The sequence below is a fragment of the Lytechinus variegatus genome, chromosome 13 (genome assembly GCF_018143015.1).
Source record: "Lytechinus variegatus isolate NC3 chromosome 13, Lvar_3.0, whole genome shotgun sequence".
NCBI classification, from domain to species: domain Eukaryota; kingdom Metazoa; phylum Echinodermata; class Echinoidea; order Temnopleuroida; family Toxopneustidae; genus Lytechinus; species Lytechinus variegatus.
Window position 1 is genome coordinate 16,560,891 of NC_054752.1, and position 59,398 is coordinate 16,620,288.

Here is a 59,398-nt window from a genome sequence, read left to right on the forward strand (position 1 = left end):
ACGATAAACCCGGTTCTTGAAGAAGAGCAGTATCCTCTGCCAAGGATACAAGATATCTTTGCAAATCTGGCAGATGGACAAAAGTTCACCAAAATTGATCAGAAGCAGGTCTACCATCAAATGAAACTTGAAGCAAAATCGCGGAAATTACTAACTATCAATACACATATAAAAGGGGTTGTATGAACAGAATCGCCTAGTATTCGGAGTGTCGTCTGCCCAGGCCGTTCGGCAGAGAACTATGGAACAAATCCTACAGGGTTTACCTAATACCCAATGTACCGGTGTGCTCGATGTCAATGATATGATAATCACTGGTAAAACTGATCAGGAGTACTTAGAAAATCTTGCGCAAGTGCTGGAGAGAATCAATTAGTATGAACTTCAGACTAACTTGAAGAAATGCGAGTTCTTCAAGGATGAGATTGTCTTCTGTGGACACGAAATTGACAAATTTTGAGACCAAATTTGTGACGCCCCGGTACGCGGGTACGACATTATGCAACATTATGTAAGTGCATGTTATACCCAAACTTGCTCATAAACGTGATTTCATGTACAAATCAAATGCAAATTGTGTATTTAGCCAAAATTCATAAATGTATCATTATTTCTACTTTTACTGATTAAACTTAATTAATTTTGCCTTGTTTATGATCAAAATTAAGTCTGGAACGATTTATAAACAGTAAAAAAAACAAAGAAATACATAAGAAATTAAAAAAAACAATAAAATACATAGGAAATCAGTCTTTGTACCAGAATTTTTTTCATTCACAATTGTAAGGAATACTATAAAGAAAATTTTCACAAAAAAAAGCATTCTAGGAGCTTTATTTCGTGAATCAGAGCAAAAAGTATGATTTCATGAATACTTAGCATAATGCATATAAAATAAAAAAAATATATGAATTTAGTGAAATTTACCAATGCAACTGCGTAGATTACGTCATTCTCTACCATCATGCAAATTTTTGTTGTGATCGCACAATCCGCAGCTGAGATCTTAAGGGGGGCCATAATGGCCCTCCTTGGGAATGACAAGACTCAAAATACCCCGGGAGATTTAGGGTTAAGCGTGCTATATTCTAGTAGAATTTGTAGAAAAATCTCATATATACTAGGAACATAACAAGGTTGTCTTTCATACCCATGCAGTATAATTTCACAAAGATACACATGATCCGAATTACCGCCCTCTATATTTGGATTACCTTTTTTTTCTGAAACGCACTGTATATTAACTACGAAGTTCACTCTGGGGCAGATGTTTTAATCCTATGGTCCTTCGTTGAGACACGCTGACTGCCACAGTTGACTTCTATCGCTTGTCCATCATGAAGGAATGCATACTCCCACACATTACCTCTTGCTTTGATCTGGGAAGACTAGCATTGCATTGCTCATTAAATCACCTAAGACTGAGCTAATCAGTTTCACTTATTTGAGTTTGACACTGAGAACAGTTCTTGTGGAAGTGGGGTGCTCTTTTGTGTAAAGTGGGCCGGGATTGCTCCATTCTCGGCCATTGTAGATGAGGGTATGAAGAGCAGAGGGATGAAGGTCACCTTGCCACTGTGCCAGCACTGTGAGAAAAATAAATGAGGAAAGATTGTGAACGAGATGAAGAAACTACAGAAATCTACAGAAAAAGAAGCAAGTCTCTTATGATCCAGGAACTGAGTGATGAAATATTCCAGTAATTTTTTTTTTCAAAAACTACAGTGCCCCGTCTTACAGAGAGTTGTGACTGATCCGATCAATCACAACTATGGGCGGCCAACAACGTCGACATATATTGTGCATGTTTGTTCAAAATATTTTCCAACTATGATGTATATTCATGCATTCATTGTAGTCTTGAAAATTCACTGTACTTCTTTGTTTACATACAAAGGAAATTGTGCAAATTTCCTGTAAAAAAGTAATGACACCGATGGATTCTAAAGAGTTACGTTTGATTGGATCAATCGCGATTCTAAAGAGTTACGATTGATTGGATCAATCGTTACTCTTTGTAAGACAGGGCCCTGATGTGTCTTACTTTTGCCTTTTCTAAAGTTTGTGATTGCACTTTATTAGAATATCAGGAGAGGAATATCTGTCAGTTTTATGCACTGGGTCTGAAAACAGAGCCGTAAAAAGTTTAAAGCACCATATATGCTCTGTAACATAAAGCCTGGAATAGCCCTCATGCATAATATGATGTCATAATCTCATAGCGCCCTCCCTCAGAGGATATAGGAATATGCATAAACAGAGTTGTCACAGAGGCGCCAGCTGCAGATCGCCAACGCATGCAGAGCAAGGGCTTCAGCCTCTAAGATGGCGGCACGGATGACGTCAATGTATAAGGTCTATGGAAAGTTGTCAGGGCTTAAAATCTAGCAAAAGCCTGAAGACTGGTTTTCCTACATATACATAACATGTATCTCACCACTCAAAGTAATTATAGGAAAATGGAGAGACCTGTATAAAGCCATATACATAAAAAAAAGACAAAATGTATAAACTCCATACATATGCAATATCAAGACTGGAAACACATAGATAATAGAGCTGCCAACCTGAATAAGAACATTTCATCATTTTAAAAGCTGATAATCAGTATTTTGGTGAGGAAATCAGTATTTTTAAAGAAATACAATACAACACATAAGACTGAAAAATTTAGAAATTAGTATTTTGCATGAAACCACCAGTTTTTCTTCTCAATTATGAGTAATAAATACTCCAATTTTATAAAAGATGGCAATTCTGTGATAACTATCTACATTTACTTACAATTGTAAGAAGAGCACCACGGTTGAAGTTAGGCTTGAACGAGATCAGCTCTGGAACCTCCCCTGGCTCACCTCGTACAAAGCCACTGAAAAAAAGAAAAAGAAAAACACAGGAAATTGAATTAAACAATAAAATACATAACAATGATTTTAAAAGCATTTTTTTTAGTTAGGAATGAATAAGAAATTAACATTTCTTTGAGTTTTAATCAGTGAATCAAAGCAATTTTGCATAAATAAACATAATTAATCAATATAATATAAATTCATATTATTTTGAAAGTATTACCGATACAGTCTTGTATATTACATTCCATTAATTTTCACAGCATTCCAGTGATTGGGGTCAAAGATCTTTCCCCCCCCCCATCGGCTGAAAAACAGCCCAAAAGCCCTACCTGGTTTGTCATATTATGTAGTTGAAACAGATAACTATATCTTTTCTAGGTATGTGAACAGACACAAAAGAAAATCTGAAATGTATGGAGTCTACATAAGATATACATGCATCTAGGTACCGGTAATTGAATTGAATTCTTGTACATACTCAGTTCCAAAGATGATTTGAATTAAAGATCACAAATTTAAACTCCTACAACATGACTCTACTTTAAATATATTTCTTCAGTCGTATCTAAATGAATGAATCACATTTCATAACTTATCATTTCTTGGTATATGAACAGACACAAAGAGAGAATGTAAAATGTACAGTCTACATTAAATACATGATACATCTAGGAAATTAAATTGCACTGTTTTACATACTCATCTCCTAAAGATGACTTAAATCAAAGATAAAAATTTTGAACTCCTGCAACATAAATTTTACTTAAAACTGTCATTTAACTTAATTGAAAGAACAAAATTTAACAATTACCTGGGAATGAGTTGCAGCGTAGGTGTTAGCCTGGTGTTGAAGAGGGCAATGAGATCACCAGCATTTCCCGTTTCTGGGTTGCCTTTGAAGAGGACAGCCAATCTCTCTCCCGAGTTATCCCATACCATGTCCTGGATCAAACCACCAACCCTAAGATAACGAGAGAGAAAAGATTCATAGTTCCAACTGTCGCAAATAACTATAGGTCATCAATAAAAATGATCAACTTTGAACAAATGATCACAGTCTGAAAGACGGACAGTCAACCTGCCCAGAATGTCAAGCCTACTCTCCTCCTCTACAACTCCACTCGTTGTCTCATCTCTCAAACTCGTGCCAGCCTTATACCAACCACTCAAGCCTCGCATCTCTTCATCTACTCAAGCTTCATAACTCTTTCTGCTTTTAAGCACAAAACTTGATTTTTAAAAATACTCTACTTTCTAACCTCCACTTTCTCCCCTATCCACTTCGCCTCTATAGTACCCACTTTTCTTAGTCCTTTTCAAGGCTTTTCACATACCGTAAATCACTTCCTTGATTGTCCATACTACCATACATACCTTCAAACATCATATGATCAAATTTTTCAAACTAGTTCTTATTCACTAGATTATATAGAGATGTTGTGAAAAAATTTCCATCATTAACTGATCGTCACATTAAAATTCATCAATAATGTTGTCATGTTGAAAATGAACATGACCTTCTAAATTTGTGACTTTGCATTTAATAAATTGAATGCTGGCTAAAGAGAATTTCATATAGCGCTGGAAAATATTGTTAATAAAAAAACAAAATAGCAAATTTCAGAAATACAATATTATATTAAAATATGAACTTTTACAAATATTTCTTCATACCTCTGCTACAACAAATAACATAATAAAATTTCCCTTCTTTCACAATCACAAAATTTTCCTTTTTATGGTATTAAGGCGTTCGCTCTCAATGTGCAAGCATCACAATCATAAGACCTTTGTTATAATTTTTTTTCATTCCATTTCCCAAATCAAATGAACCTTTTCAATAATTTGAACAGAAAACAATTTAGCATTGCACTCTCTTTTTGATAATTGACACTTCCTATCTAATCTTTAACAATCTTTTGAACCCCCCCTCAAAATGTCTCACCTTGTCTCCTGCCCATCACAATCAATGGCAAGCTCTGAGACGTCGGCACACTTGATGGCAGACTCGGCCCCGCCCGTTTTACTTCCACTGTGAATGAAGTTCAGGGCAAAGATGGCTGGCTCGTTCTCTGTACAGAAGAGAAGGAACCGACCGTCAGGACTCCAGCAGGCGCTCTGACATCGACCCGACAACTGTGTCCACTTCTCGCACGTCCATGTTCTGGTTTCCCAAACTCTACAGGGAGGAGGTTTATTAAAAGAAAAGTGCATAAGTGCTTTATAAAGAAACTAAGTTTATACAATATTCTTGGGCAGGTCAACCAGTCTAGCACTTAAAATTGACAAAAGTTCAGTGAATCACTGCAGAGTTGCAAATTCCATCAACTCACAAGTGGAATTTTACAGTTTAACATATCTAATTTGTTTTGACTACAATAAGATTCTTATCTTGATCTCCCAAATTCCATCACTTGATTCATAGAAACCTAAATTTGTTCCTCTTTGTGGCAACAAAGTTAAAAATATCCTTACTTAGTAAATTTTGAAACAAAACATTTTAATCTTCATATAATAATAATCTGGACCCCGGAACACAAAGCATAGTGTTAGATTGTAGGGTTGATATTTATGCTTGATCATAATGATCATTATGTGAAATCAAGAGTACAAATCAACTGTGAGATCAATCACTAAGCTTTGTGCTACTGCCCCTCATTATGGGCCCTATTTCATATGAAAAATTTGAAAAGTTCTCAACCAATAGAATTGCAGTATATTAGTAGCTTATAACAAAGATTATGGCAAATTTTATGTTTTATGAAACAAGGGTTCTCCTACCTGAATACTTGAGATGGAGAGGAAGCAAAGAGCTTGGAGCTGTCTGGAGAGTACCTCAAGAGGGCGACACCACCTCCACCTGCCCGCCTTAAAGGCACACAGGCCTCTCTTGGGACATCCCAAACCTGGAAGGGGGGAATAAAGTAGGTTGAAAGTGTGGTTTTGTGTATCCTTGAATAAAAGTACTTTCTTCAGGTAAATAATGTATATTGCTTATCTAGCATGAGGACTACTTGTAGGCCAGTTTCACAACATAGTATAGTATACAAATATACCAGGCTTTGAGTAAGTATAGCAGGAATTATTCAACTGAGGTTGGACTGGCATTACTATTTTTCCCAAGGGGCAAAGCCCCGAGGAAAACAGTATTTCTGCCAGTACAACCGAGGATGCATGATTCCATCTATAGTTTCGAAATAAATGCCTGGCATATTTGTTTTATATCCTACTTTAATAAGTTAGGGCAATAGATCTTGATAATCTAGTTATTGTACTCTTTTTAAAAATCAGAACCAAATATAGATAACCCGCTAAGCTGAGTAACCTACTTTTCCTGAAGCCATGTGCTCAGCGTGTGCGCGGAACGCGTATTAGTCCCTGCACCGTCATCATAATCTGTGACATCAATGATGGAATAGTGCACTATTCCATCGTTCCGCAAAATAGTGAGAATATATTTTGTCACATGATGCTATTCAAACCAATCAGCACACAAGATTTAATTTATGTAGGACATAAATACATATATTTACATGCATTGCAGTGCAAAAATAGTGACAAAGATAAAATCACAGGCTTATACATTTGAAATGAATACACTTGAAGTGGAGGGATGGCGTGTGTAATGGAGATCCCCCTTTATTTGATCTAAATCATTGCACTGGGTAATTAAATATTTAGATACAAAATAAATTTGTCCTTGACAATTCAAGGATATGAGAAGGGATGAAAGAAAAATAGAAATGGAAAAATAATAAGGTCACTCTGCTCAATAAAAACTGGAGAATTGTGCAGTAGTACACCGTCCTCATCAGAAGCAGGGAGATTCATATATGACTGAACCTAAATTAGCTTATGCATGTGAAGAATAAAAAAAAAAAAACACAGACCAACCCAATTTTTCTCCCCGTTTTAAAGACAAACACACATTTTTGGGAGTCTTACCAGTATGGCAGTATCACTTGGAGATGATGAAACCAAAAGTCGCCCTCTAGGGTCCCAACTCAGACAGGTTATTGGTGCATGACCATTGTGGGATAGAACCTGGGCTGCACTGGCTGTTGGCCTGAAAGACAACGCACAACAAAATCACATTGCTATGGAACAGGTTTCATTTCTTGTGACAATGTGAAATGGAATAGGTTTCTATTACTGCTTTTGTATTCCACAATTTTCACTGAATTGTTTGCCATTCAATTTTTTGGCCCGAAAAGTTGTGTGTTTAGTCAAATCCCGCAAAATTCTGTGACACTTTTCTATTTTCTCTATCTCAGAAAACTAGGCTCTTTTACATGTTACATGTATACTGATTGAACCCTATTCAAACTGGGACATCTAAAATTCACAGCGTAATCATTAACCCACTGGAGGCTAAGCCTGCATATATACATGTACATGCTGGAGTCTTCGGAATACATGTTGAAATCAATCAGTCTACAATGGGTTAATATTTGATCTTTGAAGGTTTCCATGGTGGAGAGAATATTGAAAGGTTTTACGGTAAACACCGTGTATGTGGTTAATATTTTAATTCACTTGGGTCCTTAGCATGGCTGTAATTGAGAGCATTACAAAGTGACATTTCTATAAATTCTTTTCATATCTTACCTGGTAGATTGTGAATTGGGATCTATATGCCAAATTAGGATGCAACCGTGGCAACCGACGGCCAATACCGTGGCGGACAAGGGTTTCCATGCAAGGCAAGACACGCCCCTCTGGTGACGGTGCTTCAGTGTTGGGACTACATCACTGGTGAGAAGAGAGGAAACAGAAAACGTTAGCAACAGACAAAGTAGGAAATCTTAGAAACAATTTATAGATCATTGAGTCATTCTGGAGTTAATGCCTTTAACGGACACTGACGGTAATGAAGTAAAGCCAAAAGAAAGGAAAGAAATTACAGTTGCTGGATAGGATTGGAACCATGATTGATAAAGATAGTCCATTGAGTTGAAAGGAAATTCCTGTGAGACTATTTATATCTTGTCTGGGATGGTATTTATGGAAAAGAAATTCACTGGAAAGGACTGCACTTCGGGTACCCTTACAATAAAACTATGACAAATGACAGCTGAAATAATCAAGCAGAGTATTTCTTTGTAATCCCATGTATGTCTTTTGGTGTGCAGTGCTAGCGCCTCCAAGGAAAGTAGAGTTAATTCATGAAATAATTGGTGTACCACAATTCAAAGCATACACTAAGTCTTTGGTATATCATGTCTTACGATATATTTGTAATTGCCCTGAGATACATGTAGTTTCCATAGCAATTTGGTCACATGACAAGGGCCCTGTTTCATAAAGAGTTACAACTGTTGTAACTTTACCATTATAGCAACTACCATGGCAACAGTGCTCAGCAGCCCATCACAATCAAGGTTATTATATGGTAGTTGCCATAATGACAAAGTTACAACAGTTGTAAAGCTTTACTTAGAATTAAATTAAATTCAATTCAATTCTGTTTTTATTGTGAAAATGGAACATGACAAAAGAACCATTTGGCTTCTCATTACTTTAGCACAGAGTCAGACTGTGGTCTAAGTTCAACCTGACTTTAGAAGGTTTTACCAGCCCATCTTTGATATACCACATACCTCCCTGATATGAATATCTTAACAGTATTATCCTTCCAAGCTACAGCACATTTGTTGGTGTGTTGGTGCCATGCAAAGGCTCTGATCTCACTCTCCTCCCAGTCCTTGGCTGCACTGAACTCATTGATCATCTCATCAGGAGAGAGCTAAGGAAAGATAGAAATAATAATAATAGATGGATTTATAAGGGCTTTTTGCCTGAGGATACAAAGCACTGCTATCATTACCCGGCTTTAGCTCGAGCTACCATCACCGGTGCTCAGTGCATTCAAGGAAATAATCCTACCAGGTACCCAGGAGTCCAGCACAGTGTGGATAAATCTCTTGCCGAAGGAAAATACGCCATGGCTAGGATTCGAACCCACGACCCTCTGTTTGAAAGGCGAGAGTCACAACCCTAGACCACGATGCACCCACATAGAGAAAGAGAAGATAGAGAAAGAGGGAGAGAAAGATGGATGGAGAGAAAGAGAGTTATAATGGATAGGAGAAGATGAAAAGCCAGAGGGAGGGATGACCAAGAGAGATGACAGAGGAAGAGAGAAGAAAAAAAAAGAAAGATTAGAGGAGAGAAAGAGAGAGTAAAAAGAAGAAAAGGACAGAGTGAGAACACAAGCAAACCTAGTTACCAATAATGCATATAGCATTTCCATTTATTTGAAAGCAGGATAAAAGAGCATTGTGTATTAAATGCCTTGCTCACAGGCATAGGTGCCGCGGCCAGGGATCGAACCCCAGACTTTCCATGTGTAGCCAGGCGCCTTAGACTACTCGGCCACTGCACTTCCACACACACACAAACACACACCGATAAATTCACTAGTTGTCTCTATACCTCATCAGTAATGTTAGATAATATTTGAATCAAATTTTGTCTTGTGAAAATACATGAAAAACATAAAATAAATAATCTTACAAATAGTGTTCTCATAAAAGAAGGCCTTTCCATTTTCTATTACTTGACAGAACTTTAACTTTTGACGATCATGTGCATTCTATCAGGGCAAAATAATTCACTTGGACAATGTTGAGAATAAAGATAAACTATTCAACTTGCCAGTTTGAAATATGAAATGGCTGATGAGTTTCAATAAAAGAAAATGTATTCCAAGCAATTCAAACAAATTTATATCCACATGATCTACAGACAGATGGTCTAATTCTAGATCGTCTAACATCTCATGACTAAACCCAGTTGGTCCACTATCAATTTGGTCTGTTAAGTCCAACCATCATTTGGTCTAAAACTCACTAGATCTGTCATTTAGTTCCAATGCCCAGATGGTCTAACTTCCCACTCGTCCTACCTTTCTGCATGTTACCAAATGGTAAATTTGCATCATAATCAATTCATCTATCCCTAAAAGTGGTGTAAGAGCAAGTGGGTATTTATAGAAAGGTATAGCCTATATGGGAATAAGACAAAGTGGTAAATGGACTGAATGGCTATTAGACCAAATGGTTAGTAAAATGGCTGGAAACAAATTAGGAGTAGACCATTTGGGATAAGGCCAATGGAAAGTAGACAAAGTGGTTGTAGATCAATGGGGCATTGCAAGAAACTTGCCATCAATTGCAAGTCTATTTTCAGTCCCTAAATCAATCATACGTCTCGCAATTGATCAAAAAATTGCATTTGATTGCTACTCTGTTTCTTGAAACAAGGAGTGTAATCTGACTTGCTACAGCTAACATTGATTCCAACTGAATATTTGCAATTGATTGCAAATATTTTCTTTCAACACCCCTCAAGTGAAAATTTACCATTCAGACAACCTTACCATCAAATGAGGATAAAGGGAGCCTCTGAAAGAATTGGCCCAGGTTACTGTATTACGACATCCACAGGCAAGCATGGTGATAGGCCAAGGAGCTGGTGAAGGAACAATTGGAACAAAAACTCTGTTAAATGATTAATGGAAGCTTGGACCATGTCTTTAATGAAAATACATAGTTTCTGTACCCAAATATATGATTTGCCAATCAATTTTGCTGACTAGGCCTGAAAAGAAGCCAGGATAGCATTTCTTCAACATTTCTCATCCGACAAGATGCTAGATCCAACAAATTCTTTGATTTTGATTGGCTAAGAACACAGTTATTACAGCAATCGTCAAATAAAACGTCCCACAACATGTTTTCCTAACATGGAAAATTGTCAGGGCCTGAAATAGGGCAACACCCTGCGGACTGGTATCTCTGTGTAGATACAACCAAACCATTGGAAAAGGAATACTTTGCATCGAAATTGGAAGGCCGATCTAATTCAAAGCGAAAATTATTCAGCACATTACCATTAAACAAAAAAAATAAGTATCTGGGGTGGTATTCTGAGGTCATTTTATCTTTAAAATATTTTATTTTATCTCTTAAAATGAAATTGGTATTCGGAGATGACATTTTATCCTTCAGATAAAATCAATAATGTTATCTTGCACATAAATTTTATCCTGCGTATCTATGATGATACGCAACAGAGCAGAGGCTGTGTAGACATACCCATCACGTATCTTGCCATTGCAACGCGGTTGATATGCTTGCGACCAAGATACTTTGAAGAAAAAATAAAATAAACTTAAAAGAGGGTAGGGGCTATTTTATCTACGCGACATTAATTTCGTCAATATTTCAAGGTGAATAAGCTCCAAATGTTGACAGGAAAATGAAGAAAAATTATACAGTGCGTATCAAAAAAAATTTTACACTTTGAAAAAGCCCTGACAATTAAAAAACATACAACATGTGGGTAATTTTCTCACATACATTCTTGGGTTTGGGTCTCATCTATCCAATGAATGTAAAAGTTTTGACAGAATGTTACACTTGAGTGAGCATTGTCTATTTTCTTGAAGCTCGCAGAAATCTGTTTGCGCAGAAATGCTCGTTTTCATGCTGTGTCAAGGGGGATGGGCGAATCAAACTTACCCTGCTAAACATTTCTCATCCGTTTCCCTTGTACTTTTTGTCAGTTTAAATAAAACGACAAAACTGAATCTGAACAAAAGTCACATCTCCAGCATTTTTTCACTAAGTTTGCATAATTTAAAGTGGGTTTTCATTTCGTTTTTCATTTAATACTTATTTCTCCACACCTTTCCCAAGCTTGACAATGATTAACAAAATAAAAACCAAGCCTAAGCCATTTCATGTAAATCACAGCTCAGTTTAAAGCAAATATTGTCACCTTGGCCTCGGTGTGTGGGGGAGTGGAGTGGGGCGCAATGCACTCTTCGAAGTGTTTTGGACAAGGAAACAAGTTTGAAAAGGTGAAAGATATCTTCAAATCATTTTTACTAGCTAAATTCCACGTATTGTTCATGATTAAGGTCTACTTTTATTCGCATAACTATTTCAAAGTTCTGCGCAAATCATTTTTCACTAACTTTTCAAAAGTGGGTGGTGCTCACTCAAGCGGAAATATTTTCGACAATTATATCGTCATTTGCTTAAATGGATCTGTACCAGTGTTAAAATGTGGAAAAATCTTCAGGATATTACAAATGTATGATTTTACAGGATTTTTTCTAAGTGTAAACTTTTTTTTGATACGCACTGTATATTCATTGAGAAAAACATCTTAAAGTTATACTTGTACAATCAGGAATCAGGAATCAGGAAGCATTTCATAAGACTTTTCTTGACTAATATTGTCTTTGAAATGATGCTTGAAATGATGCTTGAAAAGATGCGATATAGACTTAAAATTTTTTTTTAGAGTATTGCCATTTTTGTTAAAAAGAAATCTCTGTAAAGACGCGCAAGTGTATTGAAGTCAATACATTGACGCAATCTCACTCCTTCGCCACACCTCCTAGCGGTATGGATTTCCATTGGTTGAGTGATATGAGAGAGCTACATGTATAAAAGCATGTTTCTAATTGGATATTGATTGAAAGATAGGCGTGTCTTACAGAGATAAAATGAAGATAAAATTGTTCTCAGAATACCAATTCAGAGAGATTTTAAGGGTATTTTATCTCACTAATTTTAACGGAGATAAAATATTTGATTTTATCTGAGATAAAATGGAGCTCAGAATACAACCCCTGATATACATCTTATAATGATGACAACCACACACATGATCCCCAACTCATAACTTTAATAATTGCAGGGAACTCTGTCCCTGGGAGAAATCTTCCCTTGAGAATATATCTCCCCAAAGCACAGGTTCCAGAGGAGACAACTCCTCAAAGAGGACAACTCCCTAGTGTGCCCTTAGAAGTTGATGAGATTCATGTAAGAAATGATAAGCTCCCATTTAGAACAACTCTCCCTTGAGTATGGATTCCCCAGAGGAAATCTTCCCAGAGGACTACTTCCCCTCCAGGCCATTTGGAGGATGTTCTTCAAAGGGAATGTGATATAAATGATTTAATTTAAAAGAAACATTTTTCAAAACACATCGATACCTGAGTCATTTTTAGAGAGTTCGTCCAGCATCTCTGTCACACCATGAACACGGCAAGTGTACCAAGCTTGTTTCCATAGCGACACTTCATCAACATGAGGTTGAAAGGCAGACTGGGCTGCCTCATCTGTCGCCAGGGAGCAGAGGGTCTCGGTTGAGGTGCTGATGCTAGGGTACTCAAAACCCTAGGGGAAAATAATAAAATATGTTAAAAAAATACATTTTTTAAAAACAAAATATTGATGGCACCTTGTAAATGCTCATGAAATCATTCATTAACAATGATTTTTTTCTCTTTTTCAACTGATTAATTCTGAATATTTCTTTGAATACCTGGAAACCATTTTCCTGGGACCAATACAAAAACTTATGATTGATCCAATCAATCGTAACTCTATGGAAATCAATCAAAGTCATAATTTTTTTTACAGGAAATTCGCACAATGTCGTTTGTAAACAAAGAGAAGCACCGTGAATCTTTAAGAAAACAATGAATGCCTGAATATACATGTACATCAAAGCTGGAAAATATTTTGAACAAACATGAATAAAGCCTTTTGACGTTGCTGGCCGTCCATAGTTGCGTTAAATCGGATCAATCGCATCACTTTGTAAGACGGGGCCCTGGTATCGCCAAGCAATGTGATGTATCGTTTAGATGACTGATTAGTCAAAATGTTTGCTTTTACATTAGAATTTACAGAAACTGATTACAATCATTCCCAAACAACCAACAGCAACTAATAGAATTTGAAAATCAAAATCATTCCTTGTAAAAAATATGAGAAATAAAATGGGCAACTGAAAACATCTATATGCAGATAACAAACAGGTAGGTCAATGTCCAACTTTCCTGAATAATTGCATAGTATTCTAACTTACAGCAATCCGTGGTGTATAATTGACAGGGGCATTGCTGGCATGAATGGTGACCAAATCTCCGTTCTCTTCACAGACAGTGATACATCCGTCTGCAGGAGGGGGGGCGGTCCTTCAGCAAGGGAGCACATGCTTTGTGAAGAATTGAAAGAATAAAACGAAAGAGAGTGAGATTTTTTTTAAATTTCTAGCATCAAGACAATTGAAACCATGCAGAGCAATCGGCCCATCGATTGTGCAACTACTTTCCATAGCAATTGTAAAGCTGACGTTGTATTTCAGCAAAAAAAAACCCCAGCATGAAAAGCAATCATTCATATAATTAGAGCATGATTCAGCTTTTAATTTGCTGGAAGTGATCATGCTGCAATGCTAAATGTGTCTGATATTTGGAAAGTACATGTGTAGATCTATGTCCCATATTGGTATTATTTTTTAGTACAGTCAAATTTCTACTATTACTTAATTAATCCATCCATCCATCCATTCATTTGTTTATTAATTAATTTATTTATTCATTATCAATAATTTCTGTCAAAAGCAAATACAATTAAACAAGGCATTTAAAGCGATTTTGTGTCTCGCCCATCTATGAAAATAACCAGAAATATTGTGATTTGCGAGGGCACGCAACAGAATTGTTTCGAAACTTCATTGTGAAATGACTGGGATGGAATAGCACTTGTCATAAGAGTCTTAAATGTAAAATCTAATGTTGACCTCAAAATAAACTTTGACCAAACCATGTGACCTCCGAACACAATAACATGCAGGTCTCCTTAAGTACACCTACACCCCAAGTTTGGTATAAAAGTGACTTGCGGTTGCAGGGTTATGTGTCATATCATTGAGCTCAAAATAACCTTTGACCTTACCATGTGACCTCTGATTGCGCCATGTGCAGGTCTCCTCAGTACATCTACCAACGTTTGGTTGTATTCCACGAATCAGTGGAATATTTTCCCAAACTCTTAGAATATTTCTGGTATTTTCTGAGCCATCCAATATAATATAAATATTTATGCTGTTTGACCTGCGACCGATCGCATGCGATGTTTTGAAATCGGCCGTGAATAATATGTGTGAGGAATTAGATACTGGCCCAAAATCACCAATTTTGAGGATAACCGGAGGATGGACACGGATTGAAATACGGGTGAAGAGTCACTCATTCAATGAACAAGGTTATCATATAAAAATATATACAAAAAAATATGCCCAAATTTCAATTTTTTGAGCGCTCTGGTTAATACAAAAATTATTCTAAGTTACATGTACCTGTACTAATGAATATTGAATTGCAACTGTATAGAAATTAATGATTTTGGCCACAAAAATGATATTTTAATGATTTTTTAAAGTGTGTGCTCTGTACAGCATTGGCATACCATATAGTGACCTACCTGTAGATTTTTCACAGGCAGGATGGTAGCAGTGAAACAGTGTGAAGAGTATTAAGAAATTAAGCTATTTCTTTCTTGTTATTTTTTTTCTATAATTTCTACAATATTTTAAAAAAGTTCTTTTTTATCCCACCTTTGCCTCTAGGAGTATCCGAACGAGTTCACAATTCTGAAGTTCGGGTAGGTGGAGTGTAGTGTAGCGGTAGTGAAGTGGAATGGAGCCTGCACAAACTTCGCACGAGGTAACGTCATCCAAGATGGCAACTTAAGTTATGTTGACCAACAAAAGGATTGAAAATGACTATGTTTTGATCATCATTTGAAAGGAATTAGCGGTAACTGTGGTCTGAGGTACAATATTTCTTAATTTTATATAGGCCCCCCTATTTTCTTCGTATGGTTCGGGTTTGGATGTAATTTCTTTTCATAATGTGACATTTTATGTACAAACTACAAAAAAAAAAAAAAACAATCTGAAAATCAAGTTTCCGCCGAATGTAGATCTAATGTTACAGTGCTAATACAATACTAGGGTGTCTGGAGAATTTTTTTTCTCATTTCAAGGAAATATCACATTTTCTTTGTGATTTTGAAGAGAAAAAACATTCAGACTGACAGAAATGTAATATTTTTTGAAAAAAATCCAATATTGGCTGCAAAAATGAAAAAAAGAATTAAATTAGATCGATTTTCAGCATTTCCCTGCCATAGACTTTGTAGTTAAGAAATGGACACACACAAATCCTAATTTTTAGCTTCCGAGAGCTGTTATAAATTTATTATCAATGCCAAAAACTTGTCAATAAAGTGTCTAATAGGAATCTTTTTGCTCTTTCCAATGGTATGATTTTTATAAAGATTTGGAAACCAGATAACGATGAAAAATTATGACAAAGTGAAAAAAATTGTGCAATGCAAAACAGAAATTTCATTTTCCCATAGAAAACACTTGGGGAAATAACAATCTCAACACACACACAAAAATTAAGAGTTTGCAACTTTAATATCTCTAAATCCTTATTTCAAATAGGGCCTAATCCTATTCAACTATTGTCCTTACTGTGAAAAGAAGCCGCTGAATTTCTCTTTCCATACATGCCAAACAAATGTTAATAATCAATTCAGATCACATTTTTTCAGCAGCCTGAATTCCCCGAAAAAATGTGCCATATTTCCCCCTAAATAAATCAGCCTGTTTATGCTGACGAGCACTCATTCAATGAACAAGGTTATAATATAACCTTGTTCTCAGTTATATCTCCATGTGTGACAAAATAAGGGTGGCAATGTTTGGCTTATTTTCTCTTTTTCTTTGGGGCAAATGCTTATTTTTTTTACACTGACAGTTTCCATTAGACCTGTTAATACATACTGCTTGGCTCTTATTTAAATTTGATTCAATATATCATTTTTTCTTAATTAAAAATAGAGATCAAAAAATGAAAATTTTCTTGCCATATTACTTTCCACCAATAGAGGGCGTACACAAAAATATGCCCAAAACTCAAGTTTTTGAGCGCTCTGGTTAATACAAAAATTATTCCCACATTGCTAATGATAAATAAATTAAAACTGTATGAAAATTAGTAATTTTGGTCACAAAAGTGATATTTTAATGATTTTTTAGAGTGTGTGCTCTGTACCGCATTGGCATACCATAGTCCTACCTGTAGATTCTCCACAGGCAGATGGTAGCATTGAACAAGTGCTGACGAGTGACGTTCACTTTTCAGTGTGGCTTCAGTCGTTCAGACACCTTAATAGATCTAGGCCTATACGTTGTCTGTACGCACGTATGGGCCTCCAAGCTCTTCATTTTATGTATTGGTGAGTGGAGCCTACACAGTTCAGTGGAACAACCAAAATAACAGAGACTGAAGCTTTTTAGTTTTGGTCAAAACGCCCCAGGCTACTACCGACTAGATAGCACATACCAAAATAATCGACGCCAAAACAGACGAATGGGACTGAGCCAAGCATAATTTGGCAAATGACTGAATTCTCGAACTCATTATTCCAAAGATGAAGTCGACCCCAACTGCCTAATTTTCTATTGGATGTCTATATTATGTGATTGAGGCATGCAGTGATTGATAATATGAACTTAAATCCATGGAAGTGTGTAAACATATCAAGAATTACCTGTTTTTTTTCGAAAAAGAAGAGCATTCAACTTGACCGCCGACAAATGAAATTTAGGGTTGATAAATATCCTGCCAGCTTTATAAGTGCCAATTTGATTCCATATGTTTCTTTATTTTATAATTCTATTTAAAATTGCAAGTATTTTTTCCTAAATATAAAAGAATAAATAAATTAATTTATAAAAATACTAAAAATATTCATGAAATATTCAAGGATTATATTTATTTGGAATTTTAACAAGAATGTACGGATCGAATACTAAGTTGTATACAGATCCTTGCTCAGAAAGTAAACTAAAATCAATCTAAAACTTCAAATAATTCACCTCGTTCATTTTAGTTATTTGTAATCACTTTATTAATATGTTTTGTTTCAAAATGGGCAAAAAAATCATTTAAATATATTTTGAAACTAAATACTTCTATTTTAAATTTTTATGTATGAATAAATTTTATAAATCATTTAATATTACATAATTTAATATTATTTTACAGATTGAGCAAGAATTCTATTCTCGATTGAAGACCAAAACAAAAACATCGACCGTCGATCGGGGAAGTTTATCGCCCTATCTGAATGACAGTGCATTAAACAGACTGGATTTTCTGTTGTAAATTTCGTTAAATACACAGGCAAGTAGATCTAGATCTATACGGTATATCCCTGTAGTACTTGTACTCGAACTCATAACATTGACAACTGATTCTTGAGCATGTTGAGTTGAATCGTTTGTCGAACTGAACTTGAACTTGTGTAGACGTCGATCTACTGACTGTTGTTGTCATGTCTGTAAATCTGTTGACTAGGCCTAAAAGTAAAAGTAATTACTAGTCTAATGACTGCTTTCTTGATCTTGACTTATTAATAGAGTAGGCCTAGGCTAGGCCCTAGATCTAGGCATAATCTGTAATCAAGTATCACTGAACATCCCCTGTGACTGAGTTTCAGGTCACAAAACCAAGCCTCCAAGGTCAAAGGTCAGTTACGGTCAATAATTATTAGGCCTAACCGTATCAGACATGTGAGCAGGGCAACTTTGAAATATGTTGCCTGGGATCAAATGACCGGTCAATAAAATTCCAATTTTTTATCCACGACCACGGGTAGCCAGGAGGCTTCTAGAGCTAGTAAAAATCATTTACTAACGAGTAACGTAGACAGCTGGCGCTGGCACTTGGCAGCCGTCTGTTTCTAGGAGTTTTTTAACATTTTATTTTTTTATTTCTCCTCGTACAACTACAAAGACGGCTCGCTATCGTGCAGCCACCATTAAGGGACTTGCAATGCAAAATCCCCCCGTCGGGGCTCTTCCAATTTTTTTCTTTAATGAATAAAAATGTTGAAAATTAAGGCGACCGAAATGCAAATAAATATTAGGCCTACCTCTGGGATTAATTGCTAAAAAACAGGGAAAAAGCAAGTTAAATGGAACAAAAACAGTGACTTACCTCGGCTGTCGCGCAAATTCACTTCCCTGTTTTATCCGATGTTAATACATAAACATATGGCCATTGAGTCCCCTGTATGGTCGGGGGTCCTAAGCTAAAGCTATGCACCACTCATCGCGCATGCAGTTTTTAATGGCAAATGCGCACTCTGTCTGTGTGTGGAACTGTGACTGCAGCATGACGAACGATCCTCTTCAATTTTTTCTACATGGGCTGCAGTAAATCTCTAAATGCAGAGAAAACCCACAATTGTGGGTTAGAATTTTTGAGTTACATTCGATTTAATTTCATATTATCCTATCATAATTTGAGCAAATTTAAAAAATTGAGGCACAGGAAATATTATTTTTTGGCATGATAAATCGAGTGCGTAGCCAATATGGGAGACTATCTCCCAAGAGAGAGATTATCTCCAATATCAGAGACTTTTGTAAATAATTTGGGTATCCAATTTCTGAGACAGTCTCCAGTTTTGGAAACCAGTACATTCTTTGTTTACATTTGCTGCATTTACCTTGGCGGAAAATAAAAATGTGATATAGGCAGATTCCTCATGTAAAATTACCCCTTTTCACCGTCTACTTTTGTTTTGATAAGGATTTTGTTGTCAACCACACACAAAACAAATGGGCTTCTGACCTCAGTGAGACAAAATTTTAGGTGGAAAAAATTACACTTTTGTTGGTGTTGTTTCTTTTGTTCTTTTGCAAAGCAAGTCTCCAATATGGGAGATTGTCTCCCCTATTGGAGAGAGTCTCCCATATTGGCCATGCGCCTCTACTGCTAGGCCAGGAACGCATCATTTCAATTACGTCACAATGGTAAACTTCAGAGGCCCAGTCTGCTCAACATGATAAACTAGATTCTCATTCTAAAAATGTAAAATATCTAAATTGTAACGATTTTTGCTCTTGATGTCTGATTTGGTTAATAATAGCAATATTGACTGGGCTGGGGGCGAAAGGACATATATCGTCCTCACTAAATTGATAATACCCTCGTCTACGACTCGGGCGATATAAATCTAGTTTTGGCGATATATGTCGTATCGCCCTGAGGCCAGTCAATATTGCTTTAATAGGCCATGTTGGGGTAATTGTTGAATTGCCATCATAACTTTGACAGTTTATGGATAGAGTGAATGAAATGTGGACATGGGTGTAGTTGACAAGTTTAAGTCACCGTTCAAATTTCATTTATGGTCAATGAACGTGGTATTATGTGATTATATGAATGATTATTTTATAGTAGTTTTCAAAGTTAGTACTGCTGCTATATTAAATCACTAATGCAGGCAAGACTGCTAGAGGCATTCCAGTTTTTTTATATTTTTTTTAATACTTTTGTGCAGACCTGTACATGCAAGGCTGAGGTTTTGAGGAGCAAGTCCAGACGACAGCATAGAGCCTACACTACAGGATGATTCTAAGCTAAACCTTCAAGCATTCATCAACATCAACATAATAAATTGAATCCTGTGAAATTGAATTGTGAAAGAAACACAGAGAGACTTGAATCTTGCGCGGAAGGAGAGAACCATAGAGGGAGCCTTCCAAGATGGCTGCCCTTCAAACAGAGTATAGACGGTTGGAGACTGTCGAGGACGACGCACAGGAGGATAGGGACGTCATGCTCCACGTTGTGCATGACTCTGGAAGAGGTACAGTACCAGGGGCCTTTAACACATAACTTTAGCAGTTGATCTTACAATTGATTTTTTGTTTGATTGCACATGATGGACAATGTAATCAAGTATAATAAACAGCCCTATGATCGATCGCTATACTTTGTGTCACCGGGCCCAGATAATACATTTTTTCTTCAAATTTCCATGTGATTTCTAGTCAAAGTTTTCAGCTTTGCTCGCATTAGTGAAAAAAAAAGAAAAACAGATGAAATACTGTACAGGGATTATGAGAGATGTCGCCTTTTCAGATAAAAATAGCCATTTTTATGCATTGAAGGATGAGTTTGGCCATAGAAAACACATTTTCTGTGTACAAAAGAACCCATTGTAGATGATTTCCTTCTTTGCAAGTAACTTTTAAAGTTGCATCCTTGCTGTTTTGAAATTAAAGATAAGTAAACAGTAACCTTTGTTTTACTTGAAGCTGTTTTGAATAAAAAAAAAGGATTTAGTAGAGCAGTTCATTAATTTGAAATGTAATGATCCCATTTTGTATTCATGTCACATATTCCTATTCATATAAGTATCAGTGAATATTTTGTAGTGTGTAGAGTATGTAACCCTTGTTTGAGTCTGTCACTCTCATTCCCTCTTTCTCTCTCTTTCTTCATTATAGCACGCTGGAATCACATCGAGAATCTAGATGAATTCTTCACAAGAATATCCTTTGCGAGAATTTTTCTCATTTTCTTTATTAAGCAGATGTGCTGATTACACTCGTGATAAATGGAGTATGATAAAGATCTTGTTGTTAAAGGGGGATCCAACCTCGGTAATTTAGAACGATGTGTGTGAAAGGAGAAAATGATAATAGACAGGTGAAGGTTCGAAAGAAATCAATGTCAGGGATGAAAGTTAATGGCAAATCATTGTTGTTTGAAAGGGATCACTACCAAAGACTATGTAAATCTCAAATTAACAAGTTAGCTTATAGGCCTGTATTCTGAAGTCGGGTTCAACTTAAACTCAGGTTTAAAGTTGTTGTTTAAGTATGGATAGCCAATTGTTACATAAATCACCAATGGTAGAGATATCATATTTTAGCTCATTTGGCTCTCAAAATTGTCATAATAGTCTAGGAAGTATAAGTAGATGATTGTCTTCACCATTGATGAATCAGGAATGAGCACAGTAAACATACAATTTAATAAACAATTTAATACTTTTGGCTTCCCATAATTTAGCAGAGAAAACCTGACTTCAGAATATGGTCCATATTGTGTACATGTACATGTATCATTTCTTAGTTTACCGGTATGTTTTGAGAATGAATTTCATTGATGAAATTCCTCCTTGACCACATTATGCACGTCTACCATTATCATCAGAGGAATGGATACCTGTGTATGATGCTTGCCCAACTCCTGGAACTAGTGTAAGTACGATTCAGTTTGCAATATCTCCCAGGATCTTCTACATCAGCGCTTCTCAACCTTTTTTTTACCCGAGGACCATACCACTTTGACTCTCAAATTTTTTTCGAGGCCCACCTAACAAAATTTTCAGAAAATGATATGACTTGTTCGACTCAAAGATAGACAATGATTATAATAATGAGCATATTAGTGCATGTAACTTTCAGTAGCCTGGCCTTTGAGCCCCTCCCCCAAACATTATACAACCATGACAACATACCAACTTAATAACAAGAATGCTGAATACCTTCATTATATTTGACACACATTGCTTATATTATGGTTTTGCATCACTGCCAGTCATGATGAATCCTCGCCCTTTTTAAATCGCTTTAAAAAAGGTCCATTTTGATGAAAGTATGTTTTCGTGAAATTTGAACACAAAGCACAAGAGCGAATGTCGTGCCACTTAATATATTTCTGTCGTTCAATATAGAGAGTCAACTTTATGTTTGGCAAGTTACCAGTTCATAAACTTTCAAACTCACAGGTTACTGTTGATAACAAATAGCAATGTTTGAACTCAAATGAAATTATGTGGAACAAATATGTGATATTATGTTTCTTTTTCATTTTGCAGGCAATTCCTGTTCATCATCTTTTTCTCCCTCTTCTTGCTACAATGTGTCGACTACTCTGTACTTTTTCAAGATGACAAAATCTCAGGGGCAAAGGTCACCATTCCAGATGCTATCATACCACTAGAACAGTGTGCCAAGAAGTAAGTTTTACCTTGCTTGTATTGATAAGGAGCTTTCATTTTGGACGACAGATGCATTAGTGGCTACTAGTCGACAACAATAGTATATCTTTACTGTTAGGTGCAACAGTGTTTGCATCCTCAAATGAATTGTTACGATTTTCAGGACATATTGAAAAATCATTGATTGATGAAAATTCAGCGCCATATTATATTCTCAACGCAATGCTGATTCATCCCCAGTCGTAAGAACTGGATGATCATGATGCCTTGGAGTTCATGCATCATCAGAGAGGCATCTGTCTTCAAAAGTGATGGCTCCCTATAAACTATCCCAGACCCAGTAGACTAATCAATACATTTTTTGTCGTAAAGTTTGATGAGTACATGTACATGTATAGAAATATCAAGACTCAGATTTGGATGTTTTTATTTGCTCTTGCTATTTGATACAATATCTTACAATCACATTCACTACAACCATGAATTTTAGCAATGAAATGATTTGACTTATATTATTGAATAAGAATAAGTTAATAATTCGTACAAGGATATTAATAGGAAATATGTCAGGAGGAGGATCAATTGGAGGCAAAGCTTGTATAAAGACTAGTACCTCAGCAAAAGGAAGAGTCCTTCGTGCAAAAGTACAAGGAAAGTGCAGTGAAAAAAAAAATGTTTACAAATAATTAAAAGCAATTCTTCTCATTATTATAATTTTTTAAAGGGCAAGTCTACCCCAACAAAAAGTTGATTTGAATAAAAAGAGAAAAATCCAACAAGCATAACACTGAGAATTTTATCAAAATCGGATGTAAAATAAGAAAGTTATGACATTTTAAACTTTTGGTTTATTTCACAAAACAGTCATTTGCACATCCTGGCTGGTATGATAATAGGGAGACTATGATGTCATCCACTCACTATTTTGTATTTTATTTTAGTATATGGAATATGAAATATTCTAATTTTCAAGTGATACAACGATTAATTCCTCCCTGAACATGTAGAATTAACATTGTTTAATACTATATGTTTCAGTCAAGTTGGTCCTTATTGTCAAATCTATAAAAATGAAATAATGTATAATTCAAACAATAAAAAACAAAAGAAATAGCGAGTGATGGACAGCATCAACTGAGTCACCTAGTTCTGCATATAACTGTTTTGTGAGAAATAAGCAAAACTTGTCATAACTTTCATATTTTACATCCGATTTAAATGAAAATTTCAGCACTATGCTAGTTTTATTTTTCGTTATTTATAAATTCAAGTCAGCATTTACCTGGGGTGGACTTGACATTTATTATTAAAACTAAAGTATATGTACATATAGGTGCATGATGTTGCAAAATTCACTGATATAATGGTAAAAATGTAAGATTGTAAAGCTGTCCTCCATGTATATAGGCCTGATTTCAATTGGACCATTACTTTTTTACAATGATTAAGTCTTTTGTTTGCCTTTGTACAATGTGTTCCAGATGTCTGGTTGTCTGGTCTGTACTGGCCAGTGGTGTATGTATTAAAAACCTGAAACAATGAAGATAAAGAGGAAATGCAATATTTTGTTAACCTCATGAAATTTACCTTGGATAGTTGCCATATTTGCTTTATTCTGTAAAAATTGAGAAAAAAATGAAATAAAAAGGAGAGTGAGAAAGTTAAAACAGGTTTGAAGATCACATTCTACAAGCCAGTCATTCCTGTGCTAACTGAATTCTAAAACACAGGAAATAAATGTATTGTTCATTTGTATGTACATTGTAAATCCATGGCACAGTGCATTTCTGTTTATCTTCCAACATGATTTTGAATTGATCAGTTTTTACAAACATTGAATATTGGATTCAATGAACTAAACACAATTTACTTGGGTGTGTAAGTCTCCTTTATTTGAACAAAGATTATCATTTTTTCTCTTTGTACACTGTATACATATCAATGTAAGAAAACAGTAGTAATTATACCATGGTCACATTTGCTCTACGGCGGCCGTACGGCGAGTCGAAAACAGCCGTTTCAACACTTTTAGTACCAACCAAATTTTGGTTTGAATTGAAATTATATAATAAAACGGCTGTTGTCGACTCGCCGTACGGCCACCGTAGATCAAATGTGACCAATGTATAAGTTAAAGTGATTGGTTAACATTGGTTTGACTTTTAAAAAATCTGAGCTAGAAGGTCACACTTGTCACCTGTGTCTGTGATATGTTACAAAAATGAAGCCCAGAAAAAATTGTGTTCGAAAATAATTATTTAGTGCTTCAAAATAAGGTGACCGGAAACACCATCTTAATTTCATCCCATACACTTATGTGTGCTATTTAGGCGTCTATGAGACGCCCATTTACAAAATCGGGGTTTGCCTTGTAGTTTTAGCTTTTCATTCTCAATAATGGTTGTTTTCAGGTTTCATTAGTTCTAATACATGCACTTGTACACATGTTTCATCTTGTTTTGAGAATTTTTTAAATCGGCTGCTCACAAAGTAAAACAATACCTTTAAGAATGCAGACACCCAGTCAGTGATGTACATGTACGGGTCAGTCAATTGATATCAATTAAACTTTTGATCTAGTTGTGATTGTGAAATTGTACATGTATGTCATTAGGGTTTCACTGGTAGACAATCTAGAATGGTGTTTATTTTCTGGTTTATCTGGTTTACAAACCTTAAATGAGAGTTTCTACCAGCCATGGTTAATGGTCATACAAGTCGCAAATGATTTTGCTTTGCATTTAATAGATCCATAGTAGGATACATAAACCTACATGTGTGTAGTATACCTAGCATGGGTATCGGCGCAGATGATTGTCCTTTGTTGGGGGCATCTATTGTTGCATCCCCCCCACACAAAAGGTAATCCTCAGCTCTGACGCCCTTGATGCCTAGCCATTGAGTTTGCACTCGAACGCCATGGGGAGTGGAGAAAGTGCATGAATTGCATGTGTGATATGTGCAGAATATGATGACTGGAGTATTACATCTGTAAAGCACTGTAGATGTTGCTCCAATGTTTTACATGTAAGTGGAACTTCTGGGACAAATCAAATTTCAAAATTCTGGGGTTTCTTTCAGGTCTTACCAGCCCAAAACTTCTGTATTGTATTACAGTTTACATTGGACCCTAAAGGGAATTCTAGGGGCTCTGTTTTATTTTTTCAAGGCTCTTGATGCTTGGATGCTTTTTGAGGGCAACTTTGACCTGAGCCCCTTCATATTTCTTTTTTTCCCCCTGAGTGCTATTTGATTTAAGCAAATATTATTATTGTTAGAAGTCAAGAGGTCATATTAAACATGTTAGTTACTTTTTTTCTTACAATGTCTTTACAATATGTTCTTAAATCTTTACAATTGATTTATTTCAGTCCTTCTAGCGTGATTGTGATCTGTCTGATCATCGCCGGCATCTTTTGGCTTCATCGTCTTCTGAGGGTACTCTATAACGCATTCCACTTCTGGGAGATCAGATCATTCTATACAAAAGCACTCAAAATCTCATCGGTGAGTATGGCATGTTCTAACCGATGGTCCGGGTTGGTTCGAGGATGGAAAACGCACTGAATCGTGCAAAGTGAAAGGAGGGGTTAAGGGTGATTGTCACGAGTGTGAGGTGAATTGGTCATTCCTGTTCAATTCGGTAGGCACTTTGTGGTCTAGTGGTTCTGACTCTCACCTTTCAAACAGAGGGTCGTGGGTTCAAGTCCTAGCATGACTGCCAAGGAAAATGTTCCATGCTGTTGCCTCTGATAGACACACACATTTTTTATACCTTCATTGTAGCATTAGTATTTTTATAAAGATGAGATTAATTTTCCTCTCCATTTACAATATTCCATCCATTAATTGCAGAGATTTTTTGTTATCCCCCCCTCCAACTTTTAGAAAGACCTTGTGAATCTGACATGGCATGATGTCCTCAAGAGAGTTCAGCAGGTCCAAAGGGAACAGAGGATGTGTATACACAAGGCAGAGCTGACAGAGTTGGGTAAGTATGGTCTGGTCCCTTGAACCTTGAAGAAATGATAATCCTATTTGCAGCTCATACTGGAAGCTTAACTGGTATGGGTGCATGTACAGTCAATGGTCGACAGTGACGTTGGGGGTTATTTACAGTAAAAAGTGGAGGGTGCAAGTAAAAACATGGTCATTCAGTTGACAATAACCGAAGACTAGCAGGTGGCTGCAAACTTCTGATAACTGGGAAGGCAGCCGCGTGGAAGGTAGTGAGGGAAGGTGCGTTGATAGCTGCATAGGGAAGTCTTCCAGATTCTCACAGTACGAGGATAGAAGGAGTGTCTGAAAGCATCTACGGAAGCCCAGTCTGTATGGTGACCCTATTGAATTGAATTGAATTTATTCAAACCAGTCAAAAACATACAAAGTACAAATAAGTACAAAAGTACAAACAAAAATCTGCATGATTCTAATTAAAGCAAAAATATGTTTATTCACTAAAAACGACAGAGTCTAATGGTAAAGTATGATTCCTTTCGGGCATTTCATGCAAAGTTCTCAAAATAAGATAATCCAGTGTAATTTAATAGAAATGTCCAGTACCATTAATGTTACACCTCCAGATGTTGGTTTCTCATTACTGTTCACATGCCAAGTTCATTCTGAAGATATACTTGCAATGTACATATGGCTTTGTGAATAGCAGCGTTGGGCTCAATTGCATTCTTCAATTACAATTACAATTACATAATTGAAGAAATGTTAAATTACAATTACTTTTCAATAGAATTACATTTTTTTCAATTACAATTACCAATTACTTTTGTAAATTACAATTATAATTTCAATTACTTTCTATAAAAGTCATAAATGAAATCAATTTGTACTCTGTATGCACTAGCAACACCTTTTTCAACATAACTCTTAGTTACAGAGAAACTGACAAGTTGAAGGTTTACAGTCATGTAATTATGTTAAAGAACATGGATTCTGCCTATTCCACTCCTTGATGTTAAAGCAGTTGACAGGAAAAACACATGAAATTAAATCCTAAATTAAGTAAGTTTATTGTTAATAATTGACTGTAATTGACAGTAATTGAAGTCAGTTGCATTTTTTCAATTACAAAAATTTTACAATAATTTTTCCTTTCAAAATTTCAATCATAATTACTAAAAAATGTAACTAATTACGTAATTGATCAGTTACCTTGTAATTGAGCCCAACCCTAATAAATATTTTTGTGAAAGCAAACCTCTCCCCTTGCTCAGAGGGGCAAGTCATTTTCAATGCATAATGGCTTGTCCTTCACTTTTTTGTTTACCCCTTTTACAGCTAATATCCGTATCTTGTCTCTAATCACATTTTGATGTGCATATGGACCCCTCTCAACCTGATTGTATTGTCTTATGAACTATGCAGATATATATCACAGGATATTGCGGTTTAAGAATTACATGGTTGCCATGGTGAATAAGTCTTTACTGCCCTTACATCATCATCCGCCTTTCTTAGGAGATGTGTAAGTATCACCCGGGGTCCTGTTTCATAGTTATTTTTATCAATAAGATATTTAAGTTATCAATAACATATGTAAGTTGTTATCAATACCAATAATATATGTGACTTTGCAGCTCAGATTAATACGTCAGGGTAGGGTCTCTGTTATATGGCGTGATAGCTGTTTGAGATTCTTTTTTTTTTTAATGAGTAACTCAGTCTCCAAACCATCTAGAAATATGAAGTCTATCATTCATCCAAAGTCAAGATGCAGCAACCTTGCATTTTAATTTTTTAGGGCAAGGACACTTTCCTCTCTAGCATTTTTATATATTATGGAAATTACCACCACAAATATTTTTTTCACAACTTTTTTTATTTGATGATTGTATAATTCAGATTCTTTAGTACTTGTATGGTACTGATTTTTATTTGGTATTACTTTTCATTCTTGCAGAGTTTTTCTCACCAATGGATTGAAGTACAACTTAGAGATGATCCTATTTTGTAAGTGGATTTGATGTTGATAAGTCTAGTCATTCATTCACTTTGTCTCCCCATCTCTCTCCCTTCCCTTCCCTTCCCACTTCTTCCTATCTACCATTCATCCCTCTTCTTCCCTTGTCCTTTCCCCCTCTCCCTTCCCCTTCCTCCCTCTCTTTCCTCCTCTCTTCCTCCCTCCACTCCCTGTCTCCTTCCCCTTCCACTCGTTTCCCCCTTCACCCCCATCCCAATCCTCCTTTCCTCTTCCACCCATTCCTGCCCTCCTCTCCCATTTCCTCCCCTTCTTTTTCTCATTCCCTCTCTCCCCTTCTATCTTTCCTTTTGTCCCTCCCCTCCCCCCTTCCTCCTACCCCTGACACAGAGCTACAAAGTAGTGCTGATTTTCAGTATTTAGTACTGAAAAGTGAGAAGAATACTGGTAGTTTCATGTAAAATACTGATTTCTAAAGTTTCAGTTGCATGTGTGGTCCTGTGGTATTTTTTAAAAATACTTATTTCCTCACCGAAATACTGATTTTCAGCTTAAAAAATACTGAAATGTTCCTTTTCAGGTTGGCAGATCTGCAGACGTGCCAACCTTTCCCTTTTTAGAGTATTTATTCCTCTTCTTTGCCATGAATACACCAATACTTTTTTGTATGATTTATTACTTTAAAAAAAAGATCTGATCATGGAGAATGTATTATGCACAGCCCGTGACACTAGCGCCGGTCCGACACTCCTAGACCAGTAAAAGTCACTGTCGGGCCTGAGTAAGTAAGTAAATTCTTGCCTAAGAGCACATGTTTAAAGGCGGTGAATCATCAAGATTTCAAGTAGACTCATTCCACATGGTTTTTTCACCGATCTCACTGCAACAGGCTGGCGATTGTTATGTTGAGCCAAATTTTAGAAATCACTTTTTTCCTTCTAAGAATACTTTTTTGGGGGTTTTAGAATTTGGCAGGTCTGTGCTACCCCTTTCTCCCCTTCCTCCACCTCCCCTTCTACCCTCTCCTCCATCCCCATCCTCCCTCTCTTCTTTCCTCCCACATTCCAATCCCTCCATTATTTCCACGACGATCCCCATATCTCTACAGTCATTTAAGATATGAAATTTGCAAATCAATATGTTGACCTACTACTTAAGAGTGATTCCTATGTATTTGTATTAGATTTTTCCAATCCACGGTTCTTGAAAAACGAATTTTTATTTAAATTTCCTCTTTTTTAGATGTGAAAAGGATAATTTAACTGCATCTGTTTGAGAACTACATGTATGTAATTGAAGTATTTTCTTTTAATTGTTGTTGAGGGGGATTGGGCATTAAGTGAATATAAATGGGCCTAAAGTGGTTATTATTAAGTGGCCACCAAGTGTATATGACTATTAGTACATTCTTCTAAAATATGCTTTATACAAATAGTGATATGTACATGCAGTAGCGGACCGTGACCCGGAGGAGACAAAGCATTGGGGGGGCACTGCATTGTTGGTGAACAATGCCGTGCCCCCCCAATGCTTTGTCTCCTCGGGGTCACGGTCCACCACTGTGTACATGTCTACATTTTTAGCCTTCTATTCCTTGTAAATAATGAACATTTCTCTATCTTTCTTGAATTTGAATCAGGGGGTCCGTGGGCCCCGTTTAGAAACTATTGGCACTTGAAAGACGAATACAAACGATCATCCAAGAGAGAGGAACTAGCAAGACAGTAAGTATGAACTCACCTCATTGGTACTGTTTCAGAAAGGAAGCAGTCAAACACAACTCTTAAAATCAAACGCTAGTTGATTTTAAACCAATCAGAAGCGAGCATTTATGATTTTTTTGTGTGGTTTCCTGAGTTGTTAAAGCAACACTGTGTGCACGGTCCACAATGTGAAAAACCATAACCATTAAACAATATATCATACTCCCCCCCAAATTATATGTCTGGAGAATTTTCAGAGGGTTTTTCAAAGACCAATAATAAATAGGCTACGTATGCATACGCTCTCCTGTTTGATATATCATTTGGTGATCTGCTTTATTGACCAATGAGCTCCCCAGCAAATGCAATAAGTTGCAGCAATAATTATCTAATGCACTAAATCAGTTGTCACTCTAATTTTTCTAGTACTTGGAGGAAAAAAATTGGATAAACCAAAATAAAATTTCATCTAATAAAATACAAAAGAACAAGTGGGGATGTGACATCACCAGCCCCACCTAATGAATATTCATGACGACTGAATACAGTTTTTCATTCTCAGAGGTTGGCAAGTCTGGGTTTAACCCTAAATAGACTGGGCTATTTCGATGCCTAAGAAGACTTGGGGAGGGGGGGGCTGATTTAGCCCCCCCCTTATGATCTCTGCCGTCGATCGCGCGATCGCGACGAAAATTGGCATGCGTGTTACCCATGGCATTATCTACAAAATTATATCATCAACTTCTGCGAAAAATCTCATTGTTCATTAATTATGCTAATTTATGCATAAAATCATAAGTTTGCTCTAATTGATAAAATAATACCCCTACAATGCTAATTTTTGTTTCACATACTCTTGATAGGCATCTGATCAAATTTATTTGAAAAAAATTTCAACATCACATTTTCTTATGTATTCTATTGTTTTCTAAATTTCTTATGTATTTCTCTGTTTTTCGACTTTTTGTTTTTTATTGTGTTTTCAATGGAAATTGTCGGGAACTTTATTTTGACCATAACAGAGATAAAATTAATTGATTTTAAGCAGTAAAAAGAAAAATAATGATACATTTATGAATTTTGGCTAAAAAAACTATTTGCATCAGAATTGTACACAGATTCACATTTTTGAGTAATTTTGGGTCTGCATGCACTTACAAAATGTTGCATAATTTCGGAACTGCGTGCCTGGGGGTCACAATCTTGGTCTCAAAAGTTGCACGAGACTTGAAAGTAAAAAGTCAGTGAGCGACGCTGTCAAAAAATTTCAAGCGGCGGATTTATCGCGAAAAATGTAGAGGGGGCCCAGTCTTTTTAGGGTTAAAAGGTCTTGTTGAGAAATTTCTTCTTTTTTGTTGTTGGAATGCTCTTTTTGCAATTGGAATTTTGTGGGTTGCACAATGTTGGCATGATGCATGCTCTTTGATATATTTCAAGACTAATTTTCACAAAATTGTGCAATGTGCTAATATTTGAAATTCTAGGTGTAGTTCCCAATTAAACCTTTGTCTTGTTTATAATCTTTACAGGTTATCAAAGCATATCTTGTGGATAGGTCTGGCAAACCTCGTCCTGAGTCCATTCATCTTCTTATGGCAGATCCTCTACTCATTCTTCAGCTATGCAGAACTCATCAAGAGAGATCCTTCAACTCTAGGAGCCAGGAAATGGTAAAAAACATAAATAATGAATATATATATATATCTTAAAGTTTCACGTATTGGCTTCTCTAATAGTAACAAAATATGCTGAAGATAAATGGTAATGCTTTCAATGCCAATATAGTTTTTATTTACTCGAATTTTCGACGGACCTCCGTCTTCTTCAGGAGTATATACAATGTGTGGTATCAATCAGAGAGCGCATCCTCAGACAGATGTTGTTATGATGACTGGCTGAGGATGCGCGCCCTTCACAGAAACATACATAGTAACGCTTGTTTGTAATTATCTAATTGTTACGTAACAATTAATATTGCGCAATAACATTTCTTGTTACGCAACAATAAGAAATTTAAGAGATGAGATGATAGAACGAAGATCAAATTGGTTAAGAGAAAATGGTTCTCTCGAAAGTATTAAGTACGGATAGGTATTATTGAGCAATAAGAGAAATTCCTGTGTGATATGATACCAAACATCGTGGCGCTTGTCAAAGTATTTTTTTCTTTTTAAGAACTAACGAAACTACCGAAAGAATGAATGAAGGAATCCCAGATCTCGGTTCATACCATCACCCTCAAAGCTCCTACATTTAACAATTATTCAGCGGTTCGTCTCTCGTCCGCTGATTTGTATCCTCCCCCAAATATGCACACTTTCACATCCGCTAAAGAATGTCCAGGAAGGCAGAAATGTCTGGCAACAGGAAGGTCGGTACGTTTCTTCTGAATAGATGATTTGTGGTTATTGAAGCGCATTCGGAATTTCGTGCTGGTTTCACCAATATAGATTGCTTGGGGGCAGCGTGCGCAGAGTAAACAGTAAAGCACGTTACTGGCATCGCAGTCATGTCTCTGCGGATGCAGAGTAACGTTCTTAGCAATTCTAATTGTGGTGTCAGTAACGATATGTTTACAGATTTGACATCTGGGTTTGTCACAAGGTATGTTACCTCTTGGATGCTCAGGTGTCGGGAGTCTGGTGCTCACAAGCAATTTCCTCAGATTGGGAGGTTGACGTTGAGCATGAAACGTTAGTTTCGTTAGTTCCTAAAGAGAAAAAAATACTTTGACAAGCGCCACGATGTTTGGTATCGTATCACACAGGAATTTCTCTTATTGCTCAATAATACCTATCCGTACTTAATACTTTCGAGAGAACCATTTTCTCTTCACCAATTTGATCTTCGTTCTATCATCTCATCTCTTGAATTTCTTATTGTTGCGTAACAAGAAATGTTATTGCGCAATATTAATTGTTACGTAACAATTAGATAATTACAAACAAGCGTTACTATGTATGTTTCTGTGAAAGGCGCGCATCCTCAGCCAGTCATCATAACAACATCTGTCTGAGGATGCGCTCTCTGATTGATACCACACATTGTATATACTCCTGAAGAAGACGGAGGTCCGTAGAAAATTCGAGTAAATAAAAACTATATTGGCATTGAAAGCATTACCTTTTATCTTCAGCATATTTTGTTATATATATATATATATATATATATATAAAATGTACTTTCCATCTTAATCAGATGTTCAAGCCATTTCAGAGCAAATTACAGAAAGACTGAAAAAAAGAAGAACATTGCAAGTTTAAACTATTCAAGCATAGCTTTCAATACCAAGGTGGTTGTCTGTCCATACGCACAATTGTACAGTTATGTCTTCAGGTTTTACTTTTGTTCAGTAGTTTAAAGTGACGCATCTTCTGGTTCATATTCTGATTCCTATTCATGGACAATTCTGAAAACAATTTATACATGTATGTTGATAGTTATTTATTTAAATGTGTTTTGGTATTTTTTAGTAGGTAGAATATTTTTTTTCAGCTTGTTAAGCCTGCCCTGAAAGGAGTCTCGGGGCTTTTTTGAAGGAAGAAATTATTAAGCCGTTTCCAACTTAAAAATCTTAATTACCTTTCAAATGATTTATATTGATGTAGTGTATTCACATACACTTCCATTAAGAATGGTAAAATATTGCAACTATTTAAAAAACTTTCTCTCTCCTTTAGGTCGCAGTATGGACGGCTGTACCTACGGCACTTCAACGAACTAGATCATGAATTCCAAGCGAGGTAAAGAAAAATCAAATAGATCAAGTAGTCATCAAGCAAATCTATAGACCTTGGCTGATTCCTAGATACTTAAGAAATTCTTTCAAGGGCCTAGTCTATTCTTGCTCTATGACCTTTTCTGATTATGCATAAGCAGCAGTGTTGTAGTCAAGGCTCAAACCTCCAAGGCCAAGGCTAAGGCCAAGGCTTTAATACCCAAGGCCAAGGCTTCAATACCCAAGGCTGAGGCCAAGGCATGGAAACTCAAGGCCAAGGCCAAGGCCTGAAAACCTCAAGGCCAAGGCCAAGGCATTTCAAACTTACGATATACAGAACAATGAGCTAACAATGCTTATAGGCCGCTAGACATCACACATGGCAAAAATGTTTGTGAGCGAGCGGACTGAGCGAATAAAGAATTTCACCCTTGTACATTTAAAACAAAAATAATTTCATGATAAATTTAGTCATAATATATTATATATAATATTTTTGGGGGTGGTTCAGAGCCAAAAAGGCACTTATATACCAAAATGGGAATTTTTGGTGCTAACAGATACATGTATTTTCAAAATGAGATTATCAACTGCGTGAAGTAGTTGTTTGTTTTGTAGAAATTAAGTTGAGCAAAGCCTTTTTAAATTATTTCTTATTGATAAGATAGATATTTTGATTTAGGTTTTACTTCTCAGCGAGAAAGTGTAGCGAGCAAGCAGTTTTGCATGAAAAGAAAATCAATTCTGAAGTTGTAAAACTTGATTTTCGGTCAATTATGGGGTTAATGACTGTTAAAGCACTAAATCACTGTTGCGTGATGTTGCCGGTACGAACCACGATCTCAATCTTCTGGACATAAGTAATAAGACATGAAAATTAAATATTCTGAGCTGTTTTTGTAATCATGAAAAAGATGTGTACATCTAGTTAAAGAAATAATGCTAGATAATGTACAGATCAGAAAAGGAAGCATTTAAGGACTGCATTTTTGATAGGATACATAACTCACCAATCAAAGTAATGCGAGCGCAAAGTGCGAGCTAAAAAACATTGTGATATTCCAACCTGAAAACTGGACATTCTAAGCATTTTTTGTGTGTAAACAGGAATAGAATGAGTACAATAATTGATTCGAGTGCAGAAAGCGAGCCAAAAATTTGTGATATTCCAACCAGAAAACACCATTCTACATTTTTGTAACTATGAACAGGATTACATGTAGTACTGTACTAAACAATAACTGATGTAAGCATGATTCAAAATTTGTGATTTTCAAACCTAAAATGTATCATTTTTACTATTAAAGAAGGTATTTCTTTTGAAAAAGGGAAAAATCATTCTGAAAAAAGAAGGCATTTTTTTACTTTGGAAAAAGAGGCATTTTTTCCTACAGGATTTTTTTTTGTGGGGGGGGGGGGGGGACAAGAGAGCACAGAGCACAAGCTGAAATTTTCAAATGCTGACTTGAAAATGTGTCATTTTTAGGATTCTTGCCAGTTTTCATGTTTTTTTCTGCTTACAACCACTTTCAAATTTCAATTCTCATTTCTTGTATCTTCTACACCTATTTTACCTAAAAAACCAGAATAAAGAATACTTACAAAATAAAGTTTTATTCAAAAGGATACAAAATAAATGGGGCGCACCCCATACCCTTAGTTGGGGGGGGTAAATCTTGATTATATCCTGAAACATTTAATTATTAATAATATTAATAATTATTATATATCATTATATTAATTAATCATTATTTCTTGAACCCATATTGACACAAACACAAATACGTTATTTCATTGATTTTTTCCCTTTGTTTTGTCAATCTGAGACACTAGACCCAAAACAAAATGTATACAATTTAGAAAAGATGTACTGCCTATCATTATTAACTAATTCTGCAGTATGATCTGCCTAACCAGCCACCCCCATCTTTCTTGCGCCCTTATATGTTTCTCCTTACAATTTAGAAAATATATACTGCCTATCATTAACTAATTTTGCAGTATTTTCTGCCAAACCAGCCATGCCCATCTTTCTTACGCCCTTAAATATTTCTCTCATCCTCTCTCTCTCTTCCCATTCCTCTTTCTCGTCTGTTTAAAAATATATCAGACCCCCCCAAAAAAAAATGAGAGAGAGAGAGAGAGGAAGAAGTTCCACCACCAAGAATAAACTTAAAATAGGGGGATAAAGGAAAGGAAAATGTGGAGTAAATTTGATATTATTTTCTAAACATACTGTCACAGTCTTTCAAAAAAAAAGCTTTTCTTATAGCAAAAGGGTGACAATTTTTTTTCGCTCGCTCGCTTCAATCGCTTTCAAATTTTTTGGCTGAAATCTTGTTCTATATGCCATGCTTGGCCCCTCTAAATTTTTGGCTCATCATGCCATTGACATAGCCAATTTGGATATTACAAAATTAAAGTCTGTGTACAAGTTTTCCAAATCTTTTCAGAATATAATTAAGACTTAAATCATTCTTGTTGGCTAAAGAAAATAATACAAGGAAAATCCTAATGGAATAGAAATCAACCTTGTTATAAATCATTCCTTAGAGTTAGCTATGTTTAAAGTATGAAAGTTGTTGTCAAAATTGCAGTCAGATCTGTCAGAATTATTCCTTTCATCAAAGCACTATAATCTTGATCATAATCATTATTACTGTCATTATTATCATTATTAATATTGTCATTATCATCATTAGTCATGATTACAACACATTACCAATTAATAGTTATTTTTCATTACTGCTGTTTTCTTTGTTACAATGTGATGATAATTCTTAATAATGATGATTTAACAATTACAATCAATGACAGCTATTACACTTACTGCTGTTGCTACTGTTACTGGTGACTGGTAGTTTTGACCATTAGTGTCATTACAGAACAATTGAAACATTTATAATTACTTATATAAAACTGAAAGTACAAAATACAAAATGCCTTGAAAAAGCCTTGAAAATGCCTTGAAAATGCCTTGAAATTTCAAGGCTCAAATCCTCAAGGCCAAGGCCAAGGCCCTCTCAAGGCCAAGGCTTGAATGTTCAAGGCCAAGGCTTTGAAAAAATAGGCCTTAAGGCGCCTTAAGGCCAAGGCCGAGCATCAAGGCACTACAACACTGATAAGCAGTTGATTGTTTAGTGCATACATGTATCATCATTGCTCTGTCAAGGATGCATATATCTCAATTTCAATGAAAATTTCTGTTTTTGTATGAACGAGTAGATAATTTTATTGTTTGTATTTGTTATATGTATGTATTTGTTACTTGTATGCAGGGTCCTTAAGAAAAACAGTGCTTAGTTCACTGATGTGGTTACCCTGGGTAAACAAAATGAAATGAATAAATGATTTAAAAAAAAATCATGAAAAGATCTCTCCCAAATCGTATTCTCAATCTCCAATATGATTTTGGAAACACATAGAAGGGGAAAAAACATTCAAATAGTCCCATTCATTACAGTTTCTATGGTTACCATTTTTCCCCTCTAGTCAGCAGCAAGTGATAAAACTTGTATGTTTAGACATAAACTAAATCTTGTATTGGAAGACATTCACATGACGTTTATTGCGAATATTTTGATCAGTTTGAACCACAATATGAATACTTCTCTCACAGAGATCAAGGGTCTTATTTGATAAAGATTGTCTTCAGAAACAAATTTGGTTTTCTCTTGATGAAAATGCTGTTAGCCAATCATATGCTACACTTTCAGTAGCTTTTAACAGTTCTCATTTTCCTGAGGTTTTATGGAATTGGATCCAGAACAATCATGCTCCCATTAAAGAAGGCTTAAAAACCAGGACACTTGACCTAAGAAAACCCCTAGTTTTATTCACTTGATACAAAGGTATTAATCTGAAAAAATATTCAGAATCATTGACTTTGTTTGTAGTCATATCCTGATTTTGTTCAATTGCAGCAAAACTTTGATACTTGAAATTGTTTCATCAATGCAGCTTGATTAATTGCCACTAATTTTTTTTTCTAAAATGATTATTCCTTCAGACTGAACCGAGGCTACAAACCAGCTAAGAAGTACCTGGATGCATTCACATCCAATGTGCTTGCTATCATCTGCCAGTGAGTCATTTCATTGTTTTACGTTGATTTCTTGAAATGAATGAATTGCTTCACAGCTTGCAGCGGTGAGCTGTCTTCAAAGAGCTGAATGTGATTCTGATTTTTGAGCTTTATTTCATGGATTTTAGAAGCAAATGCATTGACAAGACACAGGAATAATGTTGAAATACATGTATAGTGACTTTTACATTTTTAACATCAGCATGATAAATTTTCAGATCTGGGGCCTGTTCGATAGTCCTATCCGTTTTGTCTAATATGTGAACCAAAATTTCATTTGACAAAGTGCAAAATAATAAGTAGAAGAAGTAGAATTTATACTTTCTGTGCATTAGACTAATTGACAGTTAGATGAAGTGGTAGTTGGACCAAATGGTAATTAGACCTTATAATAATGATATTGGTATATTTACCCAGGGTAGCCACTTCAGTTTCGAAAACTGTTCTACCAGCGGGCCCTGCTATTATTACCCCGGCTTTAGCTGAGCTGCCTAGGTGCTCAAGCCTTCTGCTAGTAGACCAAGTTGATGAAAACTGGGATGGTTTACAAGCCCCTAGCCGGGGCCCCTAGCCGGGGGGTTCAGGGATTTGAACCCCCTAAGAATTTCTAACGCATGAACTTTACCCACATTGTGCTGCACTAAACCCCTAAATGGTTACTGGCAGGAAGCAATTCCTCAAAAAGCTGTGCGCACTGGAATAGGTAGACTAGCTTAGCCGGGATAGTATAAGAGCGCCTTGAGCACCTAGCAAGGTGGATATGTGCGCTATACAAATTCTATATTATTAGAGGGGAAGAGAAGAGATTGAACCTAGTAGAAAACCTTGGCTATGGGGATGGTTGATTTATTCCATATTTCTTTATCCTACAGGAACATAGCCTTCTTTGCTGGATCTATCTTAGCAGTCCTCATCATCCTCACCGTCATCGACGAGGACGTCTTGACAGTAGAACATGTACTCACTACTGTCACATTACTAGGTAAAAACAGTACTCATGCATATTCCCTTCCATATGTCTGAAAGAATGTGTTTGTATAAACAACTTTAAATCAAAGCTCAAAACACATCATTTTAATCTAAAACAAGCAATTTAGGGGTCCCATAAAGCGCAGTAGAATATATACTTTATGGATTAGTTTCTGCACTCTATAAATTTATGTATTATTATAGTGGTATTTCACATGGAGGAGACGTGAGTAGAGGTCTCAAAATATAGTTACCCAAGTTTGATTTCCACTCAGTTTGCTATTGCCCCTTTATAAGGCATCCATCATCATTACCAGGTCCCTCTTAGAGGAACATTAGCCCAGGGTACTCTGGTTGCTTACTTTACAATCATTCAACCCTGTTAGCAGTTTGGTACAAAGCCACCACATCTACAACACCATTTCCAGTTGTATTAAGGCCATCGCACACCTTACGATCCGACTGGTCGGCGACTGGCTTGTGACTGAGTGAGGGGAGATGAATCGCAAGGTAGTCATAAGCCTCGACACCTCGCTTTTTGGCATAGCAACTGAGAAAGTGCGCTTACTACTGCGAAGGCGCGTTATTTATCATACACGCATCGTGCAACTCTACTGTCTGATTGGCTGGAAGTTGGATTGAGCTTGTGATCCAGTCATAAGGATTCGACATGTCAAATCCTTCCGATTTTCCTTGCGACTTGTCTCTGACCGTTCTGCGACTCTCAAGCTGACAAGAGCTGTGACGTCACATCTCCTCTCACTCAGTCGCAAGCCAGTCGGGTCGTAAGGTGTGCGGTGGCCTTTACATGCTCGTTTATGAGTGCACACCGAGCTTGACTTGCTTTAATCCACATGGGACCTTGCATAAACCATGCTTTTGAAAGAAATTCTTCTTATACCAAACACAAGTATCGCATGAACCATACTGGCTAGCTGAAAAATAATTGCACGATAAATGCAATAGGGCCAATGATTTTTTTATTAATAGCTCTATCCAATTTTTCAGTCAGAGGTTTTTTTAAGCTAAAGTCACTATAATGAATAAAAAGAATAATAATATGGAGCTTTTATATAGCGCTTAATACAATACAGTTTCTAAGCGCTTTACAATTTAAACATAACATAAATAAAACGAGTACAACATAATAAATTAAAATAAAAACAACGTATGAATATAAGTGTACAACTTTAAGAGGTAAATAATGTCAATCATATAAACAACAAATCAATAAATGAAATAGCAAGAAAATAACAGATAACTGGTAATTATTAGTGTGAAACATAAAGAGGTATTTTGCAATATCAATCATATAACAAATCAATAGAAAGATAACAGATTACTGGTCATTGCAACAGCTTGTTTTGTTTATTAAAAAGATGGGTTTTGAATCGAATTCGAAATAATACATGTTTTTTATCATCCTAAATAATTTGTTTTAATCCCTTTCTTTGTTCACTATAGGAGTTGCTGTTACAATATGCAGAACGTTTATACCAGATGAGGTCAGTATATTTTGTTGTTGATTGGCATTGATTTCCAACTAACACAACACTATTCATTATCCTGCAAATATTTGAAGTGGAACAAGGCACAATTTTTAGAAATCTTATAACGACAGTGGCCTATTAAGAACATTGTAGCATGTGTCTTTTGTGCATTATACTCAGTATCAAACAATTATAATCAACTTGTAATTGATCATACATCTTTGTATCATGGGAGCTCTGGGCTCCTTTACACAAATATATGCAATCGATCGCTAAATAACCAATCAAGATCATTGAGCAGGAACCAAGCAGAATGGTTCTGTCATTTCCAATCCACTGCAATACTCGGTGAAATAATCCTGATTCAGAATTGACTTGTCAATAATTCTTTCACATTTCATGCTTCTTACCAATGCCTTTTCAACATCTTTGTCGACCCAGAACCTGATCTGGTGCCCGGAGACATTGATCCAGAGTATACTAGCCCAGATCCACTACATCCCTGACTCGTGGAAAGGCCAGGCCCACACTTACAAGGTCCGGGACGAGTTCTCCCAGCTCTTCCAGTACAAAGCGGTAAGTTGAAGAGATCAGTCTGTATGTATGAAGTTGGTTTAGTCTTAATACTTCTTGGAGAAGCAGTAAAATGATGTGCTCTTGATCAATGGTGGCTGATGATGGAGATCTTAACAGGTGGTTGCAGTGGTGACAGTGGCTATTATTTATGATTTTGATGGTGGTGATGAGGATAAAGGGTGATTTTGTTGGGGATAGAAGAGGATAAGGAGGAGGAGTAGGCAGAGGAGGAGGAGATATTAATAAGGTGATGATGATTTAGTGCGTCTGTAGAGGTGTTTTAAATGACGTTCTCGGTCCACTGTTACACATGAACCCATTGGAAGCTGAGCTAACTTACAGTTACAGACAGGCTTGGGTTTATGGAAAATCAAGGAAATGGAGATGCCATTTTTTTGGTCCCAATATATGGGGCGGCATTGTCACACTTGTAAGTAAATTGATTCTTGGTGTTCCTTTTATCAGTATTATATTTTTTTCTTATTGTCTTAGGTCTACTTCCTTGAGGAGCTCCTGAGTCCTATCGTCACTCCTTACGTTCTCATCTTCAAGCTCCGATCGCGAGCTGTGGACATCGTTGACTTCTATCGCAACTTCACCGTGGATGTCATCGGTGTGGGGGATGTCTGCTCCTTCGCTCAGATGGACATCAGGACCCATGGAAACCCCAAGGTCAGACAAAGCTTCTAATATTTGATATTTTTTTTGAGAGAAAAGGCCCCATTGAGTCAACCCTATGAAATAAGTTTAAATTGATATAATAGAAATAGCAATGACTTTAATAATGATGATAATAATGATAAAAGCTGGATTTACTAAGTGCTTTTTGTCTGAGGATACAAAGCGCTGCTATCATTATTACCCCAGCTTTAGCTGTGCTGCTATCTGAAGCATTCAAGGAATTCTTTCTTACCGGATCCTCATATACCTCACCTGGGTTAAGTGTAATTAAGAGGGTAATTTCTTTTTGCGGAAGAAAAACATGCCATGGCTGGGAATCAAACTCACGTCCCTCAGATTGAGTAACGAGAGTCATAACCACTAGACCATGGTGCCGCTAAATAATAATAATATTGCTAAACATCGTGATAATAAAACAATAATTTTGATAATAATGTCATTGTCATCATAATTATGATCTTCATAATCTTAATCACAATGATTATAATAATGACAAAGATAAAAAAAATATTATGAGTATAATAAGAATAATGATAACAATAAGGATATTAAAGATAATGTTAAAACAAAGATGATGATAGTGTATATATGTATCATATTATGCCTATCACTTTATCCAAGGCTCTGAAGTGCTCTACAATAATGCAGCATATACCATAGTTGCCAGATTAGCTGCTCTTAAACTGAGTTTAGCTTTCATGATTGTCTTTTTTTTATTCAGTGGATGACTGGTGGGAACACCGATGCCAACCAATACAATCAAGCTGAAGATGGCAAAACAGAACTATCACTCATGCATTTCACTGTAAGTATACATCTCCTGGATGAAATTGGAAAATTGGGGATATTTATTTACCCCTTTCCAGTCGAGCAGTTCCATGAAATATGTACGTCCAACTCCTTATGTGCGGGATCTTCTGGAAATTATGTGTATGTGGTTTGTGCTTCATTCGAAAAAAAGTGTACCGGTAATATTGTCTAATTGTTGTTGCTTGATAGGTTAATGATGTGAGTTAAAGTTAGAGAAAAATGGGGCCTAGATGTACAAAAAATGGATTGTTTTATGGAATACCTAGTAATTTCCAGGTATTATACAAACCCTGCTTGGTTCTTAATAAAGCTGTTTGTAAGTTACACTTGACTCAACAAATGAGATACCCCATATTTGGTATATTTTAATTTGCTTTGAAATTCTCCTTTGCAACAAATAAAAAAAATGCAAAAATTATCTTCAAGATTAATATGTGAATCTGTATTGTAGTGAGAATCACTTTGATATTATATCACAATCTTTACAAAAGATATATAATATTTCTAGCCAATATGAAATTATGAAAATTCAGGAGGTGTTCCAAGGTCATCTTTCTTTGTTTGTCCCTGCAGGTAACCAACCCTAAATGGACGCCACCCCAGAGCAGCAAGTTCTTTATTAGTGCACTAAAGACACAAGGCAAGTATTACGTCAATTGATGAATAGGCCAAAATTTAAGACTAGCTTAATAAGGTGGATATGTGTGCATTCTAAACCCCTATATTATAATTATCATTAATTTCATTAAATAGATGATTTCAAGTTCGGTATTGACCTTTTGATGTTGTAGTGGTGTTGGGCTGATTTTACATCGGCCTAACACCTAATGAAATTAGATCAGTCTTACATGTAGGATGAGTATCACTTGATGATGAACTGTCAATGTTGTTATGTGGACCATTTTTGTAAACCCAGATGAGGTGTTAAAGGTCAAGTCCACCTCAGAAAAATGTTGATTTGAATCAATAGAGAAAAATCAGACAAGCACAATACTGAAAATTTCATCAAAATCGGATGTTAAATAAGAAAGATATGACATTTCAAAGTTCTGCTTATTTTTAAAAAAATAGTTATATGAACGAGCCAGTTACTTCCAGATGAGAGAGTCGATGATGTCACTCACTATTTGTTTTGTTTTTTATTGTGTGAATTTTACAATATTTCAATTTTTACGAATTTGATGATTAGGACCTCCTTGCCTGAAGCACAAAGTGTTAAAAAAATGGAATTCCACGTGTTCATGGAGGAATGAAACTTCATTTCACATGACAATGACGAGAAAATAAAAATATTTCAAATTTCATATAATAAAAAACAAAAGAAATAGTGAGTGAGTGATGTCATCAGTTCCTTATTTGCATACCGACCGAGATGTGCATATAACTGTTTTTTCAAATGAAGCGAAACTTTTAAATGCCATAACTTTCTTATTTTACATCCGATTTTGATGAAATTTTCAGCGTTATGCTTGTTGAAGTTTTCTCTTTTTATTCAAATCAAGTTTTTGTTGGGCTGGACTTGTCCTTTAAAGCTGAGAAAAGGAAGGCTCTCCTAACTGTGCTTCCAACACCAACACTTGCACATACATTGAACTTTTGAATCACCCAGTATAGATTAGTTAAATGATTGTAGTATTAAAGAGAAATGCCATTAGTTGCAGTAAACACTGATTTCATGAGAAAGTCTGTAAAACAAGGCTTAATTGTCAGCATATCATCGAGGATCTAAATCTGGTACAGTTACATAAACTGAACTTTGTAAAATGTTGAAATCTTCGGTGAAAAATATTCACACTGAAGTTCACCAACACATTAAGTGCATGTGGGACAGTGTATTATTATTGCATGGAATGTTGTGCCCGACGCTCGACCCGAATCCTGTGCTTATTTGCTAATTTCTCAGGAATTACACAATTTCTTCCAGAATTTTTGGCACATATTCTTCATATATGCAAACAGACACTTTGTGGTCATTTCATTGGATTCTGTACGAACTCATTTTGATATCATTACCAAAACTGGCATTTACCTTTAATGGAATATAAGGCTCGTATTATGAACTCCGGTTTAACCATGGTCTAAGTCTGGTCTAAAAATATGGAAAGTATGAGTGTAAAAAAACGTTTAAACTTTAATGCTTAATGTGTTAACAAGGACGCTTACCATGGTTCAAATGTGAAGAAGTGTATTGTTATCGTTTGAAGAATTTTTTTATGACTTGAATGCCAAATGTGATGATATATTGATCATTTAATTATAGAAATTAATGACATATTTAAACCACAGCTTAAGACTACAGTTTAAGTTAAACCAGAGTTAAGAATATGGGCCTAAGTGTTCAACTTGCTAGTGTATTGCCGTCTGAAAACACTCGAACACTGTTTTGGTGTGATTTTTAACTTGTTTTATTGAATTACAGCTCAGCGTGATATAAAAACATGTAACAGACTTGAGGCTGAAAACAATGCTCTGATGACATCAATGAGGTCTATTACGTCATTGGAAGGGGTATGTAAATCAATATATTCCTCTCTGAAGTCATTCAGTACTCCATAAAACTCTCCATATCAGTGCTGCATATTGTGAAAATAAAATGGATTATCTTGGAAATATGAGGTTATTACATATATGTGTGGAAAGTAGTATTTGTCTTTATTTGTATTAATTTGTAGCCAAACGTCGAACCACAACTCTTTCTCATTACCAAAAACATGAATAAAAAATTCAGCGAAATATCTAGTTGTAGTGAGATACGTCATCAAGTTTGCTACATTTACACAGGAAGTTAAGGTTGGAGTGTAAAAATAGTTAGACACATGGACAATTTATCAACTCAGCAGCAGAAACATTTTGGCCCGAATTCACAAAGGTGGTTTTGAAAACCTACGGTTTAGTCCATGGTTTATGCAGATTTCCTGTATAAATTACGCTTAATTTATCGCGTATCGGGCGCGTGCATAAAACATGTCCAATGCTTGCAGTGCGCCAAATTGACACCTGTTACCATGGTTAGATACGCTATTTTATTCATGAGTCCACTGTTTTTAGTCATGAGTCCACTCTTCAAACAGAGGACTCATGAATAGAATAGCATATCTAACCATGGTAACAGGCGTCAATTTGGCGCGCTGTGACAAATGCGTGCATCAGCATTGGACATGTTTTATACACGCGCCCGATACGCGCTAAATTAAGCGTAATTTACACAAGACATCTGCATAAACCATGGACTCAACCGTGGGTTTCAAAACCACCTTTGTGAATTCGGGCCTTTATGTTCCTATGTGATCACAGTATAGTATCTTCAAATAGTAACTTTTTTTCCATTCTAATGATCTCTTACAGCAAAACAGTATTCTAGGTAGTCTAGCTGTCCAGCACAGTAACCCGCCTTCCCTTGGTGCCATCCCCACCCCCCACTTCCAGCCCCCTGCCCCCCTCTCATCCCCTATCACATCCCCCATATCGGAGGGGGCAACAAGCCCCCGCCCCAGCCAGCTTGTGATGGGCGGGATCACCAGTTCGGAAGGCCCTCTGGATTCCGAGGGGTCGGGTCTTCTTACGAGGTGAGGTCTTATTTTCTACCATTGTTTTTACCAGCTTGTGGCTGCAATCGTTTAAATCTAATAAGGACTGCTTATTTTTCAAAAGTATTGAAGATGGGCAATGGGGGCATGACGCCCCTTTTTGAAGTCGGCTGCCGTAAATTTTTGTTATCTTTATCTTTTTAAGATTTTTTTGAAAACTATTTATTTATTTACATTATTATTATTATTATGATTATTATTGTTGTTATTTTTATTTAGTTTTATATATATATTTTTTTTTGGGGGGGGGGGCTTCGGGTCCCAGCCACCAGCAGTTCAATCCTGGTTTAAAAAATCGGTGCACAAATCACCCTTGATGTAATCTGCATGGTTGCTGAATTAAATGTCTCTAAATCTATTTTTTTTTAAACGTTATTTCATATACTGGGTAAATTTTGAATGGCCAAGCCCCTAGTTATCTTTCAGAATTGCTTTCCATGAAAATGCCATCAACCTCATACAACCTGCGAAGCGTGAAGGATAGATTCCTATTGGAAATACCCTACTCTAAAACCAAGGCTACTCTTGGAGACTGTGCATTTAGCTACGCAGCTCCCAAATTATGGAACCAACTTCCCCTTAGCTTTAGAATGACCCAGTCTGTTCCTTCTTTCAAAGCATTATTGAAGACGCATCTCTTTAAGGAAGCTTTTAAGTAATGCATAAGCAGTAGGAGTAACCAAAGCGCAGTAGAGTATATATATAGTGGCTGCACTATACAAATTTATCATTTATTATTATAATAAATTTGTTATGCTAATTAATGCATGGAATTAGGAATTTGGCTGTAAATTGAAAGCACCATGTGTTCAATTCAATTCAATTCAAATAAACATTTATTTTCCTCCATTTTACAAAGTTACATTCATTATTGTTCACAAGAATACACTTCAAATCAATTTCTATAAAGAATATAAATATAAACAACTTATGTGTAAAGAGGAAGGCGTATGACCCTAGAAGCATATGCTTGTGGCGGGATACGCCTGTGGACAAATATATACAATACACAAAATACAATACAAAGATATTGTTCTTCCTTCTCTATCCAGTTTGCAGAGTCCTGATGGTGCTTTCTTGACCAGCATACAAGGTCCTGGTCTAATGCAGCAGTCTCTCGTACCAACGGCCAATCCAGTGGTAACGGGGCCCTCCCCTGCCAACGTCACGACCGCCGACATGAACTTTAGCGCCCTCTATATGCACCAGGTAAACATGATTCATGGATGGTTAATTGTGGTATCCTTGTTGTGTATTAGGCGAAGCCCACCCGCCTGTTATCCACATATGGTCAGATTGACTAATGAGGCATTGCACTGAAACTTGCAATCAATTGCAAGTCAATTCTAGCTCCCTAAATCAATCATAAGTCTTACAATTAATTCCAAATTTACACTTTATTGCTGGTCAACTTCATGCAAAACTCAGTAAAATTAAATCTGCTTTAGTTGAAATTGATATATCAATCATAAATTTGTGATTGATTTCAAATTCTTTCCTGCAACACACCCTAAATGATGATGGTTCAAATTGATACCAGAACAGATTGGCATAACATTTAACTAGAATTATATACAGTCAATGTGTTCAGGGGTAAAGAGGTGACATTGTTATGCGAACAATTGTTTGTCACACCATCTTCATTGATTTTTGTTTCTTATCATGAGTGAAAGCAATTTTATTCTAGCCCAGTGTTGCTAATAATTTCTTTTCATGTTTTACATTCCAGCTCCACGACAGGAGCGTCATCTTGCCTGGCTCCACTTCCTTTGAGATGCAGCCCCCTCAGCAGCCAATGAACCAATCCACCCCGTGGCAAATGGAACCTCCCGCAGACTCCATAGAGTCTGATGATGACGACCAGCCACCCCAGCACATGCCATTAGCAACAGAGGGGCAGCTCATTAACACTGATGACATCAATGTCTGAGACTCAAATCTCTGGGCCTGGTTTCACCAAACGTGTGGTCAATGGCAAGTCACAATATACTGTTATAAGCTGCTGAACTCCTTCTTATTGATTGGATGAGAACAAATAAGTCCTATGATTCTATCATTTTTGTAATCAATATTAAGTGTTATGATGGCTGTGTAAGCTTTTTTTTCCTGGTGTGCTGATGTAAAATTTTAAGCATCTCCTGGGGCCTGTTCCAGAGAGAGTTAAATGTGACAGTGGTCAGAAAAAAAACAAAATCATTTAGGTACTCTTCCTTCGACTGTATTTTTGGTTCCATACAGTGTCCAATCCAGACACAACCAGCCTTTCTAGTGAAGCATTCAAGATGCAGAGTGCATGTTGAATAATTTATTTGTATTTTTTCACTTTGTTCTGAGAATGCAGGGTGCTACATAAGCACTTGCCCAATTGCCCTGGGCAAGTAAAAGTTAAAGTCGGGCAAGTGTTATGAGGTAAAGACCAAAACTTTTTGCCTGAATTGGGCAAGCAAAATTCTCACAGTATTACAATATTAGGGTCAATATGATATATAACGACCCTAAATTTGGTCATGGCGGGCAAGATTAAATCACTTTGGACAAAGAAATGCAAGAAAAAGCTCCGTCAGTTAATGTCAAAAGAGAGAACTAATAGGTCAGTGGTTTATAAAACCACAATATATTCTTTCGAAGAGGTAAAACTTTGTTTCAAGGATTTTCTCGGGCAAGCAAAATGGATTTTGGGGCAAGCATATTCCAAGTATTTAAAGATTCACTTGTGTGATAGGGAAAGTGCTTCTTAAAAGTTATGTGGCACCCTGGAATGTTTCCTGGAATGAACTAATGTTTGGTTGAGGAAGGCAGTTTGTTTTGATCCCTTGCATTAGATACCAACAAGGAGTCTTGGCTGTGCGTATCAGATCGGGGTCCAATTTCATAAAAATTGTTACAATAACAATATTGCAATCAATTCAAAAGCTAATGATATGGTGTGTGATTAGCCGACAACAAAGTAGAACTCTAGATATGTTAGTTTATTTGAATTAGAGATTCTTGTATGTTTTGCTGAAAAGATATATTAAAGGTAAAGAAACCAAAATGGATTATTTGTTATAAAGAAACAAGAAGAAAAAAAAGCAACATGAAATGTTGATAAAACCAACAAATAACAAAGATATTGTGATTTAAAGCTAACAGCAACTGTGGTCACTATGTGCGTGGGATTTCAAATTGGCCAAATAGGTGATGTCATTGTGATTTAAGGTAAGCGCTAAATATCTGTTTGATCCAATTCATAAAATTGCTCAAATGTTGCCTTTTCAAAATTTTTTTGCTTAAACTATTATTTTCCTTGCATAAGTACATACTTCAATATGTAATTTATATCACTCTTGATTATTGCTCGGCTGTCAGATGGTAAAGCGGTCTATCTCGACAATCGCTGTTCTGAGAAAAATGACTTTAAAGTTTAGAGGTTTCAGCTTTTTTATGAGAAGGAAATAAGTACTTTTAGCAATGGAAAAGAAGAAGCACAATAAACACTTATAACTGAACAGTTTTTAGTTTATTTGGGGTTTTAATTATGAAATAAATGAGATTTTTGTGTGGATAGACTGTTTAACCACAGCACATGTATACACTCAATACTCATCATACTATGGTAAAATGGTCTATCTTCTAGATGGACCATTTTACCATCTTACCACAATGCACAACATTCTGCAGCGATTTACAAGACCGTTTTACAATCTGACGGCCATGTGACGTGGCGGTAAGCTGGTCTAACTCAAAGATAGACCATTTTGCCATCAAATCTTAAGGAAAAATGCAAAAAAGTACCAAGATAGCGGAAATTATCTCTATTACATAATGGGATTTTCTCGATAGCATCATAGGAAAGAGCACCCTCACATTACATGGAAAGTGAATTTACCTCAAAAAGTCAAATTTTTGATTTAGACCGTTTTACCATCTGACAGCAGTGCTCTTGGGGGACATTTTGCTGGAGCTGTAACCACAATAATAATCAATAATTGATAACAGAACAAAAGCATAGTATTCCCTACCTTTCATCACAATGTACTATACTAAATTGCCAATTCGAAGTTTACATAGTATTACTGATTTCAGTTTTCAGACAGCCCTAACTATTTCATTCCTTGCCCAATTTCTTACAAGCTTTCAATATTTGTTTTTTCGTATTTTATTTTCATGCTGTCACATTCATAATTTTAGTACCGAATCTGGCTGCTTTTTGATTTTCATCCTATGCAACCTAAGTGTATATACTCTTGGACATCTCTTAAATTGAAGGACTCCCAACCTTTTTATTACACTGCTTACTGCCTATCATAAACAAATATATGATTATAATTTGACTTAGATTAGAACAGAAAAAAAACCAAACAAACAATTTTTTTTTGTCTTTGATATTGCTGTAGGAGCTTATTTTAATATCCAAATCTGTGGTGGCTACTCAGCTTTTTATTAATTCACAATGAACAAGTTTTAAAGAGTATATTTTATTTCAACATTACATGTAGCTTCATGTAAGACACATACCAATATGATCATATGTAGCAAGTCAATGCCTTTATGTAGATCTCATGCTAATACCAAATTAACTTTGTTCTTTTAATCGTGAAGTATATTTATTGGAAACATATGTATATATTGTGTGTGGAGTATTGGTATTGTATAAAGTGATTTACAATGCTTGTATGTTAAATGTATAATATCATTTAACTTCTCATATGAATTTTGTACAGTATGCATGTGGTATCGAATCTTATGCAATATATTCAAAGTAATGGTTAAGTGTGTGCATTTTGTGGGAGTATAGAGTGAATTGCCTTAGAAATAATACAGGAACATACCCTAATAGCTTTAATAGTGGGAAATTAGCTGTGTTGGACATTATAATTTCAAATAAATCATTTCTTGTACAGTTACCTCAAGAGTATCACAAAATCAATTTATAGAATATGTACTTAGCTCTTTGCAGCAATGGATACATTATGGTTAGGCGTACCATAGGATAATATGTATCGTAATCAATCTGTTAACTCTGTTTTCAGTGATGTAAGTGCAATGCTTGTGAATAGCAACATGTATGAATTTCTATTCATAATAAAATCTACTGTATAAATGATGTACATGTAAGATATAAATTCTGAAATATACGCAGCAAATGTTCCAGGCAGTCAGTGTAACTTCCGGAACAGAAGGTGGATGGAATGTAAATGGAATGTCAATTCATTTCAGAGAAAATGAAATTCATGTACATATGAAGTAGCAGTTGAAATGTAAGTTGTGTGATTCTAAAATGCACAATGAATCAGATTTTTTTTTCTTCCGTTATAAATACGTACTGAAACTCTGCTGATTGTAAATTTCTTGATCAGTGTACAGAAATATGATTTATAGGATTATAATTTTCCTTCCTTTTTTTTATCCTTGATGAATTTAGAGCACATGATTTGATGTTAATTTTAATACTAGAGTAGAAGTTAAACACTGTTTGTTGCTTCATGTTATACACTGTAGATTGGTGATTGTGTGTTATTGATTTTGTTTGTTTTTATTCAATACATTTGACCATTTTCCAAACATATACATGTAGTAATTTTAGGGATGGCTTTTCCCCCAATAATCTCAAATATGACCATCCAACTCAAAATCTCCAATAATTCCTATAGAGCTCATGCATATGACATAATATTGTAGCGCCCTCCCTCAGAGGATATAGGAATAAGTGTAAACAGAGTTGTTAGAGCTGCTCTTCAGATCACCAATGCATGCAGGGAAAAGGATTTAGCCTCTAAGATGGTGACACGATGACGTCAATGCATACAGTCTATGTTGTAGACCTTATAGTATCTAAATCCTTTTTTTCGGGAATCCCCTGTTAACACACTTTCTGGGCTTGTCTCTTAGATTGAACATTTTATAACATTTTGTACCGTGGTGATAAACTTCTGCAAAGAGAATGCTCACTTCATTTTTAACCCATAAAGTAATGGAATTTGTGCTGAGGACTCTTTTCTTCTTGTTGGATTCAGAACATAGGCATACGTGTTACATGTACTTCAGGCCTAAAGCACCAACACACACATTTCATTCCACTTGTAACCTCATTAGTGAATAAAATGTTTGATGCATCATCTGCGTGTTAATCTGACCACAGTTGTGAAGTTTTGCATAACACATGTAACATGGAGTTTAAGATCAATTTTTATTCACAAATCACAATTGACTCTTACGTGCAACAACCCTCTGATATATACTTCCACTTTATAGTTTTTTTTTAATGTTTTCTTTCTTCCAGTTTTATATAATTGGTTATGAAGTGATTTTTCTTTTAGTTATTAATGATTTTTTTGTTCAGTTATACTGTATATTTAATGTTATTTCTTATGTTTAGATCTTCAAGAATATTAACCCAGATCACTTCTTTATTAGGCACACACACACAAATAAAAAGAATCATAATTCTTTATTTACATTCATTGAATTGATGGGGAATCCGTTGGTAAAGTGATAAAACTGTAATTCATTAGTGTATTAAGTTTAATCTTGTTGTTCTGTAAGGCTCTTAATCATACTCAAAACATACATATAGTAGTGAATCTAAGTAACGTTTTTCCATTATTGACAAATGATTTAAAATATCTGTTTCATCATTTCAAAGTTCAATATTTTTTTTCGATACTGGGTACAGTATGAATGGGCCATAAACAGGCGAGTCATGAGACTTTCAATGTCAGACTGAAATTGTGTAGAACGACTGTTGAATATTTTTCTTTGGATATGATGGCCTTACAAAAGAAAGGGATGGCTCATTAGCATTCAGTTTCTGCTTTTTCATTAATTCTCTAGATGGGCTGTCTCAGCTTCGGGGGGGGGGGGGGACATTTTATAGCATTTTAGAAGTGATCTTTGTAATCCTATCTGTATTCTCAATTCACAAGCACATAAATATATGTATGCCATATCGTAAAACTTAAATGACTAATATTTATAAAATACTGTTTTTACCTTTTTTTGCGTGTTTTTTTTCTTCTGCAAAACTTATTTATATGAATGATGCCATGTAGTTATTTTGTTGCATATTGATTATTTATTGTTATTAAAACAGTATGATATGCCTGAAATTTGAAGGTTTTCTTTTGTTAATCATTAATGTGAACTTGTTAACATTTTAGATCGTGAAGCTGGTATATTGAAAAACATGTCCAATGTGGTGTAGGAAGTTAATGCGAGGAGTTTTGTTATAAGCCCTTTGCGTATTTTAGGAAAATTAAGAAAATTTATGTTTCGGGGGGGGGGGGGGGAATTGCAAGGGGATAACTCATGAAAGTGCCCCAAAGCCATTTTTTAAAATGTCCTCGTGAAAAGTTACCAAACATGTGAGGAGATTCATGATGACCACATTTTGCCAATAGAAAAGAAGATACAATCACTACTATTATACTTCTGCTATTTACTGTTTGGCAAAATTAGCATTGGTTTTGAATTTTGGAAAAATTAGCAAATTCTTATCCTTATTTTCTGACTAAGAATGTTCAGACAAGTTTGGAAATAAATGTCGAACCTAATTTAATTTGCATCATTTATTGATATTTGATAATACGTTTCAGGAAATCATGGAAATTGTTGATTATCTTTTGCCAAACTTGCTAGAGATTAGCAAGTAAAATGTGTCAAAAATAAGTAAATCATCAGGGTTTTTTCATCATAAGGAGAGATATGTGGTAACATGTATTGGCCTGTATTGAGGACATTGGGCGTACGTTATTTCAGAAAATCAATAAAATTTACAAGCTTTGAGCATTTTTTTTATACAATAAGTAAATTTTAGATAGCCTTAGTTTTTCACAAAAATAATGTTAAGGAGTATCTGCACTGTCCATTAAAATATTATGAATGCATCAGCCACATACTTAAAAAAACACACATAAGAACAGACGAAAATTCAAATTTTTTTCGTAATGACAATTTTTTAATCATATATGGTTTTGTACATGCCAAAATCACTTAAACAACTGTATCTTATATAGTTACATATATGTTATCACAAAAATTATATGATGGGTAATTTGCAGTAGTAGTAATATATGTTTCTGTCAAAACGACTATGATACAATATGTCAACAGTTTTCACTGCAAATATAGGAAGAACGGGTGTATACATTAATAGGCTTACCAAAATCAGCAGTATCATCTCAGTATGTACATTATTTATATATATATACATATTTTAGACTCAAACGTTCTATTAATTGAGTAGAATTTACCCAATGATCACTATGAAAACGCTATTAAGCCCGTCACAGTTTGTAACAACTATTGTTTAAAGTTTTGAACAAGATGTTTAAAAATTTCAACCAAGTTAAAAACAAGTTAAAACAATAGTCTAAAAAGTTTAACCAATTTTAAAAAATTTAAACAATTGTTTAAAAGTTTAAACAAGTAATTGTTAGAGTGACGCGCTTAAACAACGTGTTTGAAAAATAATGTTTTAACAGTGAAATTGGATAAAAAGAAAGAAATGCATGTTAGTTGGTTAATACTCTCAGAAAAAATAAGTCGTGCAACAGTAAGACCCATTAAATCGGACTATATTGACCAATAATTATGTCATTGATAACAGCGTAATATGTTCAGTCCGGAGTCCGTTCTAACCATGTGACGTAACCAGTGACGTAGCATTTGTATTCTCACAATATTGCGTACAGTTTACGCAGTACTTGGGATATATTTTAACCAACAAAGACACATGTTCCCTGTTAATCCCATCTTGGTTAAATCCTTTAAAGAGTATCATACTTACTATCTACAGTGTAGAAGCTCTAAGTACATTTTCTGTATTTTGAATGGACAAAAAATATTTAGTCATGATTTTCAAAGTCACGCTTTCTCACTTTTTTGCAATCTTTCATCTTGATCCTGTTTTGATCTAATGAGAGTCTGTTTTATTGATGTGAAAAGAGAATATATACATATCAATTCTCTCCTCAATCTGTCTGTCAAAATTCAATGGAAAAGTCAGAATTATCAAAAAATTAGGATACCATAATATGAAATATAATTTCCCCCTTATTCACAAAATGAAACTTTTCACTGTGATATATATGCACACCAATATTGTGGTACCAACCAGTATACAGCCTTCTTTTTCATAGATGAATGTATCAAAATTTCACAATTTTAGTTTGTATTCTTCGTAACATTGGGCCCAGGTTTCACAAAAAACCGTCATTGAACCATGGATCGTACACTAGAACACAGCATGAGGGTGCGTTCAATAAACGCATAGGCCGTTGGTCTTCACTGACAAACTCGCTTTCAGCCAATCAGATGCAGGGATTTCAGTAGTGAATATGCTTGATGTTACATTTTTGCAATCACCGTACGATCATTCACTAAGGTTTACATTGCAAAGACCGAACTACAAAATTTAATCGCAATGAAGTTTCACTCTTATTCCTGTACTCTGGGATTAACATTTCCATAAAAATGTTAAGGAAAAAAGGTGAAAGGGTCTGAAACATGGATTGTAATCAGAGGGTCGTGTGTTCTAATTCCACCCCGACCTTGCGTCCTATAGCCTTTGGCAAGGCGTCAATCCACACACACTGCCACTCTCCAACCAGATGCTAAATAGGTACCTGGAATGATGTGGTTATCATTGTAGCTTCTCCATTATGGTATTGTGTGCGCTCCCATATCAACTGGAATACTCCCCAGGGAGTGGAGGATGTGAATACATTGTGCGCAGGAATCGTTGATTGAATCCGATGACCGGGGTAATGATTAAACCAAAAAAAAATCTCTATAATAGATACGTGCAAGTATGTCTTGAGCGCCTTATTATAAGTAACCAGATGATTATATTATCATTTTCATGATGTAAAGCACATATAGAATCTACACTAATGACCATCTTTATTCCCTATATTAAAATCATCTTGGTACAAAACTTAACACATAACTATGGACCATGCATATGAGTGAGAAACCATACAATGCAAAGTTAAAGCATAAAAAACAAGGTAAATTGATATAAAAATTGTTTTCATATGACCCTATTTCACAAACGAGAAGAAGTTTAAGCAAAACCGCACAGAACTTTACGATGATAATAAACGTAACAAATTATACACAGCGCTCTACTACAAGACAGATGTATAAATCAAAGCCTTTATACTACAAAACACAAATACACTCTATGAACAACGTGTGCTTTTAGAACGCTTAGAATTTAGGCTTACATCGTGATTAACGTAGAATTAAGGGAAAGTGTGTTCGCCTCATTTCCCATACTGTATATCAATTTGCATTAATTTTGTTAAAAGGACAATATCTTTACCCAATTCAATCATTTCAAAACTACCTTTATTTTCACCATTATCAAAGGCAGCAGCAAAACGACATTATGATCAATCTCCTCTACGACTACTATCACTAACAGCATCATTCAGCATCAGCATCATCACGGCATATCATCATCATCATCATCATCAGCAGCATCATTCAGCAGCAGCATCATCATCATCATTATAATCTTCACCACCACCACCCCTATCATTCCCTCGTCCTCCTCATCAAAACCATTGCCATCGCCATCATTTTCATTATCATCATAACTATTGTGAACCCACCATCACCATTACTATCGACACCATTTGCTTATCATCATCTTCACCACCACAACCACACATCTCACATCACCAGAACCACAATCATCATGATTATCATCATTACCGCTACGGTGCGCCACCACTATCACCTTCATCATGGATATCGTCATCATCACCAGCACGATCAGCATTTTGTCATCAATATTATCATCACCACCATCACCACAACCACCGCCACCTCGATGATTCTCATAATAAACAAAACACCATCCTTACCATAGCACCGCCATAGCATCATACTATTTATCATGACCTGTTCAACTCTTCGAATGTCAGATTAATCGTGGTAATCTCAAGTTACTTTTCCATCCAGAAAATCTGTTAAAAATATATGTTACAAAAACGCTAGCACCACCATCACCATCAGGATTACCACTGACACCACTATGTCCACAAATGCGAACACCATCATTACCACACACACAACCACCGATATCATTGCCACTACCACCAGAACAACATCATCGGCATCATCACTTAACCATAATTACGTACCACAAACGCAACCGTTGCCATTAACATAATCGACCCCAAGCACTAATACAAATACCACCACCACCATCACCATCAGCAGCATCCTCACTTACACCATGTACACGCCATTATCTCAGACTCCAGTACCACCGCCATGACCATCACCATCATCACTTCGACCGCCACCGCCGTCACTATCCACCTCCCACTGGCGTAGGTGGAGGGGTAGGTGCTCCTACTACCCCTCATTCTTATTGCTTTTTAGGGGAGGGGATAAAAAAACAATTTATTCGACTTTTCACAACTTTTAAATTACCACCGAGCTCACTCATCAAGAAAAAAAATAATGCACCGATTCCAAATCTCATTCTCTCAAATGCATTTCTCATCTAAGTACCCTGACTCATTGACTACCGCCCTGGCTATATAATTAAAACATCATGCCCGTCTATCCCAGGGGACGGGGGGGGGGGGGTCGGTCCCCTTCCGAATTTTCGAGGGTCGTCTGGTCTCCCCAAGAGGGACCAACAATCTCAAGAAATTGCAGTACACGATTACCATATCAACCGGCTATGATCATAATTACATGACACACACGTTACGCCTTTGTTTATTCATTATTTGCTTTAAAAAATGTGTTCCATCACTAATCCTACAACCACCCACCATTAGACTGGGACATCAACCATCAAATCGTTAAGATAAAAATGAACCACCGCAAATACTTGTTTAAAGGGGAATGAAACCTTTGGAACAAGTAGACTTGTGTTGAACAGAAAAATCAAAGAATAAGATTAAGAAAGTTTGAGAAAAATTGGACAAATAATGAGAAAGTATGAGCACTTGAATATTGCAATCATTAATGCTATGGAGATCCTCCCGTTGGCAATGCGACAAGGATGTTTGATGTCACTGATGAACAACTTTCCTTTGGTGGACTATAAAATACCCTCAACATGTCTCTTTTTGCTTTTTCTAATGATGATACAACTCTTCATCCATGATGTATTCTTAAAAACTATGTGATACATGCCTCATGTAGAAAGAACACATGATCTATGGATAGATGTGATAAAAGAGGCAATTCAAGTGAAATATATACTAAGTTATGGAGAGAGTTGTTCACAAGTGACATCACACATCTTGTCGCATTGCCAATTTGCTTTCTCCATAGCATTAGTGATCGCAATATTCAAAATGCTCTTAACTTTCTCATTATTTGTCCGATTTTTCTCTCACTTTTGTTGATATGTTTCTTTGATTTTTTCTGTTTTCACACAAGCTATCTTGTTCAATGGTTTCATTCTCCTTTAATGTTTCATTAGTTTCTGGCAGTTACTTCCCATCTTCACTTTTCATCACTCCTCCATCTCTTCATCATCATCATCATTTAAATCAATCAATCAATCGTTCACCATCCCCCTACCACCACACCATCCTCGTCATTACCATCATACAAAACAACGAACAATTCCAAGCTACATTAGAATTTGGATGAAAATAATCATTTTTTCTGGACATTACCACAACCAATTACCACCTACTGCCAGCAATATCATGCACACCGTGACATCACTACTATCAGTAACCGTTCTTATACCACCATTAAAATGACACAAATATACCACTTGATGATCCATTATTATTTCATATTTCCATCATCCACTTTCTCATCCTGCTCCGGCATGGTCTGATCATTGACAACGTCATTGAATTGATTACCACCACAAGTTCAACACGGCCCCTTTTAATCTTCATCTGTCGTAGTCATCCTCATCCTCATCATCAAGATCATCATCATCATCATCATCATCATCATCATCATCATCATATCATCATCACCATCACCATCATTGTCGTCGTTCCAGTTATGCAACCACCATCATTATTCACAAAGTTACAATATCATTATGATATTCAAAATAGGCATATTCCTCTGGACGTCATCATGGTCACTACTACCAATCCTCTCTGCCCTATTATCTTGACCATCATATATGACCGCTTCCATAAAATTACTATGCTTAGGCCCTTAAACGTCTATCGTTTCAACTTTTCTTTCTCATCCATTACTACGTCTTCCTTTTCCTCATTATCAACAATACACTACTATCACCCACTATCACAACCATCATCACCCATACTACCATCCCACTACCACTACCATTATCACCACCGCCCTTGATCTTTT

At 35.9% G+C, this 59,398-nt stretch overlaps 2 protein-coding genes across 2 annotated transcripts; one reads left to right on the top strand and one right to left on the bottom strand.

The window, feature by feature from the left end:
- Positions 1-1,328: 1,328 nt before the first annotated feature.
- Positions 1,329-15,502, bottom strand: LOC121426918 (aladin-like). Its single transcript, XM_041623329.1, is given in 13 exon segments — positions 1,329-1,586; positions 2,785-2,869; positions 3,664-3,813; positions 4,798-5,031; positions 5,634-5,758; positions 6,798-6,918; positions 7,461-7,604; positions 8,453-8,598; positions 10,234-10,325; positions 12,865-13,048; positions 13,746-13,847; positions 13,850-13,874; positions 15,279-15,502. Coding segments are annotated over 12 exon segments (1,557 nt in total). The 5' UTR covers position 13,874; positions 15,279-15,502; the 3' UTR covers positions 1,329-1,436.
- Positions 15,503-20,092: 4,590 nt separating this feature from the next.
- LOC121426082 (autophagy-related protein 9A-like) lies at positions 20,093-49,959 on the top strand. The gene is made up of 22 exons (XM_041622230.1): positions 20,093-20,398; positions 21,042-21,085; positions 21,736-21,800; positions 22,421-22,561; positions 25,915-26,050; positions 26,432-26,534; positions 27,926-28,025; positions 28,461-28,510; positions 30,118-30,202; positions 31,711-31,851; positions 33,862-33,924; positions 37,909-37,983; positions 38,856-38,965; positions 40,417-40,457; positions 40,884-41,018; positions 41,511-41,690; positions 42,421-42,504; positions 43,083-43,149; positions 44,929-45,017; positions 45,855-46,075; positions 47,149-47,305; positions 47,826-49,959. The coding sequence occupies exons 1-22, from the start codon at positions 20,296-20,298 to the stop codon at positions 48,024-48,026; spliced, it is 2,391 nt and encodes a 796-aa protein (XP_041478164.1). The 5' UTR covers positions 20,093-20,295; the 3' UTR covers positions 48,027-49,959.
- The last annotated feature ends 9,439 nt before the right edge of the window (positions 49,960-59,398 follow it).

What these genes read in the sequence shown, in the direction of transcription:
- LOC121426082 (XM_041622230.1), top strand. Translation starts at nt 20,296, where the DNA reads ATGGCTGCCCTTCAAACAGAGTATAGACGGTTGGAGACTGTCGAGGAC. An exon ending in TAGATGAATTCTTCACAAGA is followed by an intron (nt 21,086 to 21,735) that starts ATATCCTTTGCG and finishes CACATTATGCAC; the next exon opens with GTCTACCATTATCATCAGAG. An exon ending in GCCCAACTCCTGGAACTAGT is followed by an intron (nt 21,801 to 22,420) that starts GTAAGTACGATT and finishes TTCATTTTGCAG; the next exon opens with GCAATTCCTGTTCATCATCT.